Source organism: Alosa sapidissima, chromosome 1 (genome assembly GCF_018492685.1).
Source record: "Alosa sapidissima isolate fAloSap1 chromosome 1, fAloSap1.pri, whole genome shotgun sequence".
Lineage (NCBI taxonomy): Eukaryota > Metazoa > Chordata > Actinopteri > Clupeiformes > Clupeidae > Alosa > Alosa sapidissima.
Window position 1 is genome coordinate 33,615,717 of NC_055957.1, and position 62,091 is coordinate 33,677,807.

General features: G+C 42.4%; 4 protein-coding genes and 2 long non-coding RNA genes across 14 annotated transcripts in view; 3 read left to right on the plus strand and 3 right to left on the minus strand.

The window, feature by feature from the left end:
* The window catches only part of LOC121711416, a 10,111-nt gene extending 1,076 nt beyond the window's left edge, over nucleotides 1-9,035 (minus strand). The window contains exons 1-6 of one of the 6 annotated variants that reach the window (XR_006032320.1): nucleotides 8,289-9,035; nucleotides 2,913-3,030; nucleotides 2,228-2,468; nucleotides 377-1,314; nucleotides 227-305; nucleotides 1-101 (exon numbers count right to left, since the gene is read on the minus strand). The exon at nucleotides 1-101 is cut by the window's left edge and continues 286 nt beyond it. This is a non-coding gene — a long non-coding RNA (uncharacterized LOC121711416). Of the gene's footprint in view, nucleotides 1,315-2,227; nucleotides 2,469-2,912; nucleotides 3,031-8,288 lie in introns of all 6 variants that reach the window. The other 5 variants (XR_006032321.1, XR_006032315.1, XR_006032318.1 and 2 more) reach the window with 5 other exon arrangements.
* Nucleotides 9,036-9,121: 86 nt separating this feature from the next.
* On the plus strand, nucleotides 9,122-18,148 carry hgsnat (heparan-alpha-glucosaminide N-acetyltransferase). 2 transcript variants are annotated; one of them, XM_042094692.1, is made up of 18 exons: nucleotides 9,122-9,319; nucleotides 10,125-10,240; nucleotides 10,509-10,645; nucleotides 10,988-11,106; nucleotides 11,577-11,646; nucleotides 11,774-11,843; nucleotides 12,544-12,641; nucleotides 12,802-12,878; nucleotides 12,987-13,017; nucleotides 13,272-13,432; nucleotides 14,115-14,230; nucleotides 14,376-14,497; nucleotides 14,798-14,924; nucleotides 15,149-15,235; nucleotides 15,532-15,609; nucleotides 15,915-15,985; nucleotides 17,109-17,221; nucleotides 17,623-18,148. In XM_042094692.1, the coding sequence occupies exons 1-18, from the start codon at nucleotides 9,139-9,141 to the stop codon at nucleotides 17,802-17,804; spliced, it is 1,956 nt and encodes a 651-aa protein (XP_041950626.1). In that variant the 5' UTR covers nucleotides 9,122-9,138; the 3' UTR covers nucleotides 17,805-18,148. The 2 variants fall into 2 exon arrangements, with proteins under 2 accessions (XP_041950626.1, XP_041950635.1); XM_042094701.1 differs by lacking the exon at nucleotides 9,122-9,319 and adding an exon at nucleotides 9,666-9,990.
* A 6,415-nt stretch (nucleotides 18,149-24,563) lies between these two features.
* Nucleotides 24,564-26,419, minus strand: LOC121711398. The gene is made up of 4 exons (XR_006032307.1): nucleotides 25,980-26,419; nucleotides 25,292-25,406; nucleotides 25,045-25,183; nucleotides 24,564-24,794 (listed from the first exon to the last, which is right to left on the minus strand). It is a non-coding gene; the product is annotated as an uncharacterized LOC121711398 (long non-coding RNA).
* A 1,507-nt stretch (nucleotides 26,420-27,926) lies between these two features.
* On the minus strand, nucleotides 27,927-33,400 carry LOC121711275 (fibrous sheath CABYR-binding protein-like). Of its 3 annotated transcripts, XM_042094725.1 has the most exons (5): nucleotides 32,920-33,400; nucleotides 32,652-32,767; nucleotides 28,548-29,430; nucleotides 28,348-28,517; nucleotides 27,927-28,218 (listed from the first exon to the last, which is right to left on the minus strand). In XM_042094725.1, exons 1-5 carry the CDS (start codon nucleotides 33,320-33,322, stop codon nucleotides 28,105-28,107), a joined length of 1,686 nt encoding a protein of 561 aa, XP_041950659.1. In that variant the 5' UTR covers nucleotides 33,323-33,400; the 3' UTR covers nucleotides 27,927-28,104. The 3 variants fall into 3 exon arrangements, with proteins under 3 accessions (XP_041950659.1, XP_041950668.1, XP_041950651.1); XM_042094734.1 differs by having other exon boundaries at nucleotides 27,927-28,358; nucleotides 32,920-33,394; XM_042094717.1 differs by having other exon boundaries at nucleotides 27,927-28,517; nucleotides 32,920-33,394.
* Nucleotides 33,401-35,310: 1,910 nt separating this feature from the next.
* pi4k2b (phosphatidylinositol 4-kinase type 2 beta) lies at nucleotides 35,311-50,297 on the plus strand. Its single transcript, XM_042094749.1, has 10 exons — nucleotides 35,311-36,014; nucleotides 44,553-44,704; nucleotides 45,530-45,730; nucleotides 46,139-46,270; nucleotides 46,844-46,997; nucleotides 47,307-47,371; nucleotides 47,719-47,818; nucleotides 48,188-48,321; nucleotides 48,420-48,479; nucleotides 49,095-50,297. Exons 1-10 carry the CDS (start codon nucleotides 35,675-35,677, stop codon nucleotides 49,266-49,268), a joined length of 1,512 nt encoding a protein of 503 aa, XP_041950683.1. The 5' UTR covers nucleotides 35,311-35,674; the 3' UTR covers nucleotides 49,269-50,297.
* Nucleotides 50,298-53,437: 3,140 nt separating this feature from the next.
* htra3a (HtrA serine peptidase 3a) lies at nucleotides 53,438-60,556 on the plus strand. Its single transcript, XM_042094783.1, has 10 exons — nucleotides 53,438-54,112; nucleotides 55,970-56,069; nucleotides 56,216-56,438; nucleotides 57,327-57,521; nucleotides 57,916-57,948; nucleotides 58,028-58,142; nucleotides 58,455-58,520; nucleotides 59,206-59,263; nucleotides 59,620-59,715; nucleotides 59,937-60,556. The coding sequence occupies exons 1-10, from the start codon at nucleotides 53,695-53,697 to the stop codon at nucleotides 60,103-60,105; spliced, it is 1,473 nt and encodes a 490-aa protein (XP_041950717.1). The 5' UTR covers nucleotides 53,438-53,694; the 3' UTR covers nucleotides 60,106-60,556.
* Nucleotides 60,557-62,091: the final 1,535 nt, after the last annotated feature.

A 62,091-nucleotide genomic window follows, 5' to 3' on the forward strand; every position in this document is an offset into this window, starting at 1 on the left:
CATGTGTGGTGCTCCGCATTCAGATGGAGTTTCCTAACACTCCAGGGCAGTATGTTGGGGTACAGATGAGCTACAGCATCCTCCATGGCAGGTCTGTCATTCTGGGCACAAAAGTCCAGTGGCACAGAAATCCGTAATCATGTAAAAGTTGATGTTACGATCCTTTAGAAGCTTTTGGACTTGAGGGTGACGTTTACTGGTAAATTAATACAGCCCAACTTCATACCTTCTCCATATGTTAGTCAATGATCTGGTTTGTCTGCAAGTCCAACATGGTGCAACCGTGCCATATTTTGCACAATGTCCTGAAATGCATGCCAGGTTATGACTGAACACTATAACCAAATTATTCATAAAAATGAAGTAGTGCACATACCTGGTGGTGAGTCTGCATGAATATCAACACCCACTATGCCATCACCGTTCTGGCTCAGGCCTTGAAGCAACGCTTTCCGCCTCTCATTCAAAATGTGGACAATAGCAGGTTTGAGGTAAGTCCTGGCATGCCTCCTGAGTGCATCATAAGTGTGCATTCTCAGTCTTAATATGTAAAACAAATATAAAATATGTTGCTTCAACAAACACATCTTGCTATGGAAAATGGACACAATACCTTTTTCATCTTGAAAAAGGGAACTCCACTCGATGGCAGCTGACCAACTCTAGGTTGCCCACAGGGGTGCTGCCAATGACAGGCTGACTCAAAGTAGAAGAGTGCTTTCACCATTTTGGACTGAACATACCCATGTTAAACAGCATAAAACCAGAACCCCAGCTGCTCATTCACATTTAAACACAATAGGTCATATGTACAAACTCAAATGTAACAACTGAGTCAAAGTGACTTGCTCAGCTTGGTAAATCAACCTTCTGTCAAATCTGGTGAGATTAGCCTAAATAACTATAAACGAATGCATACTTATATTTTGCATCATTCAACACAAGTCATGTCAGTTGAGGCATTAAGGATATGTAGAAAGAGTATATTTTTGTTTTAATTTTGTGAGGCACTTTTCAACCGGTAGGTTGTGTGGTCACCAGTCCAAAATGGTGGATGCTAATGGAGGCATTCGTTGCTATGGAATATCCGATTAAGTTTCGCCGTTTGGTCCTTCTATACTCTTTGGCTGACTCCTCCACTGTCTGAAGAAACCACAGTGAGGGCAGAGTTGGTCGACAGCTAAGAAGGTCCCTCGCCTGCGTGGGTGGACATTACAAGCCTTGGTGCACACAGGACAAGTCTCAAACAGGCTGAGGAGGCAGTCCTCAAAAACTATGTACTTGGCATCCCCATATGATATAAATGGTGGTGTGCTGCAAAACAAAATATACAAACAACAATAAAAACATTTTGACCAAAAGAATGTGTAAATGTACACTACCAGTCAAAAGTGTGAAGACACTTCCAATTCTATTCGATCCTATTATAGACAGAATACCAGCTGAGATCATTTGCATTGTTTTTTTTTTTAATCAGGGCACACTCCACTCAGGACTGTCTCCACTCCCACCTCTCTGCATTGGGGGCTGTTTCCATGATCCACTCCCACCTCTACACATTTGCCAATGCAAAATGTCATAGGTGGAATAGAACATATATGATGATGATTGTGATTATGCTTCTTTTATTGTATTCTAGATTCACTGACATCCAAATCCAAATATCATTCTTTCTTCCATCATTCATCAGTTTTTTGACTCCAAATTTGGACTGCAAGAAGCCAAGGCCTGTGTCTGTGGCCTAGTTGTGTCCAAATCCTAGCTAGAGGTCCCTGAATGTCTGTGCCCAAGTCACTGCATAGGCAAACTTAGAGAAACACCCTATCATTAAAAAAATAAATTGGTAAAGCAGCCAGGCAGCTACAGCACTACACTCTGGAGGCATGAACATGGGGGCTCATGAACATGCCCCCAGAGTGTAGCACTGAAGCTACCTGGAAGCTCTAACTGTTGAGCTAGGTAAAACGGATTGTTTTCGGGGTTTTTTTCATACTCGGTGACCTCAAAAAACGGCGATCTATTAAAAATCGCTGGATTTCTCCTTTAATAGGGAGTTGTTGCTTAGCTTGCCCATCACTGCTGGCTTGGTTGTGAAAAAGGGGCCAGAAGCACATGTCCAGCTTCATTTTCAAAGATGGGATACTAACTGGCTGAATCTTACTCTCCAAATCCTGACCCTTCATGTGTGAACATATTGCAGCACTGTTATACGATTATAATTACTCACAAGGGTCGTGATGATTCGGTCTCATTTGTAATAGACAATGCCGTATCATGGGTTGAATCTTGTGGCTCGGTGGCTGCGGTGGAGCCATTCTCTACTTCTTCCTCCAACTCCAATTCAAGATGGGGTCTTTTTACTGGCCATGAAGTCTTGACTGGTGTTGAACTTAATGGAATTAAGGTCGCCATTGCAGTAGTCGTGCTGCCAACCGCCACACTCTGATATGGCACCGTAGCCTGTGTGCCTGCCAAAAATAAAAGTAAAGCTATGAGTATAGTCTCACGATGCAATACATATGATTCTCTTCCCACAGGTGGCACAAAACTGAAAACAGTTTAACCTTCTGCAAATGTAGCAGTCACAACTTGTAAATCGTATGCATGCACATGAACCAATTTCGAATCTATTTGCATCAGAGGGCTATTAGTTAATGTGCTGATAAAAGGCAATAGTAGCCCACAGCGAAGATCAACACTAATGACTGAATATATAGGCCTACTGTATGTGCAAATTGTGTTTGATTGACATTGCATTCACCAACTTTGTCACAGCATACTTGATTAATCACACACACAATGAATGTTCTTATAACCTTGTAACTTATACGCTAGCTTAGGTGAACCCAGACGAACCTGTTAACAACTTTGAAATTAAAATCTGATCAAATGATAATGATAAGTGAAATTACCTATGCTGCGTAACTGAGGTCTCAATGTTTTTGAGGACAACTGTGTTTCCTGTGACACGACATCAGTTTGGCAGCAAGCATCGCTTGTATGTGGGAGTTGATGTAGGCCTACTGTACTCTGAAATAAACGTGCAAAATAAGTCATACTTGGTTCTCACATTAATCCAATTCCATTTCAACTTCAGTGCTGGCAGTTATTGTGCTTATTAGGGCTGGGATAAACGATTATTTTTTAAACGATTAATCTAGCGATTATTTTTTCGATGCACCGATTAATCTAACAATTCATTTTTTCAATCCGATCTCCCCATTAATTCACTAATAGCAACTTATACATGTTTATTTAATATTTACATATCTGAATGAAAAAAAACTCTTTAACATGTTTATTGCTCTTAAGATTCCAAAATAAAAGACTATACAAGTGCAAAGTAATGCATTCTTAGTCAGAGGTAGCATTCAATAAAGTTCAGTAGTGTATGTCTAATTGAGTGCCTGTCAATTTAAGACGTTCGTGTGGGAATCAGGCAATTAACATTAACACAGTTAAAAGGCTGCTGATGTGTGGATGCAATTCATAACGTAGTTAGTTCAAATAACGGTTCGTACTTCTCCTTTGGACAAGCACTTTTGAGTCTTGGGAAACACTTTATCATTTACATTGGGATTTTGCAAACATTCAGAGTCAATAAAATGAGCCCTGCATAACGAATACAAGCAGCTGCAAGTAAGCATGCTGAACTTGACACCCAAACAGTATTCTAACGTTAGCATTGAGATACTGCTTGATTGTATACTGTAACTTAACTTAGTTTAGTCTCCTCAATGTACTATGTTGTGATAAGACCTTAGCAGAGTTTACTTTAACTTTAATGCAGCAGTTTTGAACAAAATTTGCGCAGCATGGTCACGATGCCAAGCGGATTTAATAGCAATTTAGCCCACTGTGTTCTATGCAGTGCTTCTATGTGGCAACAACAATCCTTCAACAATCGTGAATATAGAGCTGCACAGCCCCGCCCACAGCCAAAATGCGGTTAGGTGCCGGATGTAAGATTCCCATTCATTTGTCCCATTGATGTTTGGAAAAATCCGTATCTAAAGAGTTTTACAGCATGTCTTAAGGTCGGCTTTACACGACCATGCTCCCGGGTGAAAGCGACAAAATATTTTATCAGATGTGCCTTTCGTTTAGACGGCGACAGCGTTTTGGGGGCTTAAAAACAGAAAAAAATGAACCCACCCTCCAGAGTAGAAATTTTAAAGATGCTCCACCGTCGCGTTCCCGTCTAAAGCATAGACTGTATAGTCTATGGTCTAAAGGGTTGAAAACGGTTGAAAATGCAGAAGTGTGCTCTGAGCTGCTCATGCTGGCTATCCTCGCATACGCGTTGACGTCATATCCATGTGCAGTACAGCCAAACAACAACAAACGTCGGATTATTTCCATCAGTCGGACATTCAAGCCTTAGCTGCTTATGATAGCTATTCAGGAGTCCTTTCAGTAGCATAATGAGTGTCTCTACATGTAAACCGAAGCATTGAGAACGTTGTAAGTGTACAGGCATAACCTGGCGAGCCAGACCCACATTAAAATGTAGGGTCTGGGCACTCACCGTTCGCAGTGCTTAGTCCGCGGGGTGGGATAATCAGTTATCTTTCAAATTCCCTCTGCACGCAATAGGACGCAATAGGATATTTGTTTTCAAGTAGCAGGGAATTCAAGCCAAACCGTTGCAACTCTGCCATCAATCATTATGTTAAGCCCACCAAACGACTCTATACACGATTTCAATGACCTGATTAAGTTTCGATTTCTGGAGCTCACAAGCCAACGGAGAGTTACTAGACTAGCCCTCGCTAGGGGCGCGTCTAGATTTCTAGGCTAGTACAGGCAGTTTATTAAAAAGAAACACATTACCGTTCACGTCTGGTTCACATACAGGCAGGCAGGCGCCTTGGGAAAACAGAACTCTGGCAGAGCCCGTCTACGGAGAGATGAATGACGTCACTGACACATTTGAAAGGCTTTTTAGAACAATTAAGTGACTTTAAAAAATATAATACTCAACCAAGTGTATTTTCTTTGCCTCCCCTTTCAAATACAATACTCAAATTACTTGAAAAAAAATTATATCCCGAGAAAAGTGGATTTTGAGGGGTACAGCTCCATAGACCTCCATGCATTCTGCACTCGTGGACGAGCGCCCTCATGTGAAACCACAGAAGGAACTGCAACCAGTTCAGAAACCGGAAGTTTTCCGAGAGTGGCAGTTCTCCCCTTATTAGACATTCTCTGACTCTGGGATGTGAAGCACTACTACGGAGAGAAGTAGAAGGAAGTTTCATCGCATGCGCGCCCTTGGTGTTGTTGTATGGCAGTGCTTCACAGTACCACCTAGCCACCTGGCATGCATACTATTTTACACACTTTTGCATCACCATGTGCATGCAGATTTCCACCCAAAGACGATCGTCTAAACGCGAAATAAAAAGTGGGAACGCAACGCCACTTTTGCGGATTGTGTTCAGATCGTTGTCGTGTAAAGCTAGCCTTAGGCTAACCAGCTACGGCATAACTCATAAGCATACAACACATCATTTCGAGTGAAAAAACAAAGATAAAATCCAAAAAAAGTCAAAGGTACAAGACTGTGTACATATTTTCATTTCCGAGCGAAGGAACTACTCATCCCATAAACCACCGCGCCTCACTGAATAATATAGGCAAAATCGGCGTGATTTATTTTGCCATTTCCAACCGGCGACAGCACGCGAACCCTTTCCTCCAAACAGTGATTTTTATATAGTGAATGTGCAGTTAATAGCAGTTATTTCAGGAGTAATCGTGTAAATAATAGTGTTTTGATATTGCATTTTATATTTATCATTGTGTATTTTATATTGTGTGTGTGTGAAAGCGGTTAACGTTAACGGCAGTTCACTGCTCAGTCGGGCTGATGCATGGACTGGTGCATAGTCTGCTCTTGGACCACCATATTCAGTTTATTAATTTGCCGTGAATTATTACACAAAATGTTCATTAAATGCACAAAATATTCCTAGGTTAATGATTGATATGAATCGTACAGTATGAAGGCTACAGTAGCCTAGCTAATGTTAACTAGCACTGCTAGCAGCATTAACGTTACCAACCTCCCTGCTTAACTCACCACAACTTTGTAGGTCTTGTCCCTCATGCTGGCCCTTACAAAACCCACAAACTGACTCGGACACACAACAGTCAATAATGTGACCCGATTTAAAGTGGCTTTCACCCCTTTTGGACACTCACTAAAACATAATATATTTCATACCTGTGTTGCAGCATGTAGCACTGCTAGGCTAATGTTAGCTGCATTATGTAATGACATACAATGTCGGAAATGCTAAAGGTTAGCCTGTTGGCTACCTGAAAAGTTTGAGTGTTTAAACCATACCTGTCAACACTCCCGTTTTTCCCGGGTTTCTCCCGTATTTCAAGGTCATCTCCCAGCACCCTCCCATTTTGTTATTTCTCCCGGAAAACTCCCGTAATTTGCATGGCCATCAAACTTAATTTTAAAATCATTGATCCATTCAGGTTTCCAGATGTATGAAATACACCTTACACATACACGATCACTTAGTTTCAATTTCAACCGTTTTATCATAGGCTAAAACCTGGCAACCCAAAACCCAAATAAGGAAGCTGGTGCCGACTGCGCAGCCGGAGTCTCGTCGTAAGCAAGCGGGCTAGTTGAATGGCCTACTCCAGAACTAGCTGTTGTGAAATTGTTGGGAATTTAATTGATTAACACATCACATAAACTGTTATTGAGTGTTGTTGATACACTGAACTTGTGCCCTCGGAACCAAATCTTTGGAGTTTTGGAAGTAGGCTGCAGGCAGGCAGCTGGTGGATACATAACTGGCATGCGTAAGGTAATGGTAAGGTAAAAGCAACGACCGAAATGCAGTGTTGAAACGTATTAAATATGCAAATACAGATCTGGTATAAACACTGACACTACCCCCTGAAAAAAATTTACAGTGGTCTATTTGATAGTGTATTGGCCCTGACTAAGTTTGTGTGATGTATAAACCCCAATCCTTGTTGATACAAGTACCAATATTCGTCAGGAAAGTTTTTAATCACATTAAGATTTTCGCCATAGGCAGTAAAAGACTCTTTTACTCTTCAGTATACAAAACATATTGAGGTCAATGGTGCATTTTGCCCATGTTCAGGGTGGAAAGTGAAAAAGAAAGATTTGCATAAGACAAGTCAAATTGGTGTTTTAAAAAAGAAAAGATCATGGAGAATAAAGAAATAAATATAAAAAAAAATCTTTGTATATTCCCACAAGGTGTTTGGATGCTCTGAAAATGAGAACCAAAATTATTTTTTAGACTTGTAAAGTCTGCTGTTCAGACCCTGAAGGAATTTATTTTCTGTTCATTGTTTTTTGTGAGAGTGTTTCTACTTATCTCAGTAAGGAAAATTAATCAAGAGCCTATGTTGAGTACAAATATGTCTTCTGAAGGCTTAAACAGAGCCCAGCCAAAAACTCCAATCAAATTTGTATCAACTTTGAGGGACAGCTATGACCATGCAGAATTATCCAGACCAAACGTGACAATTATCTACATACTATTCCTATTTATGTACCAGCATGCAAAATTTGAGCCTCCTACATGGTTTAGTTCTTGCGCTGTGGGCTTGTGAACTTTGACAAAAAAAAGAGGCCGAACAAAATCGACACCCCCCTCCTCCTGTAAAACTGGCTGTATCTTGGAAAGTATTGATCTTACATAAGAGTAATTGTACAGTGTGTCTCCTGGGTAACATAGGTACACCTGGTAATTTTTTCAGAATTTTTTTAGACCTAAGTGCGTGGGCCCTGGTTGAATTGACGTGGAATGACCCCATTGTAAACAAAGTGATATTTGGTCGTCATACCAGAGGGTGGAGGTTAGTATGATGTTTCCATGGGCGGATTATGATCTTTCGGGCTCCTGGGTCCAGATGTATTAAGGGCCCCCCACTAATTGTCACATATGTGGGAGGGGGGGTTGGGGGTCCTCGCCCAGAATTTTTTTTTACTTGTTTGATGTGATTTCCTGTATTCTGGTGCATTTTGGGGATGGTCAATACTAAATTCAATCAGATTCATAATCTACATCATGATTTGTTGATACTGAGGCAATGATTCCATGCAAAGGCTTGGGCTTCAGGGCCCCCTGACCCCTTGGGCCCGGTAGGCCCGTGCAGTAATCCATCCCTGGATGTTTCATAGGCTACTGCAGGGGTAGTCATAGGATATTGCTGCTATTATTAGAACAGTTGAAAGCGCTCAAGCATCAAAAGGGGAAACATGACTTGATGATACTTACTGTTTGCGATTCCAGTTGAGGTTTAGGTGGCCATAAAGGGTATGGTGGCAATAAAGTTGGAACTGTTCCTCTGTTCAGTACCAAACGCTGGGCGAAGCCTGCTTGAAACTGTTTCATGTTGGCAAAACAGTCCGAAGTAAAATGAGCAGAGCAAATTAACAATTTCGGGTTAAAGGTATGTGGAATCTTACTAAATATGAACATCAGCCATGCCTGTCGACAATTTGGTTCCTTGGGAAGGGTATGAAACGTATGGTCACCGCTTTCACAACCTTGAACAGCACATTTAGGAGGAGCGCGTTCTGCCATTTCACCTCGGGCTCACCGCGAGTACCCATATGCAGGTCGGAACTGGGCTCTTCCTGACACGTCTGTTTACATGTACCTGGTCTCCATACTGTCTGCGGAGTTTAACATTACTCAACAAAATCCAAAGGAACGGTGCTTAACTGACAAAAGTGTATCAAGAGAGAAGAAGAAAAACATAGCATTCATTGAGACTGTCAGCTCAGCTGCACAACAGCAACTATAGAATCTTTGACAGCAGTCTATGTAGGATATCTGTCGATGTTCACTCAGCTACGGCGAGCTAGGAGCCACAAATAGTACTATAGAGGTTAACAACAACGCAAATTAATATTGCGTTACATATACCCTAATTTCACGAACTTGTCATATATTTGAAAGCATTTATAGTAATTTAACACATTTCATGTTTATTTATTTGTCATTGTGATGCAGTCAAATTAATTTCATCCTTGGCGTTGCCTTTGACGTTGAGCCGACTGTTGGATTGTACTTTGACCCTCCGCACTTCCACTAGTCTACCCGGGTATAGGAAGTGGTTATTATGGAACCACGTAAAAAAATAAAGAAAAATCAGAGACATCAGGGAAAAGGGAAGAGGAGGGAGGCAGGGGAAAAACGGCAGAAAATGGCCCAGGCGGTGGGAGAAGATGGAATGTGTCTTTCTGCAGTGACTGTGCTCATTTATGCCATATTTGTGGTGCCGCTTACTGCAGTGTCCACTTGTAAGTCAACGTATGGAAACATACTGTATCAAAAGTTAACACTAACGTTAGCTAGCAGCACTTAGCTCACTTAACGTTAACGTATTATGTAATAACAAATATTAAAATAAAATAAAAATTAATAAGTCATATATGAGTCGGAGTATTGAATAGTACTGTTTGATGGTTCAGATAAGACACAGGTAAAGTGTCGATAATTTATCTGTCAAACAATTAATGATAGAAATGTTGTAACGTTATAATATTATTTGTATATGTTTGTTTACGTTAAACCCACTAATATTAGCGGGTTGACGCTGCTGAACTCCACAGATAAGTTGCTGTAAATGGCTAACGTTAACTTCCTTGATCTCACTATGTTCACCAAAACAGTGTTGTTAAACGGTCTAACCATAATCTCTCGCAGTCGCTCTGCAATCAACAGTTTGAACTTCCCTCGGTTTAGAGATTAATGGCTAGAGGCAGAAACGTACGTTGTAGGGGAGTCGGATTAGAATAGCATGTGACATGGGTGGACATCGACGATAGACGGAGTAGGGAACAGAGGGTAGAGCTAGTGAATGTGATTCGGTCGTGACCGAGCAGCTGACTCACCAGCACAATTAATGTTGACGCTTTAGTGAAATCGCGAATCTCTTGCAGCCTCAATCAAAACACAACTCTTGCGAGTGGTGAGTGAAACGTTAAATTGGGATGAAATACAGACAGACACTTAATGTGTAAACTTGTCACGGAAAGAGCTGTAATCAATGGTTTGCATGAAGAGTATATTGATGTCAAATCTGCATGTTATTGTATATTCCAGCCTCACATCCACATCGCAAAACTCTCGTGCCTAAGATGGACGAAGCAATTCTGACCGTCAGCAATGAACTACAGAGTGATATGGTTGTATCTTGGCTGTCAGACCATTGCTACCAGGTAAACAAACAACTAAAAAACCTAGCATATTTGGAATGTCGTTTGACGTACAGTCAATGGTAAATGGACTGGAAATAATACATGGAAATAATAGGTGTCTACATCTAGGCTAATTATGACACCGAGGAAATCTAAAATGGCATCGATTGAGTTTTTTGGTTCCTGTTGCCACCAATTCCATTACAATTCCATTACAATCTTTAGTTTTGTGACCCTGAAGCTACACCAGATACCAAGTCTGTGTTTATTATTTATCTCTGTTTATCAGTGCTTGTTCCAGCCTCTTGGTGTAGTACCAGCAGGCCCAGGACCTGGGCTCCCGAGTGTGGTAGACTTCACCGTGAGCACACAGCACCCCGTCACCCTTCAGCTCAACAGCTCCCCTGTCAACCTAGAGCAGTGCAGGTCAGCTCAACTACCATGCGACCATTAATGAGCCACAGCAGTTGCCCAGCGTGGTGGGCTGCTGTCACAAGGCTTTGGTGGTCTGAGCTGTAACATGTGAGGTTCATAATGCAAAACAATTACAGACTTCTCATCTCCAAAGGCATGTAGTCTATACATGGCAAATGCTTTTAACTTCACTGCAGACTGTAAGCTCTATCACTAAGCATGACTGGGCACTTTTAAGTACTGTAGTGCAAGCATATTTCTTATGCTCATGTTTGTCAGATTCAAATAAAGTGTGGCTGTGCTTAAGTGGGGGATACCATACCTGAGACTGTACTCATTGTAATCTTTTCTCAGGCTTCATTTCCATTTTGGTGAGCATGGAAAATACTCATTGTGGGTGAAGAATCTCAACGATCCAGCAGAGGTGAACTGCTCCTTAGTCACTGAAACAGAACCTGTGAACAGCTACTTGCGTGAGTGTTACCTCTGCCTCCTCTTTCTTCCACTTTCTCCTTCTAGTATACTATAACTACTGTACTGTCGACCTATGGTAGCAGTATTGATTGATTAGTTAATTCCTACCTAAGGTCTTCTTTGCATTGTAGCTTCAATGTTAGTCGCTTTGGAGAAAAGTGTCTGCTAAATGAATAAATCTAAATGTTATTTGGACTTTACATTGGTTCAGTATGTATTCAGATTGGAGCACCTAAATAGTTTGGCTAGGCCTATGGACCCTTTCAAGAGAGTTCCATTATCAGCATCATAGTTGGCCCCACAAGACTTCCTTTTTAACATTCCATATGATATCTTAATGCAGAGGAAGTAGATCGGGAACCAAATAGAATGTTCAAGCATTGTTTTTGATTTTATTGTTGAAAGGGTCTATAGATGTTGCAGTACATTTGCATTGTATTCCTTTCATCCCCCCTGCCTTTCTCTTTAGCTATTCTGTTCGCATTCCTTGGTTTTACCGGCTTGGCTGTGCTGGCTGCTATTGGAAATACAATAATGGGGTAAGTCATTTATGTCTGCTTTGCAATTTATCGTCATGCCGCAGAGCCTCATTGGAAGTCTGCGGACCTTTCATGACTGAGACATTGCTGGCCCTCTCTGATCAATCTTTTGTCATTCCTTGTCCAGACTGGAGGTCGTGAAAAATCATCTTCTGCGTTGGGGAAATGCTATGGAGACTGACAGACTCATCAACTCGGTAAGGACTTACTGACTTTCTGCGAATGGCCCTGTGACTATATCATCGGCAGTGTTCAAGAACGAGTGCATTTGAGTATAATGTTCTTCTGTAATCGTGTGTTATACTCATGTTGGTATAAATGACAGTTCTCATAATAATATGTAAGGGATAATGTATTGTCCGCCAGTAATTATCAGAAAATAAGTCCCGACAGGGAGAACCGAACCCTGACGCGCAGCGGAGGGGTTTTGCTTCGACCTGAAGGGACTTATTTTCTGATAATTACCGGCAGACAATACATTATCCCGCTTATTACACGGCTACTTGCCAAAACGAGAAAAGAAACCCAATGAATCTTTAAAAATGATTTTGCTACCGTTTCATGTCTTCCGCTGACAAAATAAATAGTTTGCCACACAGATAGAACTTGACAGTTTCAGGTGCCACACTGCCTCAGTGTGGCAACGTCTTACTAGCTTACTTTCCCTTTCAATGAAATTCCATTGCAATAAGCGAACGGAATTCCTGCGGAGGGATATGAAAGACGTTAATCAACCCGTTGCCATTGACAGCGGTGATTATATACTTTGCCGGTGATTTATATAGATTTAAAATAAGCCCGAACGTTGGGAAGGCCCATTCATGTGAATGGAACTTCCTGCAGCACTCTGAAAAGCCGTGTAATAATGCTTAATAATACTTTCCCCATCTTCTACAGGAGCTTGGCCCATCGAGTCGCTTGGTGGAGCCCTCTGTGGAAGTGGCCATACCCGCCACGGCTGGTAGGAGGCTTCGGTCGCTTGACACATTCCGAGGGTGGGTTTGTATTTCAGGCACATCAGAGTCTTCTCCCCTTTTTTTGAAGTTGGCCCAATTCCTGTGGGTAATATTTGCAAAGGAAGACACTGTTTGTTTTTAAGCCCGCTGGTGTTTGTTTATTTTATTTCAGTTGATTACATTTCCTGGTGTCTTACAGGTTCTCCCTAGTCATAATGGTCTTTGTAAACTACGGAGGTGGAAGATACTGGTTCTTTAGGCATGAGAGCTGGAATGGTCAGTAGTTCACTGTGGTGGATGAACTTTATGTTGGCCTTTTCTGTTCTGTCTGAAAGTGCCATTCACCATAATTGTTTGTTGTTGTTGTCTTTCTCTTTTGCACAGGGCTGACTGTGGCAGATTTAGTATTTCCATGGTAAGTGTGTTCACATATGTCAGTATTTAGAGTACCGTAGGAAGTTGTTTACAGCTCCAACTGTTTCTCGGTCCGTATCCCACCTTTGCCTAGATATCTGCGCTGAACCTCATGCCAAGTCAACTTCACAGGCCTGACATTCATGCACCTGTCAATGATTAGAGCGTTTCCCATAAACTTGAGAGCTCACAAAGCTACGTTTGGAGCCAATCTCCCCCATGGCCCTGACTCCTCCTCCTCCTCTGTCACTGCAGGTTTGTCTTCATCATGGGCACCTCCATTGCTCTGTCTACAAGCGGCTCGCTGCGTCGAGGGGCCTTCCGCTCCCACCTACTGGGGAAAGTCCTGTGGAGAAGCGTCCAGCTCTTCCTCATTGGCCTCATCGTCATCAATCCAAACTACTGCCAGGGGCCATGTAAGTAGGGGGAGCAGGAGGACCTGCTGCTGAAGGACCTTAGAAGGCTCATACTGTACTATCTGATAAAGTTAAAACATACTTTTCAAAATGGTCAAAGGAATTTGACTCTGCCCATGATGGAATGGAGTGTGTATGTGTGTGCGTGCGTGTGTGAGAGAGAGTGTATAAGTAAGTATAAGTATATATACACTTTTGATCCCGTGAGGGAAATTTGGTCTCAGCATTTATCCCAATCCGTGAATTAGTGAAAAACACTCGGCACACAGTGAACACACAGTGAGGTGTAGCACACACTAATCCCAGCGCAGTGAGCTGCCTGCTACAACAGCGGTGCTCGGGGAGCAGTGAGGGGTTAGGTGCCTTGCTCAAGGGCACTTCAGCTGTTCCTACTGGTCGGGGTTCGAACCGGCCGAAGTCCGGAAGCGCTAACCAGTAGGCCACGGCTGCCGTGTGTATGTTTGTTTGTGTATGTTTGTGTGTGTATGTTTGTCCCCAGGCAATCATCAACATGAATCTTGCATTTTAATTTAAACTAACCTAAAACTAAACTAAACTTTAATTTAACCTGTATGGTTTGTAGCCTAGTGTTTCCAAACCGAAACCAACAAAACTGTTGTCTTGGTGTGTCAGTGCGTGTTCCAAATTGTGCAGATGTATGTTTGTGTTTGATTTCCTCCAGTGGGGTGGGACTCCTTACGTATTCCTGGAGTGTTACAGCGACTGGCATTTTCCTACCTGGTTGTTGCCTCTCTGGATCTTCTGGTTGCTAGAGTTCGACTTGATAACCTGCCATTGGTAAGAGGTTTATCTGTGTCTGCTTCAAGCTAACGTCCCTCAATTAAATTAAATTCTACCCCATGGCTGCACAGACTGCACTTCATTTTCCATCTTTAAAGTTGATTGGGGAAAGTCCTTACATTGGCTACTTCCTGTGCCTCAGAATGCCTGGTGGTACCCAGTCTGTGACTTCCTCCTATACTGGCCTGCCTGGCTGTGTGTGCTTCTCCTGGAAGCGTTGTGGCTGTCCCTGACCTTCCTCCTTCCTGTTCCTGGCTGTCCAAAGTAAGTTCTCAGCATCTCTTTAATGTCTTGTTTCTAGGAAAACAGTTATGTTTTCTTTTTTCTTTGTTTCTTCCTTTTTTGTGCCATATTAACATGTTAGGCGTCTTCAAGTTCAAAGTGCATTGGTCAGTCAACAACTTATACTGTTTTAATGCACTCAAATTAAAGCTGGGAATTGAATGGCTTATTTAGCTGTACTACCTGTATTCTACTACTGCAACTGCTAGCTGTGTAGCTTTCTACAGTGTCTCTCTCTGTCCTCACCTTCCTCCTCTTCTTCCTCACCTCATGCTGCCGTAGTGGCTATTTGGGGCCTGGTGGACTAGGGGACTTTGGCCAGTACCCAAACTGCACGGGGGGAGCAGCAGGCTTCGTCGACCGTTGGCTTCTGGGAGAGTCTCACATTTACCAGACGCCATCATCAAGGGTAAACAAACTGTCACAACATGCACCGGCCACACGATTTCTGTTTAGCACACCAAATGACTGATTGGCCCTAGTTCACTCTGTTTGGACCTAGTTCACACCACCACAATATTTAGATAAGTTACCACTCTATATATAGTTTTTAGTATGTGTGTGTGTGTGTGTGTGTGTGTGTGTGTGTGTGTGTGTGTGTGTGTGTGTGTGCGCGCCTATTGTTTTCGACAGGTTGTTTACCGGTCCACAGCGGCATATGACCCAGAGGGAGTGTTAGGCAGCATAAACTCCATCCTGATGGCTTTCCTTGGTCTTCAGGTCAGGAAGACTTTTGCTCCCTTTCCTTTTGAATTAGCTGAAGAATTTTGCCTACACATACCATTCACAAGCTGATCATTGAGCCTGATTAGTTGTGATTTAATTTAGATTTTTAGCATAATTTCATTTGCATGTCAGTTAGTCTTTTTGTATGATTGTTTATTGCTGCCTGTGTAATTACTAACCTTATGTGGAATATTTCAGTACTGGGTACCGTACCTCTGCAGAAGTCTAAACAGTCTGATAACAAAGCTTTGAGGTTCAGTTTTGGCCTTAACTTTATGTGTGTTTTCTAGGCTGGAAAGATTCTTCTTCACTACAGTGATCTTCACTCTAAAATAATTTCCAGATTTCTCATATGGGGGTTTGTCCTGGTGAGCTCACTTTCTGAATGGTGACATTGTCATTCATATACAGGTTTACAGATTTTTTCAGTCAGTAAGATGGCAGTTGATATGATATCATAGATTAAAAGTTTGTATGCAAAAAGTTGGATGCTACTTAAAGAAACATTGAATAACATTGAACCTAATAAACGGCATACTTTAAAAAAAAAAATCTACACACTGCTATATATTTCATATTCCCTATTGTCATTGTTTTAAGTCTCTTAAAATTAAAGTGTAAAACATATACATAAGTCTAGCTTGAACTTTCCTTTCCTCTCATTTTTTTACAGGGTGTATTATCTGCGGTCCTGACCAAGTGTTCTAAAGACCATGGTTTCATCCCTGTCAATAAAAACCTATGGTGAGTGTAATCATATGAAGGTATAGTCAGCAGTACTGAATAATGTTGGCTTCTTTAAAACCTACCCGGCAAACAAATACAGCTTCTCCCTCTACTCCCGCACTTTTCCCGCACATTTGGCCTGGACGGCTGATGTAGAGATCGAATACATCTTGATTGGTTTGCTTGCAGGCAGGTCCTGTCCACCATTTTATTCCCTTTTGCAGTGTCTGCAGTGATCACAGAAAGACCAACCCACTTTTTTCATAAGCGTGCAAAATATTTTACAAATCCACATAGAATTCATAGAATTGTCAGATGCTGCATATTTTTTTTAGGCAAAATTGCCTATTGTGCTTAGTTTTTGTAAGCATACAGAGTATCATACCTGTCAACACTCCGTTTTTCCCGGGTTTCTCCCGTATTTCAAGGTCATCTCCCAGCACCCTCCCTTTTTGTTATTTCTCCCGGAAAACTCCCGTAATTTGCATGGCCATCAAACTTCATTTTAAAATCATTGATCCATTCAGGTTGCCAGATTGTGTATGAAATACACCTTACACATACACGATCACTTAGTTTCAATTTCAACCGTTTTGTCATAGGCTAAAACCTAATGACGTTTTGTCATAGGCAACCCAAAACCCAAATAAGGAAGCGGGTGCCGACTGCGCAGCCTGAGTCTCGTCGTAAGCAAGCGGGCTAGTTGAATGGCCTACTCCAGAACTAGCTGTTGTGAAATTGTTTAACTGATTAACTGAGTTAATTGATTAAAACATCACATAAACTGTTATTGAGTGTTGTTGATACACTGAACTTGTGCCCTCGGAACCAAATCTGACAGCAAGCAGCTTTGGAGTTTTGGAAGTAGGCTGCAGGCAGGCAGCTGGTGGATACATAACTGGCATATGCGTAAGGTAATGGTAAGGTAAAAGCAACGACCGAAATGCAGCGTTGAAACACGTGTATGAAACGTAGAACACAGATCCGGTATAAACACTGACCCCCCCCCCCCCCCCCGAAAAAAAATCTCCCGTTTTTGGAAAGCTAAATGTTGACAGGTATGTAGTGTATTTATACAAATTCTCTTCGCAAATCTCACATGGTTTTGTGTCTAATTTGCATGATGTCTTCTCTGCTGCAGGTCTCTGTCTTATGTGACTACGCTCAGCTGTTTTGCCTTTGTTATTCTGGGTGCGGTGTACTACATAGTGGATGTGAAGAAATGGTGGTCTGGCACTCCTTTCTACTACCCAGGTGATTAAGATGGTTACTCTAAAGTGATCTCCATCTGTATTTCGTTAATTAAAGGCACTCAGACTAAAAGCAGGATCTTAGGCCATACACCATTTTCAATGTTGATGGCTTGTAAGGTGTTCATAGCTGACCGTTTGTTTAGCATGTCCCTGTTTTTATTATACTCACTTATGTGTGGAGGCATTGGTGAATCTGTATTCAAAGACCTCAGCACACAAAGCCAATGCCTTCAGTTATTGGATATTATATGTGTGTGATGTGTTAACCTGCTTCCATGAAATCTAATTCTGGCAGGCCATAGATTAGCAAGGCCATAATAAGGAATAAGGAAACATTGATCATTGTTCCATGCCATAGTCTTTCCTGATAATGTGACTGATTTTGAACATCCATCCCTTCAGGTATGAACTCCATCTTGGTGTACATGGGCCATGAGATCTTTGAGGAATACTTCCCCTTCCGCTGGCGGATGGCAAACAGCCAGTCCCATGCCGAGCACCTTGCCCAGAACCTGGTGGCCACATCTATATGGGTGTTCATCTCCTATGTGCTCTACAGGAAGAAGATTTTCTGGAAGATTTAAGTGTGTTCTGGGTGTGGGATAAGGTTTCTTCCGGGACAAAGGGAGACTAAATGTGACAATACTGTACAAACGTTTGGGCCTTTTCAGTGGAACTGATACAGTGGGGTTTTTTGTTATTGTATTGGGCCCAGCTCCCTGTGGATGCTGCAGAGACCATGGATTCAAGCAAACTGCTAGCCCTCAATTGCCAATACCACATAAAGGCAAAGTGTGTTCAGATCGCATGAGCTTTTTCCTTTGTGTGGAGCTTGGAGTGACGATCAGTCCTACAAGTCTATGGATATGTTTTCAAAAGCCGTTGTCCTGAGGCTTTTTTTTTTTTTTTTTTACTGATCCAAAAAAGACGTAAAATATAGTAGCAGACAATTCACCTGTGTAACAAATACATTAGAGGGACCTGTCTACAGTGTTGCTAAACAATCCTGTTTTTTAGGGGGTGTAATGTTATGTATATTAATCCTCTGGAGGATTGCTCTCAAATACTTAAAAGTTTGCTGTATCTGAGTTAAGGGATGCAAGATTGAAGCAGCCTTCAAACAAACCTCTCACTCACACAGCTGTGCCAAATATATTAAGGTGTTCTATTTTCCACAATCATCAATAGTCATACATTTTGGGGTGGAGGGGATTTTTTTTTTGTTATTATTTTTTTTTTTTTTATTGTGCTGTATCATGGTTGCAAACAAAGCACAACTCAGACACAAAGTGTTTCCATAATTTAAAGAAATTACTGAATTACCTCCTAAATATTTGTATAATGTAGCTGATTTACTGTTCTCGTTTTTATACTTTGCAAGACCTAATTTTGTTATCACTGAAATAAAAAGTATTTCAATAATATAATATTTTAAACTCTTTGTATATCTGATTTATTAAAGTGAAAAGCAGTTTAAAAGTGCAAATGTTTACCCTACATAATATATATAGATAGATTTTATAAATATAAAATCCTTTACTTGATGGCCCTGAACAAGGTTTCATGCAAATGTACTGGAATCATAGCCTAGAAATATAGACGCACCCTAGCGCCGGCAAATTAATTTGCTCAGCCTGTACGTCTAGTATCAAACCATAGGGATTTCTATTGGCTGACGCCGTGGACCTCATCCAATCACAGCGCTCTATTTTGTTAGAGAGTCTTAAGGCGGGCTTAACAGGATAGCGACAGTCCTGCGATGGTGAACAACAAGGAAGGTGGCTATGGCGAACAAAGAGCGGTTGTTTGAATCGGCGTTGGCGTCAACTTTGGAGAAGTTGGACTTGTGCTTTTCTTTGAAAGTTGAGCAACACAATGCACTTAAGTCATTCCTTTCGAAGAAGGATGTATTTGCCGTTTTGCCGACCGGATACGGATATGGTCGTAGCGCTGGCCTATTGTATGCCTAGGCAGTTTGAAAGACAATTCTCTGCCCGCCCCTTGGATTAAGCGAGGTGAATGGTTCGATGCCAGACTATACATTTCAATGATATAGGATGGCCCGCCAGGCTACTGGAATCAACCTCTTCATGTGTTCTTCACTGGCTGCCATTTCTTTACAGCAGTAACCATATGCAGTGCATAGTTTCACTAAATATCAACAGAATGTGACAGTGGACAAACATACGAAACAACCAGTGTTGTAATGTAACGGAGTACAAATACTTCGTTACTGTACTTAAGTAGAAATTTCACGTATCTGTACTTTACTTCGCTATTTAAATTTATGTCAACTTTGACTTTTACTCCACTACATTTCCTAGATAAAATGTATACTTTTACTGCGTTATATTTCCACTAAGCATCTTCGTTACTCACTAAAACATGAAATTAGAAGAAATGTGTGCGACTGCAATAAGGGAGGTTTGGCGAATCACTGCTCCTAGATTGCATTACGCACGCTCCGCGCGCTCTATTTCAGCGCTTGTTTGTTGCTAAAGGAGGAGGACGCACAACTGAAACCGCCATGGAAGCACGAGCACCTACTGGACGACCACCCCGACGATAGTGGTGAACTCGGTGAACAGGGTAGTGGTGAAGATAACGTCATACACCCATGGCCGTATTTGCAAGAAATGTTTCTGTACAGGCAGCTAAACACTCCGCTACCTGCCTCCGTGGCCTGTGAAAGGCAGCATCGCAGGACTTGTCTTCAGTCCAAGAAGAGTAAGACTGAATCAGGCCTGGGGTGGGTAGGCTAATCGGGAGAATTCCCGATGGGCCGCTTCACTTTTGGGCCGGTCGAGGAAAAAAAATATTGCAAAAATATTTGTCACGTACAGGTGAAACCTATCCTGGATAAGTGCGCGCTCACGGCTCCCTCAAATAGACCCCACCACCGATCACAGATTCACTTATTGGAACTGTTGGCCCAGGTGTGGCCCAAACACTGTGAAATGACTCTTATTGTTTCTGTTAGCCCAGGTGTGGCCCACACACTGTGAAATGACTGTCATGCATTCTGTTGGCCCAGGTCTGGCCCACACACTATATAACTGAGTGTTGGCTGGGCCTCTGGGCCTGTACTGGCCCACGCACTGTAAAACTGATCTGACTGAGTGTTGGCTGAATGTCCCATTAACTACCAAAAGTACTTGAAAATAAACACAAATCCAGAACTAGTAATTAAAAGCACAAGCTACTTTTATTAACAAGTTTGACAAACACAACCTTGCAAATAAAACAAACATTTAAAAATTATACAAGCTTTTACATATATACACTTTAGAAATTAAACAAGTTAAAATATACAAGCTACTTTTATCTACAACAATCGACATCTTTCATATACAAAAACACAAACAATTAAACATTTTAAAACTGTATAATGATTCAAAGAAATAAATATTCTAAATTAACATTAAACATTTACAGAAATATTCTATCTCTCTTCCTCACTCACTCACTCTAAAAGAGATAGATAGATAGATAGATAGATAGATAGATAGATAGATAGATACTTTATTGATCCCCAGGGGAAATTCAAGGTCTCAGCAGCATACATACAACACAAACACATTCTTTAACAGCAGAAAGAGTAATTAAAGTATATAATAAACACAACTAAGCAGTAAGGACAGTAGAAGATAAAGAATATGCTAAATATACTAAAATACAAATTATACTAACACTTAATACAATATATTAAAAATATACTAAAATACAAATTACAAAAATACAAATTATACTAACACTTAATCTAAATCAATTCTAAAAACAGTATCCACATAGTGGTGATTAATAAATCAGAGGCGCTTGCAATGACTGAGGCAGGGACTGAGCCTGTGATTCTCTGTGCATAGTAAGGTATGGTAAGGTGCTCTAAGGTGCTCTGTGTGAATGAGTGTCATGGTGGTAGTGCAATGGTGATAGTGGTCATGGTGATAGTGCAAATGAGTAAGTCAACAGTGCAACAATGCAGAAATAAAGTAAAGTAAAGTCTATATATCTATATATTTAACTATTTAAGAAAATGTATAAGTGTGGCCACAGTTCGGCTGTGGCATGGAGGGGGGGGGGGGGGGGGGGGGGGTTATGCATATGTGCTAATGTGCTAATATAGCACGCAAACAGTGAGGTATAAAGACAGTGGTACAAGTGGCTAGTGGACAGAGAGTACCAAACATGGAGGGGATGAAGAGGCAGACAGACTATGCAGAGAAGTCTATCTCTCCTTTTGAACAGTTCAATGGCCCTGGGGACAAATGACTTTCTCAGTCTGTCAGTTGTGCAAGGCAGTGAGCGAAGTCTCCAGCTGATCAGGCTCTTCTGTTTAACAATAGTGCTGTGGAGTGGGTGACACTCATTGTCCAAGATGTTGATCAGTTTGTTCAGGGTCCTTTTGTCAGGTAGTGAAGTGATACACTCCAGTTCAGCTCCCACTACAGAGCCAGCTTTCCTTACCAGCCTGTCAATTCACCCCACATCCTTATTCCTTGTGCTTCCTCCCCAGCATACTACTGCATAGAAGAGGACGCTGGCAACAACAGACTGGTAGAACATCCTGAGGAGCTTACTGCACACATTGAAGGACCGCAGCCTCCTCAGGAAGTATCGCCTGCTCTGCCCTTTCTTGTAGAGTGCATCAGTGTTGGCTGACCAGTCCAGTTTATTGTCCAGGTGGAGACCCAGATACTTGTAGGTGCTAACCACCTCCACATTGACCCCATCAATGTGGACTGGTAGCAGAGTGGGCTTAGACCTGCGGAAATCCACCACCATCTCCTTGGTCTTTGAAGTGTTAAGTTGAAGATGATTGAGTTTGCACCATTGCACAAAGTCCTCCACCAGGCTCCTGTACTCCTCCTCCTGCCCGTTCCTGATACACCCCACAATTGCAGTATCATCAGAAAACTTCTGCATGTGGCATGACTCGGTGTTGTAGCAGAAGTCAGATGTGTACAGGGTGAACAGGACTGGAGAGAGCACAGTTCCCTGTGGCGCTCCGGTGCTGCAGATCACAGTGTCAGAGAGACAGTTCTTCAGTCTGACGAACTGTGGTCGCTCGGTCAGGTAATCTGCAATCCAGGTTACCAGGTGAGCGTCCACACCCATCTGCAAGAGCTTGTCTCCCAATCTGAGGGGCTGGATGGTGTTAAAAGCACTTGAGAAATCAAAGAACATGATTCTCACAGCACTTTTCCCCTTGTCCAGGTGGGAATGTGTCCTGTGTAGAAGATAAGTGATGGCATCGTCCACGCCCACTTTCTCCTGGTAAGCAAACTGTAACGGGTCTAGTGCATGGCGTACCTGGGGTCTGAGCATGCCTAAGACCAATCGCTCCATTGTCTTCATCACATGTGATGTAAGAGCGACAGGTCTGTAGTCATTAAGCTCACTAGGGTGTGGCTTCTTAGGGACAGGGGTGAGACATGATGTCTTCCACAGTGTTGGAACTTGTCCAAGGCGTAGGCTCAAATTGAAGATGTGCTTCAGTGGTTCCCCCAGTTCAGCAGCACAGGCCTTGAGTAGCCTTGGGCACAGTCTGTCAGGCCCAGCTGCTTTATTGCTGCGCAATTTCTTAAGTTGGACTGTCACTTGATCCTTTGTAATGGTGAGGGGTGTAAGGGGAGGGGAGGGGGAGGGGTGCATCTGGGATCTGTGTGTCTGATGGCTGTTGACACCTCATTGTTCGTGATCGCCATGTGGGGGAGGGGTGCAAAATCCAGTGATGGTGGGGGTACGATAGCCTGTGATGATGGAGGTGAGTGTTGCGCTGGTATTGAGGGGGTGTGAGGGTGGGGGCTGGGGGATGGTGGACAGACCACCGCCATTGGAGCTGGAGCAGGGCAGTCAAACCTGTTGTAGAAGTGGCTCAACTGGTTCGCCCTGTCCAGGTCCCCCTCCACAGAGCTGCTGTTCTTCTTCAGGACAGTGACCTTCATGCAGTCCCATGTCTCCTTCAAGTTGTTTTCCTGCAGCTTCTGTTCCACCTTCTTTCTGTAATCCTCCTTAGCTTCCTTCAGCTTGAATTTGAGTTCCCCTTGCACGCGCCTCAGCTCTGCCATGTCCCCCTCTCTGAACGCCATCTTTTTCCTGTTGAGAAGGGTCTTGACATTGCTGGTTATCCAAGACTTGTTGTTGGGAAAGCAGCATACAGTTCTGGTGGGAACAACAATGTCCATGCAGAAGTTCAGGTAGTCAGTTGTGCACTGTGTGACCTCCTCCAAGTCCTCTCCATTCTGTAACACACTCCAGTCAGTACACTCGAAGCAGTCTCTCAGAGCCTCATCCACTTCGGGTGTCCACTTCCTGAAGGTGCGTGTGGGAACTGGTAGCCTCTGTACTTTGGGCTTGTACATTGGCTGGAGATGAATGAGGTTGTGGTCTGACTTTCCCAGTGGGGGGAGGGGGTTTGCACTGTATGCATCCCTCACGTTTGCATACATGAGGTCTATTGTCCTGTTTTTCCTTGTAGGGCAGTCAACATACTGGTAAAAATTTGTGAGTGTGGAGTCCAGTGGTATGTGATTGAAGTCGCCAGAGATCACAAAAAAGGCGTCAGTGTGTTGGGTTTGAAGCCTTGCGATTGTGGAGTGGATGACGTCACACGCTGTATCCGGAAGAGCTTGAGGTGGAACGTAAACACAGACAGCAATTGCGTGCGAGAACTCCCTCGGCATGTAGTACGGACGGAGACTAACCGCTAATAACTCCACATCCTTACAGCATACAGTCTCCTTTACTGTTACATGTCCGGGATTGCACCATCTATTGTTAATGTACAGCACCAGTCCGCCTCCCTTCTTTTTGCCAGAAAGTTTATAGTCTCTGTCCAAACGAGCTACACCGAAGCCAGGCAGCTCAACGTTAGAAGTGGGGATATGGCTTGTTAGCCACGTCTCCGTAAAGCATAACAAACTACATTCCCTGTACAACTTCTGGTTTCTTACCAGGGCATCCAGTTCGTCAGTTTTATTAGCCAGTGAGTTCACGTTTCCCATCACAATCGATGGAACTGAGGGCTTGTATCTCCACTTCTTCTCCCGACGTCTCGTCTTCACTTTTACTCCCGCTCTGAAACCCCAAAAGCACCACAGTTCCTCTGGAATGTTGTCGCGAACACAGCCAGCATTCCGTCGTAGTGCGATCAGCTGGTTCCTTGTGTACACAAGCTTGCTGTCGCTGGAGCATTGTAATATGTCCGTATTCATAGGATAGAATAAAAACACTCCTCAAAGTGTGTAATCCAAGTAGACAAAAGACGTAGAAACAAACACTAAAACACGGAGCTGCTGAGTAGGCTGCCACACCTGACGGCGCCGGAACCGGAAGGGAGAGTAATTCCATTGTCAGTAGTTGTGGGTTGTGAGTTAAGTGTTGTGCTAGTGCTTTAAATTCTGTATTTTTGTACCATGTACCATGACCTACCCAGCTACATACATGCACACACACTCACTCTCAAAGTATTTTTCAATAGCAGCAACCTTTGCCACCTGCCTTCTCTTTCTGTTGCCGCTTCATTGTTGCCTCCACCAGTTTCAGCAGCACTACCAGCCGGGGGTGTCTCCAAACTACATTTAGGTATAAAAGAATATTATAAGATCATTATGAGGTCTAAAGCAAGATTTCAACATTAAACTATTTATCCTTTACTGTCTGACAAAATATTACTAAAGCCCAGTCTTGCCACTCTGCAGCTGTCTTGGTAACACCTCCCTGGTAGTTATTTTGGGCAAACAAGACATTGTGTGATTGTTAAATGCTAATATATTACCAATGACAATCACCAAGAGCAAGACATATTTGTCAACACATACAGACCTGAAGCACAAAGGCTTGTGGACTTCCTTCACAAGAGCCTTGTGGGTGCTCCAGTTGGTTGGCCATGTTTTCAACAGTGCATGTTTCCTGCCCACTCCTGTTCTTTGCTGACATAATGGATGAGGCAAACCAAAAGCATCTAAAAATGACACATCACAAAACACAGGCCTAGAAAGCTGATTCCTATGATTTGGCTCATCTAAACAAAAACGTATTACTTATTCTATTAAATCAATGTACAACTTACCAAGAGCTCTTCAGGTCTCCTGTTTTTCCAACACAAGAAATGGTTCACACATGTATACACGGGTAGCCTTTTTTTTCCAAAGGAGTGCAGGTCTCTGGTCAGTGTGGCCTGGATTCTGAGGTGTACATTTAGAAAAAGTCACAGTAACGGTTAATGGAAGTATATGTGTTCAAAATGATTACATGATCATAAACAACCCATCAGTACAAAATACAGAACGACCTTAAAATACAGATTTTGATGAGCTTTACATGACCAGGACAGGACCCACCCTGCTACCATCTCTCTGTCTCACACACACACACACACTCTCTTAAGGCATACAGTCTCAGTCCTGCCTACCTAGTCCCTGAAGTTGGATAGATAACGATGAAATGCCCAATTACCAATCGCTAAGTCATGCAATAATGGTTAACTGTTAAGCTATTTCTAAAATGTATAGCTAACGTTACAGCACTGAACGTTTTTGACTAACCACCAACACTGACGTTAACGGTAACGGTAGGCCAACAAAGTAGGCTAAGAAATCATAACGTTATGTTACCGCTAGCTTCGTCATCGTCAAGGGGGTTAGATTGAAACACCCATTCTTGTTATGCTACTTGTTAAACTTTGTCTGCAATAATAAGCCTACGTACATTCATAATGATTTACATGCAATAACAGGTAAAGGTAAAGTGTTACTTACCACAGGCAGTGTCCAAAACGAGACAGTTTCGCGCCGTCCTGGTTTCAAACTGAACAGTTGCTCTGCTCGTGGCTCTTCCACATGTAATGGGCCGACAGTCACTTTACAGAATTGGGCCATGTACGTTTAGCGTCCGGCTGTCGCTAAATGTTTCATTTTTGTCGCCAACAGCCGCGATACTGATCATTGTTCGTTCCTGAAGTATCGGGCCACACACTGTATGAAATCCGTCTACCGAGATTGATTCGAAAACTGGCAGTAGCCCATCAAACCCCAATCGGGCCAAATAAGACACTCCGTAATCAGCCCAACTACTGCGTGTCAGTGTCGGCCCATTCAAGGGGACAGTGCCTCAGCCGACCTGAAACTCCGCCGACAGTGGCAGCACTCAGCCAGGATCGGGCCGACTGTGTTTACTGTGCCTCAGCCGACACTACCAGCAGTCAGCCAGAATCGGGCCGACTATGCTTGCTATCTGGGCTGGCTTGATGAATCCGTGTCTCCTCTTCCTGGCTTGCTCGTTGTGCAACCAATTAAGCCTGTACGCTCTTGTTTTGGATTCATTGAGCGCAGCTCAGTAACTTATCCCAGATGTCTTAATTCTGCTTTAATGTTGCAGTTGTGTCGTCTCCAAACAAAAAGTGATTGGTGCTGAATCTGGGACGATAAATCTAGTTTGGTTCTTACCGGGGTTTTTACTGCCTGAAATATCTGATTTTGTTTACAACGCTCGGAGATTAGTGTTGGGCTGGTGGGTGCCTATTTCCAACCTCTCGCACGGCACATCAACGGTTAGACCGAGAATTCTCGTCGCAAAATCAAAATTTCATTGGCGCTCCAAGTGGATTTGTACACGCAGCCTTACAACACTGTTTACAGCTTTTCGAGTAACAGTAAAATGTAATTTTTGGTACATAGCTAATTTAGATACACTTATGGTGTGGTGCTTGCGTTTCCTTAGGAATCCGCCATCTTGGTTTGTATAGAAATAAATATTAAGTGACACGTAAGAGGTTGGAAATACGGGACTGTTGGTAATAGGTGACGTTCCTATACATTCTCTGGATGCACGCCAAATCTGATCAAATTTAGTCCATAGAGGGCGCTGCACTTGCCCTTATTTGTTTACACCTGCTAAGGTTTAATCTGTCTTGAATAAAATGCCCACCACCAGCCAATAAAAGTCAGTCAACAAAACAAGATTGCAGCAATATATTGTGATATAAAGCCAAGTTTCAAACATCATGAAATTTTACATGCTCAATCACATGTCAACATTTTGGGGTCACTTAGAAATATCCATTCCATTGACAGAATACCAGCTGAGCTGCATTGTTTTTAACCAGGGCAGCAGTTTTCAGATTACATTATGTGCTTACATAATTGCAAAAGGGTTCTTCAATGTTTTCCTCAGTTAGCCTTTTAAAAATAATGGTTGCTGATAAAGGGCAATCAATGTAGATATTGCATTAAAGATCAGCCATTTCCTTCTACAACAGTCAAGAACCCTTTTGCAATTATGTAAGCACATAATCTAATCTGAAAACTGCTGCCCTGATTAAAAACCGAACACCACAACCGTTCTCAGTTGGTATTCTGTCTATATGAGAGTGGAATGGAAATTTCTAAGTGACCGCAAACTTTTGACCGGTATAGTGTATATTTATTCCCTTGTTTCACATATATTCACAAATATTAGATGGTGACGCTGTGACTTTCCTATGACACTCACTTCACCATTTTAACTTACCCCTGCCTGTGGCACATTTTAAGTAGAAACAAAACAGACTTCAACCTGGATTGTGTTAACCTTGATCTATTATTGTGCAAGCACATGCAGAAATGCATAAGAAATATGGCAGTAGAATTTTAAACTTCTAAATCATGTGCAAGTCTTCAGTATAGCCCCTGACTGTAGCTTGAACAAATGAACTCTGACAACTTAAATCCAAATACATGTTTAATATATGCATTAAATAACATATATGATTTTAAGAGAGACTGAGGAGTTACAAAATAAAAGCTTTGGAGTAGAGCATCTGTTTTGGGGTGCTGTTGAATACTTGTAATAAGTGGTTCATTGATTCAGTAGAAGCTTGACAGCTGTAGTTGGTGCAACAGTGGTTTAAGCCTTTACAGGCATTAAAGGGTGGTAGTCGCCTCCAAAGAGGGGATGCATCCACTGTTGATCCTGTGGAGGAAACTCTGTAGCTGTGGCAGGTGCTTCTGTAGTTGGTGCAACAGTAGTTGGCGCAACAGTAGTTTGAGGAGGAGTCTTCACAGGCATTAAAGGGTGGTAGTAGCCTCCAAAGAGGGGATGCATCCACTGTTGATCCTGTGGAGGAAACTCCGCAGCTGTGGCAGGTGCTTCTGTAGTTGGTGCAACAGTAGTTGACGCTTCTGTAGTTGGTGCAACAGTAGTTTGAGGGAGAGTCTTCACAGGGATTAAAGGGTGGTAGTAGTCTCCAAAGAGGGGATGCATCCACTGTTGATTTTGTGGAGGAAACTCCACAGCTGTGGCAGGTGCTTCTGTAGTTGGTGCAACAGTAGTTGACGCTTCTGTAGTTGGTGCAACAGTAGTTTGAGGGGGAGTCTTCACAGGGATTAAAGGGTGGTAGTCGTCTCCAAAGGGGGGATGCATCCACTGTTGATTCTGTGGAGAAAACTCCGCAGCTGTGGCAGGTGCTTCTGTAGTTGGTGCAACAGTAGTTGACGCTTCTGTAGTTGGTGCAACAGTAGTTTGAGGGAGAGTCTTCACAGGGATTAAAGGGTGGTAGTAGTCTCCAAAGAGGGGATGCATCCACTGTTGATTTTGTGGAGGAAACTCAGCAGCTGTGGCAGGTGCTTCTGTAGTTGGCGCTTCTGTAGTTGGTGCAACAGTAGTTGACGCTTCTGTAGTTGGTGCTTCTGTAGTTGGTGCAACAGTAGTTTGAGGGAGAGTCTTCACAGGGATTAAAGGGTGGTAGTAGTCTCCAAAGAGGGGATGCATCCACTGTTGATTTTGTGGAGGAAACTCAGCAGCTGTGGCAGGTGCTTCTGTAGTAGGCGCTTCTGTAGTTTGAGGGGGAGTCTGCACAGGGATTAAAGGGTGGTAGTAGCCTCTAAAGAGTGGATGCATCCACTGTTGCTGCGGTTGATCCTGTGGAAGAAGCTCGGCAGCTGTGGCAGGTGCTTCTGTAGTTGGCGCTTTTGTAGTTGGTGCTTCTGTAGTTTGAGGGGGAGTCTGCATCGGCATTAATGGGTGGTAGTAGCCTCCAAAGAGCGGATGCATCCACTGTTGATTCTGTGGAGGAAGCTTGACAGCTGTGGCAGGTGCTTCTGTAGTTGGTGCTTCTGTAGTTGGAGCTGGAGTAGTAGATAAAACTGGAGAGACTTGGTCTGAGCTCGAGACAGGGCAGGAGAGGGTTACTGGATTGCTGTGCCACAACATCTGCAGCAAGTGGCTATTGCCCTGGTGGAAGATATAAAATAATGCAGTCATACTCCAAGCTCAAAACTGAAAATTGTCCCACATAAATTAAAAGGCTAAATTGCTTGGGGCCCCTTTCACCCAACTATGTGAACTCTTTCTACGCTCACATGCACGCATTTCTGTTTGCAAGCCAGGGACCAAATGGTAGGTAATTATCACCATTAGACCCAGTATGGGGGATGCATACAACACCACCCACTTTACACCAAGACGAAGAAATATTGTGCCTCCACCCCTGTGGTGAGTGAATTGGACTTCACCCAGGAAAGCTTAACTGTAAATTCAAGCTACTGAAATCAATTAATAAAATGTATGCCAAAAAAAAAAAAGCCTGAATAGAGGGCAACAGGATACATCAAGAGACTATTAAATGAGCTTGCTCCATGCAGACAACGCTAAAACTTTCTGGTATAGCAAAGGAAACTTTATCCAACATTACCTTATGTTAAAATAACTAGATGTACCGCATATCGGTACAAAATATGACGGCCACTCAGTCCTGTACATCCGTTCCGCGAAAAGAAAATCACACTTCAAAAACTCCATATTTTACTCCATCCCCCACTCTTGAAACTTGTGTATGCTTGTTTGGCATGCCTGAGTGTGTGTGTGCGGCTGCACAGAAAGTAGCCTACTGGTGCTGAAAAGGTGAATAGATTGTAGAATAGCCAAAGAAGATGTAGCATTGTTATAAAACCTTTAAAATCTCTAAACAATCACAAGTAGGGCAGTTCACAGTTCATCCATTGCAACTGGATTGAGGAAAAGGTCACATACACCTTTAGGGTACATTGTATTTGGGAAAAGCAAAAGGTATCAGCATAATGGTGAACAGCTGTCAGTTCCATGCCGTTTTCAACAGCTATCAAAAACAAAAGGTCATTTTTGGATGGATGGATTTTTTGTGAATGTTTCTTCTTCTACATAAAATTTTAGTCATCTTTAGTTCATGCAATACTTTATTGTCAATGCACAAATTAAGTAACAGTAGTCTGAAACGAAATGCTGTTTTACATCTAACCAGTGGTGCAAATAACTGACATGTCCAAATGGGCCTTGATGAAATGCGTCGCTAGACTGTTCATACACATTTTAATGGGCCAAAGTTGAAAAGCTGTTGTCCGTTATTGTTCGTGCAAATATAGGCTGATTCATGTTCCCTTGCATTGTGTAACTGAGGTCCATGGCTAGTCTGGCTTTCACCAGACCAAGCTCAATCTTTTAAGAAATCTAAAAATAAATAGCGGGCAGATCAGGCTGTGTTCACCCAGCCTAGTCCATAGGCACCAGATATTGTTTAATTTTCCGATTGAGATATCCACACTCTGGCTATTCTAAATGCAAAAATGCATCAGGGAGTTATGACAAAACTGTAACTAACAAACTAGATCCTAATAGAAAGCTGTTAGCTTCTACACAGTATCTTAAGGTGTGTTGCTAAAGCAGCCACAATGAAATGAAGGCGTCATTGTTTGGATACTTCACACACATGCTTTTTAATTTCACAGACTACAACTACCAAGCTGGAATCAAAGCACATCGACTCCCCCCTCACGCCCTGCACGCACTTAAAACAAAATAAACAGGCGTCTCAGTCTCACGCATGTATAGGCAAGACTGTAACAGACCGGTGTAACGTTGGTAAATCTTCCATTGCACAGAATGATTTTTGTAGCACTTGCAACAAATGACAGCCGAAAGATACAATTACAGTGCTGCTATCAATTTGCTTGGTATAACCGCATTTATAGTTTTCTACAAATGCAATCAATCAAATTGGCCTCCATCACTCAACCAACGCTAACGGTAACATTACCTAGGTCCTTATTGATATTATAAGATTAACATACCTGCAGTAAAAACCAAGCATGTCCGATAAACATCCTCAGATTTATTTCGGCTTCAAGAAGAAATGGGAATTACATTTCATGTGAACATCGTCCTATCCTTATTAGACGTTCTCTGCGGTAAACTACAGTCCTTGTAGGAAGCATCCATTGTTTTTCCAACCTACTTTTAACTTCCAACAAAATTACATCTCACAGCAATGATGCGCCATCTAGTGGACAAACGACTACTTATCGCCAGTACTGGAAATGCAGCCATGATGAATATTTATTTTGGCTCTTTTAATCCTACTGAATTTGTAATTATGTATCGGCCGTTCCAATACCGATAGTATGTGGGTGCCTGTGTGTGTGTGTGTGCATGTGTATATGTGTGCACCGCCATCTACAGGCAAATGAGTGTACAGTCACTAAATGTACACAACCTAATTTTTTTTTGACCCCTCCATGGATGAAATTCTACGAAACTTGGCATACCCCCAGAGAATGCCAGGTCAATCACACACATACAATTTGGTGCAGTTCTGAACATCTTAACTGAAGATATCGATTAAAGCAGAATATTGCATTTTCATTTTTTACCGGGGGGGTGCAGCGCCGCTGTTGTTGCAGGCAGCTCACTGCGCCAGGATTAGTGTGTGCGCTTCACCTCACTGTGTGTTCACCGTGTGCGTTTCACTAATTCACAGATTGGGATAAATGCAGAGACCAAATTTCCACAGGATCAAAAGAGTATACTAAACTTAGCAAACAAAGGATTTTAAAAGGCCTACTTTTACAAATTAGTCACCTACAAGTGGCTGCAAGACAGACAAAAAAAAAAAAAAAAAATTACTTAATTTACTGTGCATTCTCTTGGTTTTGTTGTCGATTCACTACGAAATGTGATGCACTCAATTTACCTCAAATCACCACTGAAAACATGCCAAAACAGCTTCATTAAGTGGCCCTTAATTTGTAAAACAGGCCCTTTATTTTACCTTAAAATGTTATACATTTAAGGTGTACCATAAGGCTACCCTTTATTTGTTGTGATCAAGGACTTCATTTTATTTTAAGGTGCCATTTCAGGGATTCCTGAATTAACTTAACACAGGGTTAAGGGGAAATCACAAAAGGGGTAAAAACTCAGGCTTCTCTCCTTAATCTATGCACATTTCTACTGAAACTACTTAATTTTAGAAGGGCATTATAGAAGGGCTTAATTATATTGAGGTCAAAAGTAAGGCATTTATAAGGGGTGAAATCCAGGGATTTTGTTTAGTAGTGATTGATGGCATCTCTATGGACTAACATTACTCCCACTATGATGGAAATTAAAAACCAGTCCTGTGATGTCACACTATAGCCTACCTGTTTCACAATATCACAACCATCGAGAGAGGCGAGAAACACAAGGCCCACCGCAGTCCTTTTCACAGAGTAGCCACAGTCTTGTGGTAACTGGGTTAGAGAGAGAGGCTTGCCACCTGTTAAATAGAAAAAAGAAAGGAGTATCTGGTCTCAAGTTACTGATGCAAACACAGAAAATGAAAGGGTTGCCAGGAATCAGCTGAATTAGACTACCAAGATCAGAGTTACCATGTACACTGCAAAACAAGTTATCCAATACTTTTCTTACCTCTGTCTAACTGGAGTGAAGAACACCCAGGACCTTGTGCCGAGAACTTCATGAGGTCATTAGTACATAATAAACTTGGTTGCATACGATGCCAGGCCCTATAGTCATCAATGCTGCTTCGTCCACCCACCAGTCCTGGATGTGGGTCGGCGGCTTGGATGTTAACAGAGCCAACATCCGCAGTTTCTTCTCCAATATATCGTCGCTCATATTCCAGATTTCGACCCAGTGAAATATCCCCTGTGCCAAAAGCAATTGTCCCCGTGTGGATATTCTCAGACCTTTTCTCAAGATGCATCTCATCTGTGTGCACTATTTCGAGGGTTATACCACATGTTTGGCTAATGTAAAGAAATACGAGACAGGAAAATAAAACAACTCCCCTGTTTGGTTTAAGCCCCATTTCTATGAAAGTGGTAGACCACAACCAGTGAGCTGTACTAACCTTGGTCTCACAACTCTTTCAGTAGCTTATAAATAGGCCTACTCAATTACCACCAATTGAAATGAGACCAGTGACCAAGCCTCTGATCAGGTTTTAATTGACGATGCAGCTGAACACTTAGTCTAGGCCTATTATAGGGCTCTGGGCCTACTCTTTAATTTCAATAACAGTTGAACAGATACAGCTGAGCTGGCCCAATGGTTTTAGGAAGGCTACATCAACTAGGACAAGCTATAGGACTAAGTGGACAAGCTATACATTTTTGTTTTGATCAAATATTCAGGCTGTGTCCCCTTGTGAATGGCTATAGGTGCCTTTTAGAGTCTCTCAATAGTCTGCTTTAATTGTTGCAACTCTCAATAGTCTGCTTTAATTGCTTGCAACTGCATATGAGCTCTCACACTAAAAAAAACAGTGTGGAAAACATTATGAAACACAAAGAGCAAAGAGACATACAATTATAAATGCATAACATGGTAGTCAAAACCTGGACTCATTCTTGACATCAAATTGACATCAAGGTGCACGCTGGGGTACTGTTTGCTGCTGTCTGTTCCTGCCCTGTTTTGTGGCTGGTCTGAACCACTCTGTGTAGGGAGTGGACAGGACAGGTTGGATTCAATGACAGTAGAACTGGGTCAGCAGCTGCCTCAGAAAGTACACCCTCTTCTCAGCCTCAGAGTTGATGCTAGAGTCCTACTTCAGGTCACCACACATTCTTGTCCCAGGAACTTGAAGGTCTCCACAGTTGACACAGGACTGTGAGGGGGGCATTTCTGAAGCCCACTATCATCACCATTACCATCTTGAGTGGGAGACTCCAACAGAAATGCACCTATACTGCAGAGCTGCATTCTACAATATCACCATCATGACGAAATAGTGACAAACTGATTTTTGGCCATTTACCACATGCAGAAGTAACATTAACTTGAGCTTTGAAGGCCAAATGATGAAACCCTTGATGGAATGGGACACATTTGTTTCAATCTTTTATCATTTCTGTGATCAATTTTAATCAATTTGCAAATGAAGGATATGTAAGGTTTGCCACAAATTGTCTGCTCTGCCTGGTCTTGCCAAAATATTGCATTTGGTTGTAGCCTATCTATTAAACATTTCAGATAGGAGAGATGTTAAATTCCTTGGTGGGGAATTTCCACAGTGGCCAATAGGCCTTTATCACGGCAGCTGAAGCAGGGCTGTTCACTTTCCTGTTAGCAGGCAAACCACAGGTGTTCCTAAAAACATTAACGAGGCCTCTGGTTGAAGTAACTGTGGCCGAATCTGACACTTAATTAGAAACACCTGTGCTCACACAGGAGCAGGGCTGTTCACTTCCTACTTCGGCTGCCGTGATAAAGGCCTATTAACAACCTAACCAAACAATGTGATCAAATGATGGCAGAACACAGAGATGTGTTGGGACTGCAAAGTTGCTGTAGGGGTAACTTTTAATGTGATAACTTGGTAGGCCTGCTTTAACTAATGCAGTTCTGAACGTGTGGGGTGGGCCCCACTAGTGGGGAATAAAGACATGACAGGTGGGGCGTAATGAACAGGAGGAATTTTTTTTTTTTTTTTGTGCCTATCTTTAACAATGCCTTTCTGTTTTGACAAGGAAGATCATAGATTCAAAATAGCCACACAAACATAGGAGTCATAAACAGGCTGATAACATCTGATCCAGTGAATAATATTTTAACATTACCATTTTGCTGAGGGCTTGAAAATTCCCCCACCTCCAAAGTGGGGAATGATGGAAAAAGTTTGAGAACCACTGAACTAATTGGTGGGCTGGCTATCCATTATTGTGATGAAATGGGGAAATGGCCAAGCAGTTTTATTCCTTGATTCTATTACCTCCTTATCACTTTAATGGTGTTTTGAACGCTGTTAAATCTGCATTAAAATACGTATTTACTACACACAACCCTTTCCATCTGTATGCCAATAGTACTGGACGGCATTTCCTCAAGAAGTTCTCTCTCTCATCACTGAATATCTAACATTCAGCAACAACAGACCAACGCCTTCTGAAAGGTGTTTGTCTCTTTAAAATGTTATCAGGTATACTACCCAAAGGACTGCGCAGACGCAGTAAATAGAGGAAGCTCGCTCAGTGACAGATGATGTGGACATGAAAATGGGTGCAAACCTTCGTTAGCGGGTGAGCGACAAACGTTAATGTACGGGTAACGAAGTAACCTAAAGCTACGGAAAATGGGGCTATAAAAGAGCTTTGCATTTTTATCATAATTTAAAGTTGGACGTTACTGTACTGGATAATAACCAAAATCGTCAGCAACGATGATGGCAGAATGTGATCCAAACGAGAACGAAGAGCTAGACAGCGCGGAGGCATTGGAGGCAAAGCCCAACTTTCCTTCGCCCATTGTCTCGTCGGTATTGTTTGACAGGAACCGAACTGAATGCACACTGGGGTTGACTTTAAATCCAGGAGGCGCAGTTCGGATTTCGGACTCATGTGAAAGTGTTTTAACTGAGCTTGAAGCAGAAGGCTCTGGCGAAGAGGCACTTTTGTTACCCAGTCCGGCCGGAAATCTGTCACCTCGAGGAGGTAAAGACAAACGCTCGAGACGGAACAGGAACAGCTCTTCTTCGGATAAAGAGAATTTGGCTTCACCAGGTAACGTTAACCTTGCCTAACGGGAGGGGGTGGGGTGGGGGGTCACAGCCTACCCATGACATTATCTTAATGGCCAGCTGATTGATTTGCTAATGAGCACCAGGTGTCTGTCTTGTAGTTACGCCGTTAGCATAACGTTAACTGACGGGTGGGCTCGTCGGTCGTCTTCCTCATGAACGTTTGGTCTTCCTTGTGATGTAACGTTAACTGCATCGGGAAATTGTGGCAAACATTCGCTTAAATAATTATTTTACAGTCCTGCAATATGTCTAAAATCATTTGGCTCAACGTAAAGACAATGTGAATGGGTTTTGTTAAAGAGACAGCCATCAGAATGAGAACAGCCTGCTATCATGTAACGTTAGAGCCAACTCCAGAACTGAGCTCGTTTCCATGGAAACCCTACATAGTCTGACTTTTTTATTATTTTTTTTTATTGTATGCTTGATATTTAACTATATGGAAGACCACTCGTGCAATGCACCTGATGGTCTAATCATTTGTTATGCTACTACACAAACAGGCGCACACACACACAAAAGCCTCTGTCAGCCCAGCACAGTGATGGGCTACAGAATGAGTGTCTTTTTGAAAATAAAATGTACCATCTCAAAATCAAGCCATTTTTATATGCCAATATATGAAATGATCAGATAAGAATATTCATCAGAGCTTGATCAGATTTGCCCTCTCCCTCACCTGCGAAACAGACCACCCCCAAAGGCACTTGTGGCAGCATCCAGTTTCAAACCCCTTTATCTCAAATCTGCAGGTAGGTTCCATGTTCCTGGTGTCCTGTGATGGACCATATGCTCTACAATTCAGGCCAATTGTGGATCCTTGATGCAGCTGTAATGCTCCCTATATTTAGCATTAGATGAGCAGCCTATTCTTTCACACAAACTTCTGTCACAGATCACTCGGAGGTGCAAACAAACAGTATCGTAGTTTTGGTTGATTTGACCATCAGTTTACTTTGAAACAGGCACCTTACTTTGGATAGACAATAGCAATATATCATAGGATGGATTAATGTAAATAAATCTAGAAAGGAGTAACTCAACATTTGCCGCCTCTGATATGTTTAGTGTTCTAATGACATCAAATAGCTCGTTACCAAAATGATGGCTAAGGAAGCAGAAGTGAACACAACTGTGAACACCACTTACACAAAAGTGTAACCTGCGTTGTGTTGAACCTGCGCGATTCAGCCCTGCACACGCCCGGACTCAAACCCGCGAACAGCAGCACCTCGGATCGGGAGGCGAGCGCGCTAACAATTGAGCCAATAGCCCAGGCTACTGGCTCGCATGCCAGCAGCACTCTTGAGGCGTCGGGGAGTGAGGTTTACCAACGTTCCACAAGCACAGCTAAGCTAGCTGGCATCTGTTACACATGGATAGCTATAAAAACTGTGCTTTCATTATAGAACTAAACACAATAAAATACTTTTATAACCCTAGAGCCAGCTCCTTACTATGTGATCTCAATGGCAATGAAGCATTTGTTTGCACCTTCAACAGCATGGCGTACCTGGGTACTGCCCAAAAATGCCCTTAAATGCGCACAAATGCCCGTATGTTTGTGTGACGGAATACGAGCAAGATGTTGAATAGAAACTCAAATAATGCAATAAGGTTTAGAGCAGCACAATTTGAGGGACACATCTAATTGTGATTTTTCTGACAGATATTGTGATTGACATTCAAAAATCATATTCAATGTCAAGATTCAGTTTAATATTCCTAATGTCTCTAAGTTGGTGGTCTCTCATTGGCGCGCATGTGTATGTAGTGCATGATAAGCACAGCACTCCTGATTGACTGAAGCACACAAATCAGAAGTACAGTGCTTCTCATGCACTAGGCATGCTTGCCAATCAGATGTGGCACAGTCAAGGAGGATAATTGCATCGGTTCATTTTGCGATGTGCAGCCCTAAGGTTCCTTGAAGATTTCTGGTGTTAAGCTTAATAAGTATGATGTAGGCCTGCAACAAGCATGAAAGAACTGTGCTAAGCAGTCAAATATTCTGACAGATGGGTAGTTTCTTCACTTTGGGACCATACCCAACAAATCTGTGTGGAAAGTGTGGAAGAGATGTATTCACATGTTGACTCAAATTTGCCAGCAAGAAGCTCAGGAAACATCCTAAGTCTTGATTAGATCTACTATCTATCTATTTGGCTCTATAGGCTAGGTTAAATTAATTCATGATGCAGAAGGTAGATAATGGATTGCTTGGATTTAGGAGGTTACATGATTTCCTTGTTTTAATTGTGCCAATTTGTAAATTACTCCTAACATTTTGCTGTATATCAAACCACTCCCTGCTAACTTGTGTGGTTTTGAGATGTATTTGGTTGTGCTGTTAACTAGGGATCGACCGATATGGATTTTTTTTGTGCCGATACCGATTTTAATTTTTTTTGTTTTTTTTTTTTTTTTTTTTTTTCCAATCAGCCTTAGCCGATGACCGATACAGGCTGCCGGTTTTCTGGAGCCGATATTTGGAGCCGATACTGCTTTTTTTTGCTCCCTCAATTTAAATCATACAAATGACACATAATTACACAAATGATGATAACAAATGTTATAAGTCTCAATTTAAAAAAGGAACATTTTTTGAACTTATGGATGGGTGCACTGGATATGGTTAACTGTGCAAAATGCTTTCATCAACATCTTACAACACAGCCTTGATGATGCATTGCTTGCTGACATATTATGACATAATTCAAGTCATCACAAAATGTCCTTTGTCAACACATTTAAATAATTTAAGAAAACAATAAGCCTGAAAAGTAGCTATTGAAATAAAGTGCTTGATTTGTCATTTTAGACTGCATGGTTTCAATTTTTCTATGTCTATATTTTTCTAAAAAAAAGCTGCCAGATTTGCCAACCACAGAACATAAATCAGCAGAGGAAAATAATGTGGATTCAGATGTTTCTGTTCTAAACGGCATCAACGTTAAAATCTCTCCTTCAGGTAGCGCAGCACTCTCATGTTGCTGTGATGCGTGTGTCCCACTGACGGCTCCCACACACAGCTGCGTGCATCGCGTTGCTGGAGACGCATCCCATTCACTTTAAATGGGCTCACGTGATCCGTCGCCGAACTGAATTGTGGGTCCGTCGCGTCGCGTTTCTCCCGCTGCTCGCGTTGAGGAGTTCAGCTGTTGCTGCACCGACAGACGGCACCGGCCAATCAAGCCAATCTACGGACAGCACCAACCAATCACATTACGGTTTTACTTCAAGTCATTTGCATAGCTACCGTCGGGAACACCCACTGGAATGCGTTGACGGCACGCAGCTGTGTGTGGGAGCCCTGAGTGAGACAGACCAGACGCACACACAAACTTCTGTTTGGTAGCTGACGAACCACCATTGAACTGGATTGATAATAATAACGTTAGCAAACGGCTCTAAACAAGTAAGGCATACACGGTATGTCTGGTACATGATAAACGTTAAAGGAGAATTCCGGTGTGATATTGACCTAAAGTGTATCGAAACATGATACCGAGTGTGAACGTATGTCTCATAGCCCATCTCGGCTTGTCCCCTGCACTCCAAAATCTGGCGCTAGTTAGCCGATGCTACCAACATCTTTTTCAATAGTGGTGCTTCGGCATCGGGCTAGCCATGCAAATAAATCACTGTTTTACACCCATTTACGAGGCTCAATGTATCTCCACACTTCATTGGTAGACTTCCTAGGGCCCTGACATTTAAAACGAGACATTGAGAACTTTGAAAAAGCACTGGTAGTTTACTTACAAGACGATTTATACAGACAGTATCTTCACGAAGTTTAACGTTTGCAGCCATCTTGAATTTAGTCACGATAAGTCGAGCAACGAGTAAGAATGAACAGCTATAATAAGGGAACAGATTCCAAAAATAATTCAGTGGAAATGCATGGATTCCAGTTGCTGCTACTGGAAGAAACTGGAATCCATGCATTTCCACTGAATTATTTTTGGAATCTGATCCCTTATCATACCTGTCCATTCTTACTCGTCGCTCGACTTATCGTGACTAAATTCAAGATGGCTGCAAACGTTAAACTTCGTGAAGATACTGTCTGTATAAATCGTCTTGTAAGTAAACTACCAGTGCTTTTTCAAAGTTCTCAATGTCTCGTTTTAAATGTCAGGGCCCTAGGAAGTCTACCAATGAAGTGTGGAGATACATTGAGCCTCGTAAATGGGTGTAAAACAGTGATTTATTTGCATGGCTAGCCCGATGCCGAAGCACCACTACTGAAAAAGTTGTTGGTAGCATCGGCTAACTAGCGCCAGATTTTGGAGTGCAGGGGACAAGTCGAGATGGGCTATGAGACATACGTTCACACTCGGTATCATGTTTCAATACACTTTAGGTCAATATCACACCGGAATTCTCCTTTAACATGAATTAATATTCAACTACAGGTCTCATTATTAAAGCTCTGATATCACTGCGATGGCAACTCCGCCCCGCTCGAAGGGAGAGGGGGAGGGAGATGCACACACCACACGCGTCCAAAACTCAGCCAGGTGGTCGCTGAATAATACTCCCACAAATATCTCGGAACAACGTCGGCATTACTTAATCATATGATTGACCAGTGTTCGTAACAGCTACCGCTAACGCATGCATACGGATAGCCTACAACTTAGCTATTTGCAGCTCCCTAAATACAATGGCAAGCATGTTTTATATAACAGGCATTCAGGGAGGGAGACACACACACACCACACGCGTCCAACACTCAGCCAGGTGGTCGCTGAATAAAACTCCCACAAATACCACGGAACAACGTTGGCATTAGGCTACTTAATCATATGACCAGTGTTTGTAACAGCTATCGCATGAATATGGATAGCCTACAACTTAGCTATTTGCAGCTCCCTAAATACAATGGCAAGCAGTTTTATAAACGATCATTAAGCATTAAAAAAGTAGCCTACCTATCTATCATTCGTGTTTTCCATTTGGACCCACAAACTTGCTTCCACCTTCAAAGTGTATGGCAATATTTCAGCTAAGTCAAACAGTTAAAAGATGCTTTGAAAGTTTACTGTTGTCTTGAAGAGCAGGCTTTCAGCACTCTGCTTGTGGGGGAGGGGCAGTCTGCACGTGAATTGCAGCGTCTCCAGCAACACAGCTGCCTGTGGACGGCTGTATGTAAATAATGCGGGGGAAAAAACTATCCGCGAATGCAGGGGCTTATTGGCCGATGCCGATACACGTAAAAAACGCAAATATCGGCCCGATATATCGGCTGGCTTTAAACTTTTAAAATGTAACTTTTGTTAAATTTCTTCTGAGTCGGTCAGCAAATCCGAGTGTCTTTGACAGATCATTATCAGATCAAAAATGTGAAGATGATGGCACAGCTAGTCACCTAAAGATATACTTAAAAGTGTTTACATCATGCAGTGTGGTTTTAAGGCAAGTCTGTAGTTTGCCACTTTTGAGGTATGCTTTTGTTTGGCAGCTAGTTTTGTTATCTGCAACTTCATATTGGTGATGTATAGTTATTTGAATGCCACTTTTAACGTTTCGTTCCCACCAGCCATCCAGGACATGGGCTAGTTCAGAGTTATGCAGTTTCTGTGTTTTAGGCTAGACCGCTAGAGCATTGAAAGAAAACCGTTCACAGCAGAAAACTGCAGACTATATCGCCAAAAGACGCAAGGTTTGCAAGTTAAGCTTCAGTTCTATATTCCAAATGTCGCAAAAAGTTTGGCCACTTCTGATTGATTATGCCTAGTGCATGAAGCACAGCACTCATGGGAAGGTGAGCTTTAACTGTCTGTCACACAAGGAAGATGACATTAATATAAAAAAAAAAATCATATCGTTTTGGTTGTGTAAACACATTTATTTTTTTATGCTTGAAGACCACTTTTTGTCTTTGTCTTTGAGTCATACATGTTTTTATAATAAGAAATATTTTTTTACCTCCTTGTTGATTTTGGACAATTTGGCTGTAAGTTCTAGCCTGGAGGACCAGACCCAATCCGAAAGATTAAGGGTCTGGCTACGAGTAATGAAAATGGCCCAACTCGAGGGGTGGCACCAAGCATGAATTTGATAAAAATCACTGCACGCAATTGGATAATACTACGACCAGTGTTTCCGGACTTCGATGTTGCAGCGCTGACGTCATGTTTAGCTCACCTCTGGCCCGCCTATATCAGATACACCGATGTGATTGGTGCAGCTCGGTTTCATGAGCATAGGTAATGAGCATCATTACTCGTCACCAGAGTCACTCACTGAGCAAATTCAAATTTAGCTCTCGCGAGAACTAATGTTCTATCATAACCTTTGAAATATAGCAATAGCATTCAGTCTTGTCTGGAGTATTCACTTGAACACCTCCTCCGTCTCCTCTGCAGGTGGAAGTTGCCCTTTACAACCATTCTCTAGCATGAATGGTTGTAAAGGGCATTTATTATATTTTAAGCTATTATATCTGTGCTTCCAGTTAGAGCCCTGATGGGAATACTTTGTTGAATTCCACCACTTGGGTCTATCTTCTGTTGAAACGATTATTTTACTTCTTGTGAAAATGAATGTGTAGCAGAATTTATGCAGCACTAGCAATGCACATGGTAAATTCCACTGATTTTGTCTGAGCAACAGAATGATCATAGCCTCTGTTTATGCATTTTTATCCTCTTATTATGAGGATGTATGTTGGAGAAAGCCTACATGAAGGAAATGTGGTTCAGCCCTAGTCAGTTCTGTGCTGAGGATTAGAAAGGGAGTGTGGCCTTGGCCTGAATAAGCCCACTAATGAATATTTAATGCCCATTTGAGCAGCTCTCTGTTTGAGTAATGGACTTAATGCAGCTCAATGGGGGCCGGGACCAGACCGGTCAGTTGAACTGTCCGAGAGGACAAGGGAGGGAGGGAGTGAGTGGGAGCTCAAGTGGATAAGATTATCATGGCTTGTTTATACCGTCTATGTATTTTCTAATTGCATGTATCCTTTACATATTTGTTAAGTCTAATACATCTGAATACACTTTTGTTTATACTTCCTTGGTGGAGAAAAAATGCAGTCCAGAGGCCAGATGACCAGTAATGTCCCATAATAGTGACACTGCATGGAGTAACACACCAGAACCTCCCCAGTGTTGTGTATTGAGATAGAGATGAATGCGGAGTTGAATAAATCCCAACATGACCCTTGGAGGAACCTGTGTTATTGACGCATGTGAACATGGAGGGCGTAGACTCAGACTGCATTGTATTGACCATGCATTAGAGGTGTGATTCATTGCTTTGCTGCTTGCACTAGGATCAAACTGTGTGGCAATGTCACACTGCAGCCAGTCTCTGGTCAAAGTAAAGTGTTCTTGAGGAACCTGTGGGGAAATAAAGAAGTGATTTGATCTATAATTTAATCACAAATCTAGGGAACATCCACCTGACATGGCTGCATTGCATATTGTTTGGTAAATGAATGTGTCTAATACAAGGTCCATCCATCCAAGCTATAGCCTAGCTTCTGAGGACTTGTAAAAATACGTAATCTGCATAGGCATACAGTCCAGTTATGTGTCTTGCATAGGAACACTAGATATTATTCTTTGAAGGGATGGGCTAATGCAGAGGTTGTTAAATAGGCCAAATAAATGGAACATAAGTCATTGTCTCTTCTCTAAAATGGGGCAGGCAGCACAAATAGGAATAACATCTGCCAGTTTAGCATACAGAAACATTGGATACTAAGGAAAGCACTTGCTTGAATTTGCATACCTGGTTTAGTCTGGTCAGAATTTTAGAATAGGATTTTGCAATGGTGTTTATGATCATTCTGCAGTGGAATTATGTTGGTCTGCTTTCTTTCCAAGGTAAGTTGAGCATTATCTCTTGTCAGCTGCTGAAGATGACTAATCATGAGCCATTACCATACGCTCCACTTCTAAACAGAAACAGTTCACTCTGAACTCTGCATGGGCTGTGCTGTTACTTAACACCTGGTGAACATCTCACTTTCCCATTCTCTCTCTCTCTCTCTCTCTCTCTCTCTCTCTCTCTCTCTCTCTCTCTCTCTCTCTCTCTCTCTCTCTGCTCCTGTTCTTTGCTGTCAACACTTTTTTTCCCCTCTGTTCATCCACACTTTTTTTGTACCCACGTCCACACTGTATCTTGCTCAGTTTCCTCCTCTACTCTGCCTGTTTCCTGAGGGCATGTTCCTCCGTTCTTTAATTGGGCGCATGCCGACCTCCCTGCAGGTCAGCTGACTGAGCAGGAAAAGAAAAATACAACTGCTCTAGGCCTAGTTGAATTCTATCATCTGATCTAATTTTCACTCACAGCCCTTTTGATCACATGAGTTGTGTGTGTGTGTCGTGTATCTCTGAGAACCGTGTAAGATAATTTAAGCTAATGCTACACAGTATGAAGGTAACCCTTCAAAGTTGGTCCTGTAAATAGACCCGGACATGCATCCTCCTCACTATGCGCTGATCCCCTATGCCAACTGTTGGGTCATTATTAACAGTTTCAATCTTCTGTCCTTTGGTAGGCAACAGCAGCGGAGACTTCAACCACTTCCCTGAGGACCCGGCCTTTGCAGAAATTGTCCAACGCGCGGAACAGGCCATTGAGAATGGGGTCTTCCCTGAGCGCATTTCCCAGGGTTCCAGTGGGAGCTACTTTGTTAAAGACCCCAAGGGGGTGAGGATTCTACCCTAATCTACTTTTCAGACAAGCCAAACTGTGTGTGTATGCGTGCGCTTGAATTGGAGATTTCCAATGGGTGTGTTGTAGCTGTTGGGGCCCTTTGTACATCAACACTGCCAGTCAGTATGTTCTTGTGTGAGTCGTTTACATTTGCCATGCACCCAGTGCTGTCCAGAGAGCAACACATAGATAGCAGATCCCCTTGCCTGCTTCCTGTGATCCACTGATTATGTTCTGCTTCTATGTGTTTCTGCATTTGGTAAGGGCTTAGCTCTCTCTAATAGCTTCCTGCAGTGCCAGGAATACTGTCCCAGAGATAACGGGAATTGTTGGAATGAAACACTGAGCTACACAATACATGTCCGACTGCACGGACACAGCTTGCATGGGCAATACAGCTTCACTACTTCTGTTCAGTTCTGTGAAGCTTGATTTAGGCTTGGGTAGTGAGCAGTGGAGTTACAGGCCAACGCAGAACAACTCTGAGAGAATAATGTTTTCTCGGAGCGCTTTTGGAGCTGAAGTTGAATCTAATAGACTTCACGTGCTTCCAGCCATGTTACATACAGCAGCTCTGTGAGATTGGTGAGCTCAGTGTTTATTTATACATATGAAATTATATGGAAGTTATAAGGTTGGTTTTCAAATCAGAGCTTGTATGATCATTATATTATTGATGGTCTTATCACCAGTAAGTAGTAAATGATGACTATAGACTTGTGATCTTATGATGGTCAGAATATGAGTACTTTGCCAGTATCTGTACATTGATTTGATTTTTTTTCTTTTTTTAAATGTTTGTATAATTCCTCACCACAGAAAATTGTTGGCGTATTCAAACCAAAGTCAGAAGAGCCTTACGGACACCTAAACCCCAAATGGACCAAATACTTCCACAAGGTGTGCTGTCCTTGCTGCTTTGGCCGAGGCTGCCTCATCCCCAATCAGGGCTACCTCTCTGAGGCCGCGGCCTCTCTTGTTGACCAAAAACTCGGTCTGGAGGTGGTCCCCAAAACAAAGGTAAGAGCTGTTAATCACAGAACTAACCTGTGTTTAGTCAGAAGGCCAAATGGAGTTCACTTTTGCTTTATTTGGGTGAAGTTGCGTTGTGTATTTTACTGTTTGTCTGGAAGCGTTATTATGTTGTCAGAAGAAAGATTGGGCATCAGCTGAGAGAGTGGTAGGCCTCTACAGGGGGATTCGACCATAGTGGCCCCCATCGAGGGCATGTCATGAGTAGGTTGTTTACAGTATATGAAGGTAACACAGTTGAGGTATAGTACTTTGTAACATTCTCCCATGGAGAGGTGCTAAATGACTTCAAAGTTTTCAGTACATGGTAACAGTTGCTGGTAGTCATTTATGTTCTTGGTGCTTTAAGTGTTTTGCTGTTTTCTCAGTTGTTTCTTTGTTTTTTTCGTTGTCCAGGTCGTTTATCTGGTCAGTGAGACCTTTCACTACAATGCCATTGACCGGGCCAAATCGAGAGGCAAGAAGTACGCACTTGAAAAAGTTCCCAAAGTAGGTCGTCGATTCCACCGCGTCGGCCTGCCTCCAAAGGTAACATCTGCATAAGACCCAGATTTCATCATCCTCTTTAAACCTAGTCAGAACTCCAAACCATGCAGTCACTGTGCCACGTCTCTCACCCTTATCTGCTCTCAGTGCCCTTTGATACCAAACATGGCCAACATGATGAAACCATTGGTCATTTTGTGTATGTTATCTAAGATGTTAAAGGCCAACAGCTTACTGTGTTGTGAAGCGGTTTATTCTCAGTTCATCATACATATAATAGTCTGCATCACTATAGAACATAACATTGTGGGAATTTTCCTTGCCTCATATACAAATGTAGTGCATTTGTTTTTTAAAAGTTTATATTGCATGAAAGAGTTAAAAGAAGCTGACTTTTGTAACTACGGCTGATGGAGTGTAAATACTGTGCCGTTCATACCATTACTGCTAAATAAACATCTACTAACAAAAGACTGAGAGGTTTGAAGAGAGTGTTTTATTAATGCTGTAGTCATTTGCCAACGAACGTGGGCAGAAATGATTGCTTTGTGCTTTGTGTTCTCTGGCTTTGCATTTAATGATGCTGAAGTGATGTGGCTCTGCTCTGCTCTACAGGTGGGGTCCTTCCAGCTCTTTGTGGAGGGCTACCATGAAGCAGACTACTGGCTGAGGAAGTTTGAAGCAGAGCCCCTACCTGAGAACATAAGGAAACAGCTCCAGTCCCAGTTTGAGAGGCTGGTGGTATTGGATTATGTCATTCGAAATACAGGTTTGTAAGATGTCATTAAGCTATTTTAGGACTTTTGTTTTTGTTCTCCCTCTGATCAGTATACCCCACTAAATTGATGTTGTGTTCAGTCGAGCCTGTGGAATGAAAAATGTTCTTGACAAGATTAGACACGCTATTAGTCTTTTGTAGCAATCCTTTGTTCTCCAAGCTTGTGTAAAATGCATTTCAGAATTTCTCCTTATTTCAAAACAATGAACAATGATGTTGAATGAAAAGTTACCACCTACATAGTCTTTCTTTTGAAGAAATGGCAGCTCATTGTGTTTTCCTCCTGCGTAATTCCTGTAGACCGAGGCAACGATAACTGGTTGATCAAGTATGAGAAGCCTGGAGATGGAGAAGCCACTGAAAAGGTGAGCTGCAAGGCATGACTACCTGCTTTGGTAGTAAAAGCAGCAAACGTTGAAATTGTGAAATGTACATATTAAAACAACATTGTAATGCTAGAAGTCAGGTGGAAGGGTGTACAAACATCTTCTATATGTAGAGGAACTGCCTATTTTGGCAGAGAACATTATTATTATTATTATTATTATCATTATTATTGCACCAAGCTACCTGTATGCCTAGGATTACAGAGATTGTGACTTTGTGCCTGATAATGACAGAAATGTGATGTTTAATGTTCAAAATGTCATGGTTGTTGTTGTTGTTGATGATGTTGACGTTGTTGATGACATGACTCCTCCATCTTCTCAAGGACTCTGAATGGGCCTCAACAAAGGACTCGGCCATCAAGATAGCCGCTATAGACAATGGACTGGCTTTCCCTTTCAAGCACCCAGATGAATGGAGAGCTTGTAAGTGTGTACAGTGGAAATGTTTTTGCACCTTGGCTGTAACACATACCACTGCCACTATGTGGCATAGCTGGCAGTGGTGTGGCATTTTGACAGCTCCTTGTTGCATTCCTCTGGAAGTATGACACAGCCCTCTAAAGCTTTAAGAATCTCATTCAATGTGGTGTTAATGAATAAAGGTCAACTTGGTAGCACCCTCATATGTTTTCCTTCTTTTATGACCCCCTTGAAACATTTAGGATGCACACTGGCAGTTGTAGAAAGTGATTCACTGTTTGGAATCACATTGCATAATGACATTCTGAGCTGTTGAGGTGAACCTGTGTAACTCACTGCCGTGTGTGTGTGTATGTGTTTCTGTGTAATCAGACCCCTTCCACTGGGCATGGTTGCCCCAGGCTAAAGTGCCCTTTTCACAGGAGACCAGAGACCTGGTGCTCCCACGCATCTCGGACATGAATTTTGTGCAGGATCTCTGTGAGGACCTGTACGAAATGTTCAAGGTAGGAGCACAAAATTGTCTTTCTGTCTGTTTGTCTTCTCCGTCTCTCTGTCCAGTTTTCTCTCATTAATGTTAAATTGTTTTTCTCTCTTATTTCAGACGGACAAAGGCTTTGACAAAACCATGTTTGAAAAGCAGATGTCTGTCATGAGAGGACAGGTAAGTCCCCCTAGTCTGTCTTCTAAAACTGATAGTTCCGGTCCTTGATTGTGATTGGCTGAATCACGTTCGATGCCGTTGTAAAATCCAGCACAAACATACACCTTGACCGTATTCCATTGTATATTACTGCGCTACCATAACTTGATACAAAAGTTAAAGTAGCTGCGTCTCGACGTTGCTTGGCAACCATTCAGATAGAGGAAATATATTTATTGGCGGAAGAATAATTATCTATGAATAAATTGTTATATTTCTCGTTGCTTTGCCTTTACTTTATGAAACTTTGCTAGGTATTTATAGCAACAGTTTTAGAAAAGCAATTAGCCGCTCGAGTCCGTAGGTTACGCTGATTCTACAACAGCTAAGGGGCATTGTTAGGCACAACGCGCTAGCGGAGTGCCTAAAACCCCCCTTAGCTGTTGTGCCTAACAAAACCCCGCTAGCGCGTTGTGCCTAACAATGCTGTTGTAGAATCAGCATAACCTACGGCCTCTCGGGGCTTATTGCTTAATTTTACAATCACTTCATGTGAGTGTGCACCACTACAGCCTTTCCATCCCTTACTTTTGCCCTCTCTCCTCTCCCCTCTCCACTTAACCCCTCCTGCTGCAGATCCTGAACCTGGCGCAGGCACTGAAGGACGGGAAGAGCCCCATCCAGCTGGTGCAGATGCCGAGGGTGGTGGTGGAGAGGAGCCGCGGGGGCGGGCAGGGCCGCGTGGTGCAGCTGGGCAACGCCTTCACCCAAACCTTCCACTGCAAGAGGCCCTTCTTCTCGTCCTGGTAGATGCCCGGGCTCTGGGGCCGAGTGGGAGAGCAGAGTTGAGACCAAGAATGGCATTTTCTTGAGCATGGCGTGCAAGAATTGTTGAGCACCTTCATTGGCCTGCATAGCACTGTTATTATTGTTGCCTAAGCAATCATCAATGTGTTGCCTAAGTATGCGTTAGGGGATTTTTAATATGCCATTACGTTAGCAGGTGCATTCAGAGTGTGGCTCTGGTGAGGATGGTATGTGGGCTCAATGGAGGTCTTTTCACAACCTTGCTGCAGAATAGTTCAAAGAATGCATTATCCAGAAATATCATGTGAAGCAAGAAGAAGTCTTGGGTAGGAGTTTGAATAAGCATAAGTTGTTTGGTGGTTGGTGGGTGGACTTGAGGAAAGCAATGTGACCATTTTGAGTGATTGTTCATGTTTTTTTTTTTGTTTTTTTTACTTTGAGATATCTGGGCTGCTGTGTTTTCTGTATGAGCCTTTCCCAGATTTCTTGTTCAGCATAGTACTGTCAGTGCTTAGCGGTGGCCATTTTGAAAGAGGCAAAGGGAATTTTTTGTTGTATCTTGGGAGGGGTGAATGCGGAAGCGAGGATGGTCAAGATGTTGGCCTGCCTCATCACAACTGCCAAATTAGTTTAGTTCATAACACAGAGGAAGAAAGACTATCGTGGATAACAGAAACTTGAAGTTAAAAAAGAAAATGAAAGAAATGTGTATGAATGTAACTGCAAGTTTACACTTTTGACTTAGGCCTACAAACATTTCAGTACAAAGACACGCTGCAGATTCTGGGGTGTTTTTTCATACCTTGAATGTATTTGTCAATGGACACATTTGAATACAGTTGACAGTAAACAAACAAGTGGGGTACTTGTGCCTCCTACACAACAGCTTATCCAAGATCACAGTTGACTGATTCTCAGTGGTTAAGCATTTCTACCAATGTATGCATCTTGGACTTTTTATTCCTATTCAATGATTGTAAAATTAAGATTGTATATTAGTGTCTTGAAATCAAATAAAATTGCAGATTTGAAGAATATGTCTGTTCATTAACACAAATGCATGTGTTTTATGCAGTGGTTTGGTATGGAACTGTGATTGTCTTTTATGCACATGCAGCGTTAAGGATCTACTTTTGTCCACTTCCGTCCACTGTGGAAAATGCTTATCAAATGGTTGTACTGTCAAAACACGCACTGTCATTGACACCTCACAATAACTATCACATACGCAGTGCTGCCAATGTTGGTGGTGCTTTCCTGTTCATGGGAATATTCACCCGTCAGCCTGAAGGCCACTGGTCCGTTTGCCACAGTCTTGATTAACCTGAAATGCTAATGCTGGCAGGGCAAGATTAGTTATTTATGGCCTAAGAGCAGCTAGACCTGTGTATTCTGTTCAAGATGTATCCCTGTGTGACAAGCCATATGGCCCATCATATGGACTTGGTACCATGAGTCATTCGAAAAAGATCAGATAAAGATCTATCTTTACTACTAGCTCGCACAAACTTTAAAAATAGCAATGTTTATTCTTGAGATACATTTGGAGCATGACTTATTTTGATACTTTCTGTTTGTCACTGTTGTTTTTATGAAGAACTGTACAGAAGGGGTAGCCTGGTAAACCAAACTCATTCACGAAGGGAATAGAGTCTGAACACTCACGATTGGGAAAACTTTTCAACACTACGCATGGTGATGGGTGTAGACAGCTTAACTTTAAAATCATGGTCCAGCCTAACCAATCACATTGATCAGGGATTCCTAACATTACTTCCTACTTTGCCTAAAGTTTACAAACTCACAATAAACAGCATTGGCAGTCAGGAAACAATGCATGTGGGCCTACCTTTGCTGTAAATAAATGTACACATTCTTCTGACTGCAATTTTTTATGTTTGCATGTGTTGCTACCATTTACCACAGCCACTTTCGATTTTGAAACTATACAGTCATCCCCTCTCGTCGCTGATTGGATAGGTTATCTACCGACCAATGGAAACGTTAGTAAACGTTGCTGTTCCAGACCAGTATCTCTCTGAAAGGAGATCTAGGTGGGCATGGCCAGGCTATAAAAGGGGTACATTTTTAACTGGAAAATGGCATAAAAAAGCATATGACCTCAAACTGAAGGCACTTTAATTTGTAATTAGACGCCCCACCCAAAAAAAGTGAGTAGGACCTCATTTAGCTGTTAAGGTCAGCTCTTCTACACAGACTACAGTTAGTGGAGTAGTGCACTCACTTCAGTCTTTAAAAAAGTACTGAAACATATTTACCCAATCCGTATTATTATTGTGAACATTTGTTTGTGATCTTTTTTTTGTACTAAGATTAAAACACATGAATATGCTATCTGCTTCAACCCCCAGGGATTTGGAATTCCAGAAGGCAAAGGTATTCACAGATAGTAGCCTACAACAGTGCCATAACATTTATTGTAATAAATCATAAAATAACCATAATATGCCACCATTCAAAAACGGGCTTCACTGACAACAATGGTACAGCCAGGATATTATTCACAATTAAAACTTTCATTTGCAGCCTGCAAATACACTTTATGTTCTGAGTTTGTGTTTTGGCCTGCTGTGCCACCCTCCACCAATTTACCAATCACAAAGTTAGTAGCATATTAGATTAGCCTACAAATGTTTTGATTTTGGACTGCAATGCCCGTTTTAAACACTTCTTACATATAACACTGTGATGGAGTACCATCACTACAGTTGAGTATGTGCTCTGACTGCCATACCAATGGGCCTGGCTCTTTGGCTTTGCAGACAAGCTGCAGTATTAGTGCCCTGGAGACCTGGGTTCAAGACCGGGTGGGGGTCACTACTCCCTTCGCTACATATGGTGTCAGAAGTGGGATGGCTTGCCGTGAGGTCATCCGAAGCTTGCCCAGTGTGTGAGCTGTATGATGGACCCCCAGGATTGGTTTACCCCAGTGTGAGGGACCCCAGAGATGGGTGAAGAACATGTGTGGGGCACCCTGGGATGGGAGAAGTACGGCTGGTGTTTGCTCGAGGGACGTGTGCGTGAAGTGCATGGGCAAGCTTCCCGAAGGGGAGGGCAGTGTGACGGAGTACCGTCACTACAGTTGAGTATGCGCTCTGACTGCCATGCGGGCCTGGCTCTTTGGCGTTGCGGTCAAGCTGCAGGATTAGTGCCTGGAGACCCGGGTTCAAGACTGGGTGGGGTCACTGCTCTCTCCCGTAACTACAAACACCTTTAAGGAACATCTCAAAATCATCAAAAGCACTCTCAAAATCATCAAAAGGACTGAGGAGACAGAGTGATTCAAATGATAGGAAGGAAAATACAGAATATTTTACTGAACTTCCTGATTTCCAACACTGGATTGAAAGAAAGAGGAAGTTGTGTCACACCACTAGATGCTTCATAGAGCAGGACAATCCCAAACCAAGTGTCAGAGGAATATATTAATTAGGGTGAGCCAGAGAGAAGCCACCGTTACTCCCGAAAAATCTACAGAGTTCAGTTGCTGGAACAGAGGTGTTGGTGTAGGAGTCCACAATCATAAGAGCTGTCCATAAAACTGGATTCCAGGTGAATTTTGCAAGCCAATCTTTTTAGCCTCAAGGTAATTCATTGAATCAAAGAAACTATTGAAGCTCTAGTAGTTTTAACTTTCTACATCAAATGTTGTTGAAAGATGAAACCATGTTTCATCTTTCATGTTCCATGTTTCATCTTTGAATTTAGGCCTTTTCCAGATGGAGATCCTTGACAACACTGAGTCAACAAAGTCAGTTCTATTTATTTCTAATTTATAGGCCTTTAAGTTTGTGTATACTTTTCTAGAACTATTAAAGTACTTGTCTGTATCATCAAATCGCAATGCGAAGATGAAAAAATAATTTAGCCAATAATATAGCCTTACAATAAAGGTTATGTAGCTTCATATTGACCTGTAACAAATTTGCTCACACCAGATGTAGCCTACAGTGGCACGATCACTGTAGTCTGCCTGACAGTGAGCCACTAGGTGGAGCGTGAAGACCGCTTTGGAACACTCAGACGTGAGAGACCGTTTTGGAACACTCAAACTTGAGAGAGAGAGAGCGCGCTTTGGACCATAGCCATGTCGGTGAGCTTTAAGGCGGACCCAACTAACATCACTGAGGTTAGTTGGGACAGGGCACGGCTACAATTAGGTTATTGGGCTACGGACGTGCTTTCAAATACATTTGAGACAAAACAATCCGCCAGGACAGTATTATTTTAAGAATTGCTTTATTTTGTAATAAGTCAGTAAACACCCTTCGCAGTTTTCTCCAAGTTTACCTCGAACTGAGAGGCTCACTATTATTAGTTGAACCCTGTGGACGGCAGCCTATTATCTGCTGCGCACACAGAGCCATAGCGTACGCTGTCCTTGACCCCTGTCAACTGTGCATCTAGGATGCAGGTGTTCCTCTTTGCCACTGCTGTGGTTTTCGCGCATGACCTGGCCAGTGCCGCACCGAAAGCTAAGTGCTCATCCCGGTGCGATGTGAGCAAGTGTCCGAGCCCGAGTTGCCCCAGTGGCTATGTGCCCGATCGGTGCAACTGTTGCTTGGTATGCACCCTGGGTGAGGGGGACTTTTGCGGCCGGAGAGACGACTTGCCCTGTGGAGACGGTCTCGAATGTAAATATCCTGCCAGCAAGCGCCTTTCCAAGGGCATATGTCAGTGCAAAACTGGGCATAAGGTATGTGGCAGCGATGGAAAGACCTATGTTAATGTTTGTAAAATGAAGGCGGCCAGCCGTAAAGCTCTGCAGCGTGGAAAGACCGCTATAATACCAGCACATAAAGGACCTTGTGCACCTCCCAGCAAAGGTAAGTTATCAATTAGTAGCTTATTCCTAAATGTAAAGAGCTGTGCGTATTTTGTTCTGCTAAATTTGGAATTGGTCTACTCTGTCTACCAATTACAAACTCAATTCGATTTAGTTGCATATTCCAATTGGTTATGTACCAGTTATCAGTTTACACTTACAGCATACCAGGTAATATGCAGGGCCATTTGTTGTGTGAAAATACCTTTGTGATCTATCGGGGAAATATGGAGCATGGAGCAAATTTGAAGCTCTAAGAATGTTGAGCACTGGGATTTGGTTGATTTAGCAGTTAGTCTAGAACACTCATTTCTGATCAGGCTATCCTCCCATAGTATAAACTCCATCACTTCACCAACTGGGCCATGAATGGTGTAGGGGACCAGGTGTGATATTTCACGCTACTTTGAGCAGAATTAGACTCTACAAATCACAAGCCTGTCATGCCTTGGGTGTATGACAGAGTTAAAACCTTAAGATCAGAGCCAACATTAAGTGCCCACATGTCACAAGAGGAAATTTCCAGATCTCTCCCGTACAGTAGGGAAAGACTAAGCATCTAGAAGAGGAAACACTTCCCATTTGTGTGGTGTGATCCCAGCAGTGCTGTCTTTGAAGTCAGTCTGACTAGGTCTGAGGTCTCTTTGTGGGTCAAAGCAAGATGTGCATTTCCTCTCGAGTTAAACACTGTTTAATCTCCAGACATCTGTTTCAGCGAAATGTGCCACAGTCATGCCTGCCTAACATCAGATGGCTGTACCTGATATCAGTTCAAAATGAGTTGAGATTAGGGGCATTGGGCTTCACCAGTTAAACGGTGTGTGGGTTTACCCACTGAACATTCACTGAGGCTGAAATGTGAGTGCAGTGTTTCCCACAGAATTGAATTGTATTTGTGGTGGTAGGTTTGCAGAATTAACTTGAATGCAACAGTCTTTAACAAATTAGCGCAGCGTGGTTATGATGCTAACCAGCATTAAGCACAATTTAGTACAACCTGGAAAATCATTGTGTGGTGGTCAGTGTTGATATTGTGGTGGGCCGCCACAAATAAGTCAATGTATGGGAAACACTGGAGTGCAGACAATGGGTTAAAGCTGGACCCAAGCTGGAATCCTCCACATAATAATGAATTCATAGCAAGATGGCCAGGGAGCTATTTAGTGTATCAGACCAAATAAAATGGCCTTGGGCAGTTAAAGAGTTGTATCAAATAAGATCAAAATATAATTTGTTAATATTACTACAATGGAAATAAGCCCTGTGGCTTTATTGTGTTTATCCTTTTGACTGATAATTGTACAAAGTTATTTTATTTATTTATTTATTTATATAAGAATTATATATTGAATTAAAATGTCAATAAATATTTCAATCAATCAATCAATCAATCAATCAATCAATCAGAATTGTCAACCATTTGGCATTGAAGTCATGCATTCTATTTTAAGAAACCTATGTGAAAGCTCTGTCACTTTACAAACACAGTCATAGGTAACTGCAGTGATCTATGTGCATGGTCTATCAACTTACTTGAGTTTGGAGAAACAGTAGATTCTGGCACAATCTGTATCAGTTGTCTTCACTGAAAATAAGATTCCAAATAGGATAAATAAACATAAAAGCCATGAAAATGTAAATAATGCATTTCTTAAAACACTTGTTGGGATATTTATAAGGATCGTCACAACAGGTCCAAATGAGTTCAAATGTTGGTTCTACATCTACAGCCTGACTGAAGCCATGTGAACTCAATTATGCATCCAACATGCAGAGGACACTTGTGAGGACTGATCAGTTCTTGTGAGAGTCAGGAGGACATTAGTACTAACATCTGCAATTCTTTCTGCTAGTATAGGTCCTGCACACCCCAACAGTCCAAGATACAGGTTCAACTTCATAGCAGACGTGGTTGAGAAGATTGCCCCGGCTGTAGTGCACGTGGAACTCTTCCTGAGGTACTGAGGATTTTACTGAAAGGAAGAAAGGAATTTGTTAAATGAATACATATATACGTATATTCTTTATATGTTTGTTTATATGTTCTGTATGTCACTGAACCTTAGTTTCTCTTTCCCTCTGTCCTCTCTATTGTGACCCGAAGACACCCACTGTTTGGTCGGCATGTGCCGCTGTCCAGTGGGTCCGGCTTCATCATGACTGAATCTGGTCTGATCGTGACCAACGCACACGTGGTGACCAGCGCAGCCGCGGCGACTGGCCAGCAGCACTTACGGGTCCAGCTGCACGATGGAGGCATCTATGAGGCCACCATAAGGGACCTGGACACAAAGTCCGACATTGCTACGATTAAAGTTGACCCAGTGGTAAGGTCTTTGCACACAGAGGTGTTTGAGCCTCAACTGGGAAAACCACATGGGACCGTGCCCATGTCAGCACTGTAGGAAACCAGATTTGTAATAAAGATAGAAACAGTAATTTGTGGTAGCTCATGCAGATCAGTAGTTTGTTGTAGCTCATGTAGACCAAGGCCATCAAAGGTCAAACAAGGTGAAATCAAGAAGTCAGTACAGTTTACAATAGTCACAGGTTGTATTCCAATGTTTTATTTCTAGTGATCAATGCTGGTCCTAGATTTCAGAGAAATTTAACAAAGACTACATGTTTACAGTATAGTTCTAACTCTAAGCTAATTTCCAGCAGCCTAGGCTATTGCCTTATTTGGTAGGCAGCTCTGTGGGCAGGGCCTCCTCAGTCGCTGTGTTTGACCCTTTTTCAATAACATAAGATGATACTCGATCTGTGTGTGTTCACATCTACATATCCCACTACTTCCATTGTATAGGGGTCAACAAATTTCTCTAGGTTTGTTTAGATCCTCCTCCCTCTCTGTCTAGACATCTTGGATACTCTTTTAATCATCGCCTGATGTTTACTCCTGTCGTTGGCTAACCTACATTTAGACCTCGGAACCGCCGAGGTGTCATGTTAGGAAATGTAGAAACTGGAGCTTTCGCTGAATTTCTAAACATATGGATCTGCCTACCGTGACATGCTCCAGATGCTGAAGCCTCTAAGACTTGGCAGCTGTATTGTTTGGATAAACGTAGGGACAGATAAGACTTTCCTCTCATTAATCTACTAGTAAGGACTTGTCATGTGCTGGAGTTTGTAGTAATACTCTCTGTATATTCTTGTCTTAGCCCTTTCAGGATTTCGTTTTGATTGTTTATTCTGTCACCCCCGTTTTTTAGAAAAAGCTGCCTGTGTTGTTACTGGGCCGCTCCACCGACTTGAGACCTGGCGAGTTTGTGGTTGCCATTGGCAGCCCCTTTGCCCTCCAGAACACAGTCACCACGGGCATAGTGAGCACGGCGCAGCGAGACGGAAAGGAGCTGGGCATCCATGACTCAGATATGGACTACATCCAGACAGATGCCATCATCAACGTAAGCCAGAGCCTTTGCATGGTGCATGATGATAAGGACAGACAAGCAGAAAAGGCTTTGGCTCTATAATACAATAATAAGAGAATATGAGATATGAGTTTATGAAATATTTACATTTGCATGTATTCATTTAGCTTTTATCCAAATTACTTACACAAATGAGGAGTAACTTTTAAGCTACAGTGCAGAGGAGACCTTAGACAGCAGTTAATACTATTGTATTACTACTAAGTGTACATGTAGAAGCATTTTATTTAACATTTTCAGTTTTGTTTATTGGCTGGACAGCTGGATTTTGAAAGTTGCAGAAAATTAAAAGCATGTTTTTTTCTCTTTTCTTCCTATATATATATATATATATATATATATACTGTATATATCCTGATGGGAGCAGTATGGGAATTCTGGTGGCCCACTGGTCAACCTGGTGAGTAGTTTAAGCTAGCCATTCAGCATTGTTTATAAACGTGAAATATGTTTGCATGACACATGTTTTGTTATCACAGGACGGTGAGGTCATCGGGATTAACACGCTGAAAGTGACCGCAGGGATCTCCTTTGCCATCCCCTCTGACCGAATCAATCGCTTCCTTAATGAATCTCTAGACAAGCATCACAAAGGTACACTCACAATCATAGGAAGCAGGATATGTCTATACGTTACTCAAAGACAAAAGCAACATTTGTGTTCAATTCAATGTGTTGATAAATACTAGTACTAGAAGAAACAAACTTTGAACATTGTCATTGTTGATGGAAGAGTCTGTTAAGTTTAGGTTGAAATCGCGTGACAGGTTATTTTGCTTCAACATACAGTAATTATTGTTATCTATATTATTCACACAATCAAGTGTGCGTTAGCTGTGAATGATCAGGGGACCTCACATGAGCTTGTGTGTAAAGCATCTACTCGTCATGTCTCATTTTGAACAGGCATGCAGAGGGTATTTAGGACTTACTCCCAGAGCCTGCAGCTTCAGCCAGTGGTTTCTGATTCAGGTGAGGTCCGCTGAGCTCTTCTGGTGTATCTCTGTATGATTGATTGATTGATTGATTGGTTGATTGATACTTTATTAATCCTTTACAGGAAATGACTTTGTTACAGCAGCTATGCATCATCAAAGCACCACAACACACACATAGTACACACAATACACACTATATGTTCAACATTGCATGATGCCAACTGAATGTACACTGACACAGAGTACGGAGTATGGAGTATGTTGATACTGATTGATACTGCCTTTCCAAACTCCAGTAGGCACTCTGTGCTTGGCAAAAGTTAAAGAGAAATTCTAATTCCTTGGATGTAGAATTGTAGCGAGTGGTGTATCATAAATTGTAATCTTGGCCACACTTAGCTGAGAGTCATTGGTAGCAGTCCTACAACTATATTATCAAACGGATCTACTCTGGCATGCAACGTACTGTGCTTGGCACATGCGTTTACTGTGGGATGATTTAGACATTAGGTAAGACAGTTTATAGCGGTTGTAAAGCACTCAGCTCCTAAGAAGGAAAGTGCAATACTTTTTATGGAGTGGAAAAAATGAAATCATTCAAAAGTATGCTTTTGCTCACTTCCTGGTGTTCATTAATTCTAAGCTTGGGATCATTTTCATCATTTCTATGGCTACTTTAGATGCTGTCATAATAGACCATGTCTTTATTATTTCCACAGAGTTGAAAGGCACAAAAAAGAGATACATCGGCATCAGAATGATCACCATCACTGAAAGGTACATTTTGAATGTTACATTTACCAGCATGTATTCACTAACACATTTGGAAATGAGAGATTCAACCGCTATTGAGGAGAGGTTGGGGTCCACATTAATGTTGGCTTGCCTTAGACTGGCAAAGCCTTGATAGCAAAGGCAGGTAGTATTTGCTATAAATGCTAGTGGCATGGCCACAGTGATCATTGTCCTTTGACAAGGATTTGATTATGGCACCACAGTGCTTTGTATTTGTTGGAAACATATCTTAAATAAATCTTGCATTCTACATTTCCTCTCTTCCTCTGCTCTCTTGCACTCTCACTGCAGTGAATGCAACTGTGAACTAACATGGAGCTTGTTTGTGGTCGCTGCAGTCTAGCAGAGGAGCTGAGGCAGCAGAATTCCGACTTTCCAGATGTCAGCAGTGGAATCCTGGTGCACGAAGTCTTGCCAGACTCACCAGCTCAGAGGTACAGTACATCCTATTTCAGACGGTTCTCTAACACATCCAACGCTTTAATGGGGTGTGGGCGCAACCATTTGTCACAGGCTGCTCCAGCACTCAGTCACAGTCTTTAGTCATGGAGAGCTTAAGAGAGACTAAATAGTGATGTGTTTACCTTTTTACACAGAAGTTCAAACTCTTTGTGTCTGTGTGCTCTGTGTCTGTCTCTCAAACGATGTACCTCAGTGGCGGCATTGAGAGCGGTGACATCCTAGTGAAGCTGAATGGACAGTCACTGGTCAGCACGGAGGATCTTCAGGAGGCCCTGCTCGGCGAGGGCCCTCTTCTGTTGGAGGTGTGGCGGGGCAACGACGATCTCCTCTTCAACTTGGAGCCCCATGTTATCATGCAGTAACAGGCATCCTCCGTCTGTCTTGGCCTGCTGAGCTAGTCTTTACATTCACCATCCATAACTTACAGGCAAGACTGGTCTCAAGTCAGATATTAGATATCTGTGTTTAGGTGCAAGTGTACTCAAATGGATGACCATCCACAGCACCGGAACATCATCAATGGGATTAAACAGCCTGCTCTTTCTTCTCATGATGGTGGAAGGGTTGAATGATGGCATATCTTTGTTGATACCATACACAGATGGACTCTATGGAAATCTGTCTCATAACTGCTGTTCATTGATGTATTTTAATGTGACAATATCTGGCATTGCCAGATAAACCTAAAGATGTAATTCTGAAGTTGATAAGACGTTGTGAAATATTCCTGTTGTTGTTTTGTGTTGATGTTTGTTATTGTTTTGATAAAGTATCACACAGTCATTATGCATAAATAAAATAAAATAAAATGTAGCTTCTAGTTAAAAACCAGGGCAGGTGTACGACATCAGAACAATCATGCTTGCAGTGTGATCTCCGTAGTCAGACTGGACCTGGCTGTTGTTTACATCAAATCAAACAAAGCTCTGAAACTGCTGCTTTATAGTACATATTACACCAAATACATTTAGTACATATGGTTTAGCACAGCTTAGAGACTGACATAGACACTAGAATAAGAGTGCTCTGAATGTAGATGTTTTTTTTTTACATTAAACATTTAAACATTAAACATTTAATATCGTAAATCCACATGGCTTATTCTACAATGCTAACGATAGTTCATGAATTGCACACACTTATCTTGAACAGAAAGTCTAGATGAAGATGAGTAAGTGACATTTGATTGGTACAGCTATTCCAAAGTGTGGTCTCAACAGGAATGTGAAATACATACAATTATTTCTTTATATGTTATTGTAAAGAACTCTGGGATGTGGCCATATTTGTGGGATGAGTTTCCAGTGCTTTCCTTATCCCTCCTGGTCAGAGTGAGGAAGAAACTGAGCCACCGTTCTGGCCATTTTGGGTCAGAGTGAAGAAATAACTGAGTCACCATTCTGGCCATTTTGGGCCAGAGTGAAGAAATAACAGTCACCATTCTGGCCATTTTGGGTCAGAGTGAAGAAATAACTGAGTCACCATTCTAGCCTTTTTGGGTCAGCGTGAAGAAATAACTGATGACAGGGTTCATACTAGCCTGGCGGGCCATCCTATATCATTGGAATGTATAGTCTGGAATCGAGCCATTCACCTCACTTAATCCAAGGGGCAGGCAGAGAATTGTCTTTCAAACTGCCTAGGCATGCAATAGGCCAGCGCTACGACCATATCCGTATCCGGTCGGCAAAACGGCAAATACATCCTTCTTCGAAAGGAATGACTTAAGTGCATTGTGTTGCTCAACTTTCAAAGAAAAGCACAAGTCCAACTCCTCCAAAGTTGACGCCAACGCCGATTCAAACAACCGCTCTTCGTTCGCCATAGCCACCTTCCCTGTTGTTCACCGTTGCAGGACTGTCGTTATCCTGTTAAGCCCGCCTTAAGACTCTCTAACAAAATAGAGCGCTGTGATTGGATAACATCCACGGTGTTAGCCAATAGAACTTCCTATGGTTTGCTACTAGACGTACAGGCTGAGCAAATTAATTTGCCGCCGCTAAGGTGCGTCTAGATTTCTAGGCTAGGTTCATACAGCACAGTGTATAAGTATATATACTCTTTTGATCCCGTGAGGGAAATTTGGTCTCTGCATTTATCCCAATCTGTAAATTAGTGAAACACACTCAGCACACAGTGAGGTGAAGCACACACTAATCCCGGCGCAGTGAGCTGCCTGCATCAACAGCAGCGCTCGGGGAGCAGTGAGGGGTTAGGTGCCTTGCTCAAGGGCACTTCAGCCGTTCCTACTGGTCGGGGTTCGAACAGGCAACCCTTCGGTTACAAGTCCAAAGCGCTAACCAGTAGGCCACAGCTGCCCTTAGAAGGTAGTGTGGAAGGCAATATAG

What these genes read in the sequence shown, in the direction of transcription:
- htra3a (XM_042094783.1), top strand. Translation starts at nt 53,695, where the DNA reads ATGCAGGTGTTCCTCTTTGCCACTGCTGTGGTTTTCGCGCATGACCTG. An exon ending in CGATTAAAGTTGACCCAGTG is followed by an intron (nt 56,439 to 57,326) that starts GTAAGGTCTTTG and finishes CCCGTTTTTTAG; the next exon opens with AAAAAGCTGCCTGTGTTGTT. An exon ending in GTGGCCCACTGGTCAACCTG is followed by an intron (nt 57,949 to 58,027) that starts GTGAGTAGTTTA and finishes TTGTTATCACAG; the next exon opens with GACGGTGAGGTCATCGGGAT.
- hgsnat (XM_042094692.1), top strand. Translation starts at nt 9,139, where the DNA reads ATGGAACCACGTAAAAAAATAAAGAAAAATCAGAGACATCAGGGAAAA. An exon ending in AAACTACTGCCAGGGGCCAT is followed by an intron (nt 13,433 to 14,114) that starts GTAAGTAGGGGG and finishes GATTTCCTCCAG; the next exon opens with TGGGGTGGGACTCCTTACGT. An exon ending in GACTTGATAACCTGCCATTG is followed by an intron (nt 14,231 to 14,375) that starts GTAAGAGGTTTA and finishes CCTGTGCCTCAG; the next exon opens with AATGCCTGGTGGTACCCAGT.
- pi4k2b (XM_042094749.1), top strand. Translation starts at nt 35,675, where the DNA reads ATGATGGCAGAATGTGATCCAAACGAGAACGAAGAGCTAGACAGCGCG. An exon ending in TTATGTCATTCGAAATACAG is followed by an intron (nt 46,998 to 47,306) that starts GTTTGTAAGATG and finishes TAATTCCTGTAG; the next exon opens with ACCGAGGCAACGATAACTGG. An exon ending in TGTCTGTCATGAGAGGACAG is followed by an intron (nt 48,480 to 49,094) that starts GTAAGTCCCCCT and finishes CTCCTGCTGCAG; the next exon opens with ATCCTGAACCTGGCGCAGGC.
- LOC121711275 (XM_042094717.1), bottom strand. Translation starts at nt 33,322, where the DNA reads ATGGGGCTTAAACCAAACAGGGGAGTTGTTTTATTTTCCTGTCTCGTA. An exon ending in TTCACTCCAGTTAGACAGAG is followed by an intron (nt 32,768 to 32,919) that starts GTAAGAAAAGTA and finishes TCTATTTAACAG; the next exon opens with GTGGCAAGCCTCTCTCTCTA. An exon ending in GTTGTGATATTGTGAAACAG is followed by an intron (nt 29,431 to 32,651) that starts GTAGGCTATAGT and finishes ATCTTCCACCAG; the next exon opens with GGCAATAGCCACTTGCTGCA.